Source organism: Saccostrea echinata, unplaced genomic scaffold (genome assembly GCF_033153115.1).
Source record: "Saccostrea echinata isolate AGI-Se365-2 ecotype Australia unplaced genomic scaffold, CSIRO_AGI_Sech_v1 ptg000009l, whole genome shotgun sequence".
Taxonomy (NCBI): domain Eukaryota; kingdom Metazoa; phylum Mollusca; class Bivalvia; order Ostreida; family Ostreidae; genus Saccostrea; species Saccostrea echinata.
The window spans coordinates 1,412,176-1,484,264 of record NW_026889758.1 but is presented as its reverse complement, the minus strand read 5'-3'; the positions used below and the strand labels follow the sequence as shown (position 1 = coordinate 1,484,264).

At 33.2% G+C, this 72,089-nt stretch overlaps 2 protein-coding genes across 5 annotated transcripts; both read right to left on the bottom strand.

Annotated features, from left to right (window-relative positions):
- Window positions 1-3,969: 3,969 nt before the first annotated feature.
- LOC133181571 (GPI ethanolamine phosphate transferase 3-like) lies at window positions 3,970-12,459 on the bottom strand. Its single transcript, XM_061316077.1, has 6 exons — window positions 11,646-12,459; window positions 11,338-11,494; window positions 10,905-11,060; window positions 9,093-10,641; window positions 5,292-5,680; window positions 3,970-4,176 (listed from the first exon to the last, which is right to left on the bottom strand). Exons 1-6 carry the CDS (start codon window positions 12,398-12,400, stop codon window positions 3,985-3,987), a joined length of 3,198 nt encoding a protein of 1,065 aa, XP_061172061.1. The 5' UTR covers window positions 12,401-12,459; the 3' UTR covers window positions 3,970-3,984.
- A 25,818-nt stretch (window positions 12,460-38,277) lies between these two features.
- On the bottom strand, window positions 38,278-69,536 carry LOC133181569 (insulin gene enhancer protein ISL-1-like). 4 transcript variants are annotated; one of them, XM_061316074.1, is made up of 6 exons: window positions 68,844-69,536; window positions 53,053-53,242; window positions 51,143-51,486; window positions 46,575-46,861; window positions 39,582-39,761; window positions 38,278-38,962 (listed from the first exon to the last, which is right to left on the bottom strand). In XM_061316074.1, exons 2-6 carry the CDS (start codon window positions 53,223-53,225, stop codon window positions 38,795-38,797), a joined length of 1,152 nt encoding a protein of 383 aa, XP_061172058.1. In that variant the 5' UTR covers window positions 53,226-53,242; window positions 68,844-69,536; the 3' UTR covers window positions 38,278-38,794. The 4 variants fall into 4 exon arrangements, with proteins under 4 accessions (XP_061172058.1, XP_061172059.1, XP_061172057.1 ...); XM_061316075.1 differs by having other exon boundaries at window positions 68,878-69,536; XM_061316073.1 differs by lacking the exon at window positions 68,844-69,536 and adding an exon at window positions 53,599-53,759.
- Between the last annotated feature and the right edge of the window lie 2,553 nt (window positions 69,537-72,089).

Sequence of the window (72,089 nt, the reverse complement as noted above, 5' to 3'; positions counted from 1 at the left end):
TAACCTTACAAAATAAAAAAAAATTAGAAAATAGATGTATTTGCTAATAAGGTCATTATAATGACCCAATAATTTTTGAAATGCTGACTTTGATTGAGAATGATAAAAGCCTGTAACATCGTCTTATTTGTTCATAAACTTTCTCTGTTTAAAAAGTTGATTGTACTCGGAACATGCTCTAGCGTACAAAATAAGTTAAGTGACTTGAACACAATATACAGGCGATATATTGAATATTACTACATAAATACATGTAAGAAATTGGCAATGGAAAATCCGATTCAGTTGTCATCCCTTTGTCGTATAGTTAAGCTGTTAGTTGCAGGACATTATCATTTTCAGTTGGGGGTTGGGGGGTCACTACCAAAATTCCTTGATAAGGAAAAAAAAGGTCATCGGAAGTTATTGAGGGGGCACAAGCATATATGGTAGCTATGTTTTCTATAGTATTCTAAATATCGGCAAGATTATTGGGGAGGGTTGGGGGGGGTTAGCATGCCCCCCCCCCCCCCCCCCGCCGGGTTCCTACGGCCATGAGTTGGCCATTAGTGTCTATATCAGTAAAAAATCTAAATATGAAACGGATACTAAAGTAAGATTAAGATAACAGTTTTAACAATGGCCGTTGTGACGTATATATTGACCGATTTTTATTTTGTGCTGAAAACACAGTAGATGAAATATGAAGATAATGAAGTTATCAAGCTCAAAAGTCCATTTGAACATTACATGGGAGTAGAGCAAACACGGACCTCTTAAAACATCAGAGGTGGGATCAGGTGCCATAGAGAAGTAAGCATCCCCTGTCGACCAGTCCCACCCGCTGTGTTCTCCTTGTAATGATCGAGAAAATGGAACAGTCCGTAGACATTCAGTGTGAAAATAATGGCCTAACAATTTGTTTGAAAAATGTCAGTCAACATTCGACTTAACGATAGATTGTATATATGCTAACATTTGCAAAGTCATTGTATCGACCATAGAATTTGCAAAATGTTGAGTTTAAACGAGACTGTTTATATCCTTGTATCATCAATCTATTTGTCAATAGCTTACCTCGTTTTATAAGTAAATTGTTCGTACGTATAGAACATGCTCTTGCGTATCGAATCAAATGGGAGACATAACCTCCATATGCAAGCGATACAGGTGATAATGGTATTTTGCCACATAAATTAGGGGAGTCCACGATAGAAAAATTTGTCATTACGTTTATAATGAAGATTATTTTTTGTTAGTTTGCCATTAGTGTCTTTCTCTACTAAAACATCCAAATACAATGTACTTGTAGGTATAATAGATCAAAAAAATGTAATGCTGTTTTGTTACATTTTAATTCCGTGTTCGTCAGAAAAACAAGGGAATTAAAAGTTGAGACCCAAATCTTGTAATCAATCACCTCTTTTAAACTTTGAATCATTGCTGGGAGGTCATTTTTCAACGGGGGTCAATTTCTTATAGATTGCACATGTAGAGAACTTACTCTTACGGTTCTTTTTCTACAAAAATTACATTTTTATACGACTGGGGGTCAATTCTCAATGTCAAAAAATGATCCACGGACTCACGGTCATTTTTCTACGGGAGTCATTATTCGTCTTAACAGCGGTCGGGCATTTTTGGTTGCGCAGAGCAATGGATCAGGCCCCGGGATAATGAAATATCTTAAGGTGAAGTATATTGTACTGAAATGTTGTAGATGACAAATAGACCAAAACAAAACTATTTTTTCAACATTGTATCGTTAGAGTGCTGTTCTCTGCAAAATTGAGGTTTAAAAATTAATTAACATCTTACAGGTGATTGAAAATTTAAGTCAGCTTTATGATCCCGTAGCCAGGTTCCGTTTCAAGCTGTGATCTAAATGATTCAGTTCGTTTCTCGTAAACGGAGCAACAATGTACCACGCAAAGTTTTTCCATTATCAATTTTATCATACTAAACAGAAAATACTATCACCCTTTCTTTCCATAAATCGACGATCGAATCTACATTGAAAACATAAATTGGTCACTGTAAAGATCTATATCGTATTGTTATATTAATCATTATATTTTGAGATGGTCCCTAAATGACATTTATTGACTAGGGTTAACTTTACCTGTTTTATAGTTGTAAATTGCGGGAAACTTACATTCTACGATACTACGTTATGCTCAGGTTCTTATTTTTAAAGTTTGATGTGTGTAATTTTATTTATTACTAGATTGTTGTAATGTCATATCATGGTATATTACAAAAGCGCCAAGCAATATTTGTGCAATCAAATCCATATACCTTTTACAGTTCTCAAGATACAGGGTGTGAAAATGGATAGACGGAACAGCTAGACGAACGGACAGGCAGAGACAGGATAAAGAGATCTTTAAGGAGGTTCGATCCTGAGCTTTTGTGCAGATTTTGGCCTGGATCTTTATTTCTAAAATTCTGCATCATTTTTAAATTCTAACATTAAATCTGGATTCTACTCTGCAAATTAAACTATATCCAATGAAAAAACCGCGATTAAATTCCATTCAAATAGGATTAAGCCAGGAACTATACTTTGTGGCGGAAGCTTTTTTAGAAGAAAATGATCATTTTTTCCCTTTTGAAATATATACAGTACTGTTAAGTTTAGATTCCTATTTTTCCATGCTGGTTGCAAACAGAGATGTTTTTTGCAGTGGAATGTTTTATGCTGGTTCTGAAATATCTATTAAATTATTTCTTATAAATTCTTTCATTATATTGTGACAAATATAGTAAATATATTCTGAAATTCTAGGAAAGAATTGAGCCAATTTTATCATAAAATTAACACTTTTTTTAGTAATATCTAAAAATTCAGATCATAGACCCCCACTTTTGTTTTTCTTTTCTGAATATATAAGATAACTTTGATCAATCTGCTTAAATTCAGCAAAAGTTTAAGACTTTAAAATAATTTTCTTGCTGGTTAAATTTTTAATGCCAGAAAAATCACATTTTATGAGTGCAGAAAGGTCAAATAATTGATTATGCGAAGCAATTTGTAACTTTTTCTTAGTCACAACTTTAATATGTCTCTTTTTAAATGAACTAATAGTTTATTTTGTCCCATGATTTATTTGGATAAAAACTTTGGAGGGAAAACGTCGAAGATGTGATTTTTGATTAAGACACAAATTTCAGTGCAAAAAGGTCAAATTAAATGTACTGTAGCGCCAAAAAAAGCATATTGACCCCTTTTTTTGTTTTGATTTTTAACTAAGCTATGTGTGTAGAAACATAAAATATACTTTACAAAAAAAGTTTAAGACTTTAAATATCAGGATCCAACCTCGTTAAGTGTCGCTCTGCTTTGCAGGCAACACAAAAATGCCTGTTCCACTTAGTAATCTACACACATCAGTAAACACGCAATCTACACCATTATTTCCTATGTAGCTTGTATCACGAGCTTTGATTGGTTACGAAGTCGGGTGTAAATTTCCGTACACCCGACTTTAGCAGGGTTCCCTGGCTCATCCTTGCCAAGGCAGGAGAGGCCCTAGTGACGCGGGAGTATACGAAGCATAACAGGGACAGGGAACCAGGCTAACCCGACTTGAGCCGGGGGTAAAAAAAAAAAAGTGACGTCACAATGCATAATTCCTCTATGATAAAAAGCAAATAACATGACGTCACGATACATTGTAGGACGAAGTAAAGCTTGAAACACAGTTGGACCTGCTTACAAGTAATTTATTTGGGTACATAGGAAATAAATTCGTCATCCAGGTCCAATCAAGGGTGAACGGGGATTTACCCCAGGTTGTATTCCATACACCCTTCAGCCTCAGGGTGTATGGAATATGAAACCCGGGGTAAATCCCCGTACACCCTTGAACCTGGATAACTAATATTATGTATTTTTAGTATGAAGTCTGAGTTTGAAGCAGTATGTACTTTTAATACTGGGAAAAATCGAGTCCAGTTCAGAGGGTGGGGTGGAGTTGAAAAGAACAAAAATGTAACAACCATTTATTTCTTTAAGAAATTTTTCATCCATTTTGTGAGTGCTGAGTCAACACGGAGTAGAAACATAAACATCACTATAGACAGAGCATAGACAGTGAAACTGGTCATTGCTTCAAACACAAAACGTGGAGCAAATATCTTCCACACCATTAAGTGTCTTCTATGTAGAAAGGCGGCAAGGACAGATCCCAAAACCTAAAAACAGAAATACAGTTACTGTTAAATTTTAAACATTATTTTTGTTATTCTTTTAGATCTATTTTATTGGAAATTAAACTTGGCATTGACATTTTTAACCTCAAAATAGGAATAACTTGCAATCTAAATTTTATCTAAATGTGACAAATTAAGATAAGGCTCTGGATTTTTTGCAGCAGGGGAGATAATTCACATTATATCATCCTTTCCTAAGAAATCTTTTCAGAAGTTATATCTCTTTGCCCATTCTCTTGCAGCCTTAACACCCCCCCCCCCCCCCGGATTGACTGGTTGGTTGTTTTACGTTCCTTGCAAGAATTTTTCACACCATATACCAGTGAAAGGCTTAAACTTAACCTTTACTTGGCATTCAGTGCCACTGAGCAGTGAGGGTTCTTTATTGTGCCAACGCCTACTGTGACACGGGGTCTTGGTTTTTAAGGTCTCATCCGAAAGACCTGTGACTTTCACTACACGCAAAGAAGCAGTCACTACCTATGTTTACTTCTTAAGTTTTTGATGTGGCGCTGGGAACAAGAATCAAACCCGGTTACTACCATGGATGACAAAATTTGATATAAGATAATTGTGAAAAAAAACAGAGGATGCACATACTAACTAGAACTGTCCCGCTGGGTTTTCAGAAAATATACCAAGTCCCTTAAAGTATTATACAGATCTAAAGTGTGTTTAAAATGTGTACACTGACAGTCAACATTTAATTGTTCATTGTATTTTTTATGAATGATGAATTATGCCACAACCTAATTAAACACGAAATACTAATCAAATTTATTTTTTTAATTACATTGTAAAACTTAGCTGCAACCATCTGCCATCTTTCATTTTGTAATTTGGTTGTTGAGAAACAAAAAAACCCAAATCCTACGTATCAACCCTTATATAAGTATGTAATAGTAAACTTTTTTTTTCCTAGTCGTAATTACTACAAACACCTAAATATTCATCTGAGGCCTTAATTTTGTTTGTGAAACAGAATAATTTTTTGGATGTAGTTTGCTCTATATTCCAATTTCGTTACATGGCCTGCGTTTAAATTAGATTTACTAGTAGTTCACTAACTTGTATGCATAACCTACTAAAAATATCACCTTAAATCCCTGATATAGAAAGGCATAGGAGTATATTCTGAATATCAGCATTCTGAAGTTTTCCTTGTTGTCATGGAAACAGAAATCTCCAATCCAGTCTGGGCTGTCCTTCTTGTTGACCCCTACGACCCATCGGGTCAACAGTCCACCTGTTTTAGGCCAGAATAGGATTAAAGGGCAAATAACTGCTGCTAACACATGAGAGGAAAAAGTGTTGAGATGAATGAGTATTGCTGGCAGAACGTTGTTAGTAAAATCTCCATGGAGACCAATAAACGCTGACTCCCAGCGAATGGTTGGTATGGTTGCCTGGTGACCAGTGGCATAGAAGAAAACTGAGGCTAGCACACAGAGATATACTAGGCTGGTCCACAGAGAAACAGGCAGATCTAAGTCAAATATTTATATACATGGTTATCAATGATGTGTTTTAAAAATTCTTTTTTTTTTGTCAGAATGGTTAGAGATAGTTGACATGATTAATCTATATGCAGGAGTAACTTTAACACATATCAGTAAATTTTTCAATTAAGTACCAAACTGTTCTCTGTGATTTGAAACATTCACCCAAATCATTTTGTTTGTTTAATTAAAATTCAAATGTATGTTGAAAATCTTTAAATAACAAATATTACACTTCCGAAGCACATGTAATGCCTGATATCTCAGTATTTGTGTCCCCAAACAATGTCATTTTCAAATATAATAATTCAATTCTTTACCTGTGTCACATTAAACCACTGATGTTATTTTACAGAGAAAGCCTAATACTTACTTATTGTTTTACAGAGAAGCCCAATACTTACTTATTGTTTTACAGAAGAGCCTAATACTTACTTATAGTTTTACAGAGAATGCCCAATACTTACTTATTGTTTTACAGAGAAAGCCTAAAACTTACTTATTGTTTTACAGAGAAAGCCTAATACTTACTTATAGTTTACAGAGAAAGCCTAATACTTACTTACAATTTTACAGAAAAAGCCTAATACTTACTTAGAGTTTTACAGAGAATGCCTCATACTTACTTAAAGTTTTACAGAGAATGCCTAATACTTACTTATAGTTTTACAGAGAATGCCTAATACTTACTTATTGTTTTACAAAGAATGCCTAAAACTTACTTATAGTTTTACAGAGAAAGTCTAATACTTACTCATTGATTTACAAAGAATGCTTAATACTTACTTAGAGTTTTACAGAGAATGCCTAATACTTACTTACAGTTTTACAGAGAATGCCTAATACTTACTTATAGTTTTACAAAGAAAGCCTAAAACTTACTTCTTGTTTTACAAAGAATGCCTAATACTTACTTATTGTTTTACAAAGAATGCCTAATACTTACTTATAGTTTTACAGAGAATGCCTAATACTTACTTATTGTTTTACAAAGAATGCCTAAAACTTACTTATAGTTTTACAGAGAAAGCCTAATACTTACTTAGAGTTTTACAGAGAATACCTAATACTTACTTATTGTTTTACAGAGAAAGCCTAATACTTACTTACAATTTTACAGAAAAAGCCTAATACTTACTTAGAGTTTTACAGAGAATGCCTCATACTTACTTAGAGTTTTACAGAGAATACCTAATACTTACTTATTGTTTTACAAAGAAGCCTAATACTTACTTATAGTTTTACAGAAGAGCCTAATACTTACTTATTGTTTTACAGAGAAGCCCAATACTTACTTATTGTTTTACAGAAGAGCCTAATACTTACTTATAGTTTTACAGAGAATGCCCAATACTTACTTATTGTTTTACAGAGAAAGCCTAAAACTTACTTATTGTTTTACAGAGAAAGCCTAATACTTACTTATAGTTTACAGAGAAAGCCTAATACTTACTTACAATTTTACAGAAAAAGCCTAATACTTACTTAGAGTTTTACAGAGAATGCCTCATACTTACTTAGAGTTTTACAGAGAATGCCTAATACTTATTATTGTTTTACAGAGAAGGCCTAATACTTACTTAGAGTTTTACAGAGGAAGCCTTATACTTCCTTACAATTTTAGAGAGAAAGCCTAATACTTACTTATTGTTTTACAAACAATGCCTTATACTTACTAATTGATTTACAAAGAATGCCTAATACTTACTTATAGTTTTACAGAGAAAGCCTAATACTTACTTATTGTTTTACAAAGAAAGCCTAATACTTACTTATAGTTTTACAGAGAATGCCTAATACTTACTTATTGTTTTACAAGGAATGCCTAATACTTACTCATTGATTTACAAAGAATGCCTAATACTTACTTAGAGTTTTACAGAGAATGCCTAATACTTACTTACAGTTTTACAGAGAATGCCTAATACTTACTTATAGTTTTACAAAGAAAGCCTAAAACTTACTTATTGTTTTACAAAGAATGCCCAATACTTCCTTATTGTTTTACAGAGAAAGCCTAATACTTACTTATTGTTTTACAAAGAAAGCCTAAAACTTACTTATTGTTTTACAGAGAATGCTTAATACTTACTTATAGTTTTACAGAGAAAGCCTTATACTTACTTATAGTTTACAGAGAAAGCCTTTTACTTACTTATAGTTTACAGAGAAAGCCTAATACTTCCTTACAATTTTAGAGAGAAAGCCTAATACTTACTTATTGTTTTACAGAGAAAGCCTAATACTTACTTATAGTTTTACAGAGAAAGATTTATACTTACTTATAGTTTACAGAGAAAGCCTAATACTTCCTTACAATTTTACAGAGAAAGCCTAATACTTACTTATTGTTTTACAAACAATGCCTTATACTTACTAATTGATTTACAAAGAATGCCTAATACTTAATTATAGTTTTACAGAGAAAGCTTAATACTTACTTATTGTTTTACAAAGAAAGCCTAATACTTACTTATAGTTTTACAGAGAATGCCTAATACTTACTTATTGTTTTACAGAGAAAGCCTAATACTTACTTATTGTTTTACAAAGAAAGCCTAATACTAACTTATCATTTTAAAAAGAATGCTTAATACTTACTTAGTGTTTTACAAAGAAAGCCTAATACTTACTTATTGTTTTACAGAGAAACCTAATACTTACTTATAGTTTTACAGAGAAAGCCTAATACTTACTTAGAGTTTTACAGAGAAAGCCTAATACTCACTTAGAGTTTTACAGAGAAAGCCTAATACTTACTTATTGTTTTACAGAGAAAGCCTAATAGGTACTTAGAGTTTTACAAAGAAAGCTTAATACTTACTTATTGTTTTACAGATAAAGCCTAATACTTACTTAGAGTTTTACAAAGAAAGCCTAATATTTACTTATTGTTTTACAGAGAAAGCCTAATACTTACTTATTGTTTTACAGAGAATGGCTAATACTTACTTATTGTTTTACAGAGAAAGCCTAATACTTACTCATAGTTTTACAGAGAAAGCCTAATACTTACTTATTGTTTTACAGAGAAAGCCTAATACTTACTTAGAGTTTTACAAAGAAAGCCTAATACTTACTTAGAGCTTTACAGAGAATGCTTAATACTTACTTAGAGTTTTACAGAGAATGCCTAATACTTACTTAGAGTTTTACAGAGAATGCCTAATACTTACTTAGAGTTTTACAGAGAATGCCTAATACTTACTTAGAGTTTTACAGAGAAAGCCTAATACTTACTTAGAGTTTTACAAAGAAAGCCTAATACTTACTTAGAGTTTTACAAAGAAAGCCTAATACTTACTTAGAGCTTTACAGAGAATGCCTAATACTTACTTAGAGTTTTACAGAGAATGCCTAATACTTACTTAGAGTTTTACAGAGAAGCCTAATACTTACTTATTGTTTCTCTGATTGTAATGATTTCCAAATGGCAATACACAGAAAAAATGACCAGTAACAAACTTGGCATCAGTCCATCACCTAGCAACATGCCAAGAAGCACCAGGGCAAGAGTAACCATAGCAACAGTGGCTGCTGTAAAAGAAGTGGCCAGTCCATAAACTAATGGAGGTTTATCTCCCTTCTCTTCCAAATTTTCTTTTAGCTGATGGTATATATTGGGTATGAGCTGTTTATCATCTTCCATAATTAGCCTTTTAGATCTCAACACAACAAAAATACAAAGAGGGTCATAGATAAGAAGGAAAAGGAACAAAGTAACCAAAAAATACACAACCCTGGGAAGGAGGACCTGCTGCCAGGGTGGAAGATTGTCCATAGATTTCTGTGGGAGTCCCTGTAATGCCCAGTGAAGGGAGCAAAACAAGGCAGAGAGGGGGAGAAGGTAAGTTATCCCCAACACAGGGGGAGGGAAACCATTCAGATTCCCAAAATGTTTCATCACCTGATGAATCACAAAGACCATGATAAATAAACATACCAGAGTGAAGAAGTACCTGAAATTCTTCACCCCCTCCTGACTATTTAGATTTCCAAGAGGCTGCAGGAAAATGGAGGCTTCACACTGATGCTGTTCTTCTCGACAAACTCTAAATGCAGCTGAAAGTCTCAAAAACAGGCTCCAAAAGATGGTAAGGAAAATCAGGACAAGGGCTGGGTGGGTCAAGACTCTCATGATATCAAAGTTCCTGGAGGGTTTCTGCTTTTTTGTTTTTGGATCTACAGGAATGCTAGACATTCGTACGACATGTTTTAATGTGAAGAATGAAAGAACCCATGATAGGGATTGAAGCAAGTACAGAGTTATGGAGTCCTCATTGACAACAAAGCTATTGGAAAAATAAGTCACAAATGTGAGAAAAGTAATAAAAACTGCTAGAACAAACTCCAGAGATTCAAATCCTAGTGGAGGATTTTCTTTGTTATTCAGGATAAGTGGATTACTGCCCTTGAAATTAAAAATCAACAAAGAAACTCCAAAAACGAGACAATTTCCCATCAAAAACACCATCATTGCACTGTTACTTTCACCAATAAAAAATGACTGAAATACAGCAAATGCCAGGTAAACCAGGGACACAAGGAACACAACGAGAACTGTGGCAGGGATATCCTTCTTCCACCAAAATGAGATCTTTATAAAGTAAACATTAACGCTCAGAGCTAGAAACAAAGTCAGCACCCCAATACACATAGACATAACATCAAACTGGGCCCAGACCCCCTCGGCTGTTCCTCCAACTTCATCAATGTAGAACATATATTTATCCCTGAGATTCTGCAGCTTCTCCTCCATGAGTGGACTCTCTCCGTCCCTGACTAACTCGGACAGCAGACTGTTTAACTCAGTCTCCGCTGTATCTAGGACACTCTTTAGCTGGTAATAAGTCTGGATGGGGAAGTCTGAGGAATGCTGGAAGTATTCTTGTAGATATGTGTTAATCTGGTGAGCATTCAGTCTCAGGGCCTTCACACTGTGAAATAACTGGAAAAAATCATAAGATAGATAACCAAACAGAAATCTCAATCACACAAGAGAATCAGAAAGGAAAGCAAACAAAAGCTAAAATTAATACTGCATAAAAACTGAATGAAATTTAAAAGGACTACTGTATGTCTTTGTGTTAGTAATTCATTCAGTAAGACTGAGTAACATGGTAAAATTCTTATAGTCAACAAGTAATTTTTATATAGACTATAGTTGTTAACTAGTGAACTTGGATGTCTGACAGTGAGGTAAATGCTAACCTGTTTTATGGAACTACTTCCAGTTTTCCACCCTGTGCAATGAGTAAAGAGGTCAGTAATGATCCGCCCCAGGCTGGAGAAGGGTATGGGGACCCCTAGCAGGAGGGAGATAGTCGGAACAAAATCCTTCTGGGATACAGTCATTGTTCTGTCAGGCTGAAATATAAGGAAATCACAAAGGCTAACTGGAAATTAACAACAAAGATTGTCTACAGATATTCTGAAATGTTTGTTAATGGACACTACCATTTTTTATCTTGTTGATACATGTGTAGACATTTAAGGAAGACGTGTAATGCACTTATGATTTTTCAAGGTTATCTGAGTTGGTTTATAAAGGATGAGTAGGTTAAACAGAAATGCCCACAAAACTGACAGAGAGCATAAGAGTTAACTTCACTAGGATTGTAAGTACATCTTAATCATATCATACAGAATAAGGTACAGATGTTAGCTGTGAGGGACTGTAGATAAATAGGCCAGCCTCCAGTTCATCTTGACTGTCCCCGCCATGGTCCCCTGTTCTTGTCATTCCATGATCCCCAAAAACAAACAGCACAGTATCAGAAGCTATCTGTTTTGTCACATTTCTACAAAAGAATCCATTTTATTAAAGATTATTTTACTCATTGACACAAATTAACAGCTGCTTTATATAAACATTCTAATCAGGATGTCTTTCCTGTAAATGCAAATTACTAATAATCAAAACACAAAACAAAACAATGAATCTTTTTTTACATTATCATGTGATTCATCTGTGAAAGTTTCTCTGCCATGGCAGGGTGATCAGGTCCGTATCTATGTCCACAGTGATCCACACCCAGAAAATGAGCAATTGTGAGATCCCAGTCTTGCTTCTGTAGTTGTGGTAGAAGATTGCTCAGAATTCCATTATCAACTGTATGTAGATCCTTAACATTGAACGATGGGAAAGGAAATGCTCTTCTGAATCGCCCAGGGTAAAGTCCCATCCATGTATCATCTCCCATAAATATAATTGTCTTTCCCTGTTTTATCAGCTGATCAATGAAGTTATCCTCTGTAATTTCAGAACTTGCAAAATTAGCCCCAGCATCAACAAATGTGGGAAGACTCCCGGTTGTTAGTCCCTTTAATCTCTGTAATGTTGTTGTGGGAGGGTCTGCCAAAAATTTGTACAACTTTGAATTTAAAGGTTTGGTTGTCAATAAATCGTTTATCACAGACATTTTATTTTTGTATGGAATATTGTGTAGAGATCCGTTATCATAGCGCATGAACTCAAACTTCATGGCATCAATGACAATAATGATCGCCCGTTTGTAGCTTCTGTGCATCCAGCACCCTTCATCCCCGTGTAGGTCACTTTGATGAGCGAAGTTTACGGCACACGTGCTGTTCTTTTCTATCACAACACGCTTCAGTAGAAATCCTTTTGCAAAAATAAACATTCCTATCACATAAATGGAAGACAAGAACACAAGTAAACAGATACATTTCAGTCCTAGAGTCATGGGGCCTCTTATTGTCTGTGGATCATTAAAGATCTCCGAGCCGGCATTGAAAAAAATTGGGTTTTCGTTACACCGGAAATAAGTATGAGCGTAACAAACTGTAAAAGGGTGAGGAAATGCAATTTCCGAAATACGTCTAAGAGTTATCCTTCTTTGACTGTTCGATTAAAAAAAATAGTTTTCATTATATAATGTATTTGTCAAGATTAAATGTATTTCTATTGACAAATCCCCCTCCCCCGCAAGCTATGTTAAAATTGTTTGCAGTTTACATATAAAACACATTTCTGTTGGAAAATCATAAGAGTTATTTAAAGTGACATTTCATATTAGTGAACAGAGGGATTATATACCTTAGATTCTAAGACACATCAAATGAAATAAGGAAATTTCAGAATATGTTGCATAACTAACTTAGATTATCACGTAACACAGGCACTTGATTCTGTAATAAATGTTAACCTCCATATAATAATTATTAAACTGTCGGTAAACTTTTATAACCAAAACATGTGCATGTGTAATCACCATAGGACCTGCAAGATAAATAAACTATGATTGTGTTCCAATTCCAAGAATCCCACAAACTGACACACCAACAGAACGAGCTAAAGCTTGATAATTTGATCACTATACCGAAATCATAAACAAGCAACAGACCAAATAATAGCTTGATAAGTTTACAATTATACAGTAATAAAAAAACAAGCAAGAAATATTGCTAAAGCTTGATAAGTACAATTACACAATAATCAAAGACAAACAACAGAGCAAGTTATAGCTTGATAAGTTAACAATTACACAATAATCAAAGACAAGCAACAAACCTAGCTAAAGCTTGATAAGTTTACAATTACACAATAATCAAAGACAAGCAACAAACCTAGCTAAAGCTTGATAAGTTTACAATTACACAATAATCAAAGACAAGCAACAAACCTAGCTAAAGCTTGATAAGTTTACAATTACACAATAATCAAAGACAAGCAACAAACCTAGCTAAAGCTTGATAAGTTTACAATTACATAATAATCAAAGACAAGCAACAGTGTAGTTGCAGCTAAGTCTCATGGTAATGTATTAATCTACCCACCCACCCCCGGATTTTTTAGTCTGGACTTGGACACCCTCCCTTTTTTTGGGGCTTGTCAAAGATTTAATTTTTTTGGCTGCCCCCTCCACATTCAAGAACGATACCATCAAGATTTTTAACGTGAAGTTAAAAGAATAATATTCCAAGGATCAAATTAAAATTATAGTTCTAGATAAACTGAATAAATACATGTATCTTCCTTAAAAGGAAAAGTTATTGCAAATATCTAATTATATTGAATTAAAAACAAAAGCCCTATATTGTGCTAATCGTGGTGATATTAGCGAGCCCATGATATAGAGGTGGATTTATAAGTGATCAGAACAAGTAACATAACAGACAAGGCCACCGCAAAGCGGAGGATCCCCTCGCAAAAGAGCATATCAATCCTGATATGAATTATTACGTGCTTAACTTTTGTTACCCCCCCCCCCCCCCAAAAAAAAACACACACACACACACACACACACGAACGTTACTATATCTTCTACAACTTTGTTGCGAGGGGATATTTTAGTTTATTTTATTTATTTATTTTTGCAAGGGAAACACAAATTTTACTTCTGATATTTTCCTTGGAGAATACTTTTATAATTTGTAAGTAAATAAAAAGTTGATACTAGGTTTTGAATATTGAGCATGTTGAGTTAATTTTGATATGTTCCCTGCTTAAGGTATGTGGACCGCTTCTAGAGTTTTATTTATTAATCAGTGTAAATTTGTTTGAGCAGTGTTCAATTTGAATGATTTCTGAGTTAAAACTGAATGCAAGTGCCATACTTTACAGCTATTATTTTTTAACTACAACTTTTGCCTTGCTGCAGTGAACAAAAACGTTGATGTTGATTTTCGAAATTCCGTTACTGATTATACAGACAGGTAAAAATCGATTCTTGACCAGTGTTTTTATTAATTTTTCTGTGCTTCAATTTAAACAATATGGCATAAATTACAAACGAATGAATCGGAACTGAGACAACCCGTTATTTGGCGAGTTCACTGTACGTAGGCAAGCTGCATGTATCTAGCTAAATATATAGTGATTGAACAAGTGCTGTTAAGAAGTAAATGTTTACATGCTTAAAATCGTGGATACGTAAACCTATAACAGGTAATTCAAGCTACGTAGCTAAATATGATGTAAAAAAAAAAATTCGAACCCGATTGCACACAACTCAATTATAATTTACACTTGGAAAAGCAAAATACTGTATGTTATATTCTATTATCCCCTTGTTCAGTTTTATTTAAGTGACTGGAATATGAGAAGATCAGATAATAGATGAATGAATTAAAAATATACATACATGTATATCAAGGCAACATTCGATCCCGGTGCAAATTCCGTCACTTCCGTTTCGCACAAGGACAAACTATCCCACCCACTACATGTAACACACACACACACACCATCACCCTCTCACACACACGCACACACACACACACATAGCGCGTGACTATATCCCTCCGCAACTCCGTTGCGAGGGGGTAACAATCTTGGTAAAGCCACTGTCAGACAGCAGTTGGGATAAGCTTAATAAGATTGATTGATTGTATGTTGTTTAATGTCCCATTCGAGAATTTTTCACTCATATAAAGACATCATCGTATGTCGGTGAAGGGCTTCAAATTTAGACCTTCACTATAGGCACTCAGGGCCATTGACCAGTGAGGGTTCTTATCGAGCCACGGGACATGGGACCTCGGTTTTTAAGGTTTCATCCAAAAAAACCTGTGACTTTCACTTCTGATGTCAGACGTTTGGCGAAGGAACAGTCACTACCTATTTTTACGTCTTATGTTTGACGCAGTGCGGCGATCGAGAATCGAATCCAGGCCCCCAATCACGAAGCAAACGTCCTACCACTAGGCTACTTACCCGGTAGCTTAATTTCAGACGACACGTTCCTCAAATATATATTTTGTATACCTTGGTATTATATCAAATATTATTCATAATTGTTATTCTCTTGTGATTTCTAAATTGTTTTAAATATGTTTAAAATGATAAGTACACCAACAATTGTGACATTGGCAATTCAACAGATTACTCATAAGGATTATATAAGAAATATCACCCTCTGGTATCTTGCCCAAATGCCTGGTAAGGTACCTCAATTTTTGGTGAGGAAACTTGTTTACGTAGTTAAACCTCAATGACAAATTCTTTGGAAAAAATTGTATATTTTCTAGGAACGTGTCGTCTGACCTTAATAAGATAAGAATACATCAACGCTTTGGAGAGCGGAAAGAAATATAGACCCTTGGGTCAGATAAGGTATATTTTGGTAAAGGTGTCACCAATCGAATGATATGTCTATAGAAGCTACGATTATCCGAGTACATAATGTACTTCATAAACATGCAATCTAAATACTCATATCTCGTTTTCCTGAAGACTGCAGACACAAATTCTACCTCTTTTTACCATTGTTTGCTTAATTACCCGGTATGTAGGGATCTCCCGCTCATCAAAAGAGTGTCAAAATGAAGGTATTTTCTCGCGGACTCTGTTGTCCTCGATTCAACCTTATCCCCAGCAGAAGTCAACAGGGGAACATTGGCGACATTTGATCCTCTAACCCCCAAATCAACAAACCTAGACATTGCTTAACGCGAGGCCCGATACCCAGGAATTCAGCAAATAATCGTCAAGTTTTGAAAAGTGATCAGTAGGTGATTTAAGGTACTTTGGGATGAATTAAAGTTCGATTAGAGTTGTCGATCTTTAGACAAGTTGTTATTAATCGCACCTTGCTGTAAGAGTAATCAGGGAAACACACACTCCGGGCACCTGGCTACACTGAAGTCTGGCCTGAATCAGCCGGATTATTTCATCAAATTTGTCAACGAGATTATCAATAGCCTGTCCAACTTTCTCCTGATTCCGTTTTTCAATTACCGAGCCGAGGGATTAATACTGAGGTCGATTTCACATTAATCACTTTCTAATAATTAGGCTGATTCATCGGTCTATCCTATAAATTGTACCGCATACCCGTTTCATTGTTATGTTTTTGTTGTATATTTAGATCCAGATTAAAAATAAGATAATTTGACCAAACAAAGCATGTTCTAGCTACGAACCTGTTCCTACCGTGCAACACAATGTCACTCTCTGGGATCGTTTTCAGATTTCACTCAGAAATCTTAATTTTTTTCCCCTTTTCGGTGAAGAACAGAGAGAGAGAGAGAGAGATTCTTTACGTCTATTTAGAGTCCAGAGAAAATAAAGATTGGCATAAACTAATAGATGATTGCCTGATAATTTCTGAAGATTATAATGGATGAATTTTTTTTTTACGAGTCATACTAAAGAAGATTTTATATTTGTTTGTTGTTTAACGTCCCTCTCGAGAATTTTTCACTCATATGGAGACGCAAAAATATATATATTATATTTGTAAATATAGATGAAACGTATAATGTCGACGGAAGCTACTACATGTATAGAGAAGCGTATATAGACTGACATGCAAGAAAAAACGGTACCCGGTGACAAAGTGAGTTTTGGTGCCAAATTAAATCATCTAATGTACTATCTACTCAGAGTTAAAATACACATACGCATATACATGTATGATACTTAGAGAACTTTGACGGCTGTACTTGCAGAACTTTGACGACAGCAGTACTTGGAGCTTTGTACTTTGACAGAATATACATGTATGATACTTTGACGGCTGTACTTGGAGAGCTTTAACGGTTGTACTTGGAGAGCTTTGATGGCAGCAGTACTTGAAGAGCTTTGACGGCAGCAGTACTTGGAGAGCTTTGATGGCAGCAGTACTTAGAGTGCTAAATGACGACAGCAGTACTTGGAGAGCTTTGATGGCTGTATTTGATGAGCTTTGATGGCAGTACTTGGAGAGCTTTGACGTCAGCAGTACTTGGAGAGCTTGACGACAGTACTTGGAGAGCTTGATTGCAGCAGTATGTGGAGAGCTTTGACGACAGTACTTGGAGAGATATGACGGCAGTACTTGAAGAGCTTTGATGGCAGCAGTACTTGGAGAGTTTGTATGACGGCAGTACTTGGAGAGCTTTGATGGCAGTACTTGGAGAGCATTGACGTCAGTAGTACTTTGAGAGCTTTGACGGCAGTACTTGAAGAGCATTGATGGCAGCAGTGCTTGGAGAGATTTGACGAAAGCAGTACTTGGAGAGCTTTGATGGCAGTACTTGGAGAGCTCTGACGACAGCAGTACTTGGAGATCTTTGATTGCAGTACTTGGAGAACTTGGAGAGCAGTACTTGAGTTTTGACGTCAGCAGTATTTGGAGAGCTCTGACGACAGCAATACTTGGAGAGCTAGCTTTGATGGCAGCAATACTTGGAGAGCTTTGATGGCAGTACTTGGAGAACTTGGAGAGCTTTGACGTCAGCAGTACTTGAGATTTGACGTCAGCAGTACTTGGAGAGCTTTGAAAGCAGTGCTTGTCGAGCTTTGACAGTAACAGTTCTCCAGAGGTCTCGGCACTGGACGGTAAACGCTACCTTAATAAACTTTCATTAAATGAATAGTTATCAATTTGATGCAATGTAAATATTCATTGTAAAATCTCTTACGGCGACTGGTTTGTTCTGCAGTATGGAGAGGCTCTTTGACCTTCTCCTTTGAATAACTCTTTATCCGAGTTCCCCGTACTTCTTTCATTCTGGCGGGACGTATGCTGTATGTGTGAATTGCTATAAATCCCTCCGCAGATTTTTTTTTTACGAACTTAATAGAAATACTCTCATTGATAGCTGAAAATGAGTGAATCTATCGGTTAAATCTGAATTGACAGTCCATTGCTTTTCGTCAGATTCATTGACCTTTTATTCTATGTTGCTCTATTCGTTATCAAACACTACACCGGAAGTTGTTTTCTGTTCTAGTGACCTAACACGCTCACTTTATTGAGTTTCTTTTGACTCTAATTGTTCGAGTTCTCGCCTGCCCGAGACTGGGAGTTTTTAATCTCAGAAGCTCAAGAACTTCGTAATATTGCGTGGACCGGAAGTGCGCGTGAACTCGTGGAGAAAAAAAAGTAATATCAATGAATATAAATGTGGTCAAAATTAATTTGCCGATGGCTGACATAACAGATTTAAGGTTATTATTGAACAGTAGAAAGTAAAAATTCTGATATGAATATTAACGACTGAGTCTGAATTCTATATATATATATATATATAATATAGTGTGTCTTTAGTCATCGAGACCTTTGGTACACGAAAGAGTAAATGAACATCCATCGCGTGGATTCTGGGGAAAAAACTTTTATCGCAAACTACGCATCTGATCATGTTTAAAACTAATTATTTCTGGTTTTAATTGAATTGCTTAACTTTGAAATTCTCCAGGATAACCCTCTTGAGAGTAATATTGTGTAATATACGGTATACACCGCTAATGAGTGTCTTGTTCGAATGTTCATATCTCATCATTATGTTCTTCATGCATAAAGCTCTTTCATTTTTCTTCTTGTTAGAATAATTCCAATATTATCCAGCGTGTTTATTGATTTAATCACTTCAAAAATTGTTATTTTCACCTGTAATTGTCTTAACATCAGTGATAAACACAATGGCTCGATTTTTCTTGGTTCATAAAGAGTAAAATCACTCTCCGTTGTTAATCATCTGAAAGCTTACATTTCTTGCAACTTCTTGCAAATACAGAACTGTTGTGTGCAAAAAGTAATTACAGTTGAACACAAAGACACCTCGCATTTGTTTATTTAATTGCAGCTTGTTTAATTTAAAATGAGCAGTAGTCACACTGTATGGCCATTTTTTCCTCTCTCGTAATTTTACAATGTAAAAAAAAAACAACCGAGACATCCTAAGAGAGCCAACTGAAATCTAACCGTTAATGCAGATATTGCAATAATGAAGAGAATTGCAGTAAATCTGCTGCCGATTCCAATTTACATGGACACATCACTACATTTATATTCATTATATATATATATATATATATATATATATATATATATATATATATATATATATATATATATATATATATATATATATATATATATATATATATATATATATATATATAAAACATTGTTTTCTGTGTCACAAAACCCTTAAAAACTGACTAAAGAATACATGCTGTAAAAACAAATAAGTGGATGCATGGATAGGTATATATATTTTTGGACTTATTTTGGTTGTAAATGATGCATATATCAAATCTCTAAACTATTAAGATATGATAGACTTTCTATGATGTTCACAATTCTTCCTTTTTGTCATCACTCTCATAAATCTATACAATCTGAGATAACTTTCTAAGACTTTTTGATCGGGTGATCATTCCGTAGTCAAATTCTGTACACAAACAAAGGCCTTGCAATTGGTATGAAACACGTCAGCCAAAATACGACCCAAATGATAGGGTTATATTTGCTAACAAGGTCATTATAACGACCATAGAATTTACAAAATCCAGACTTTAAACAAGGTTGTTGAAATCCATGTAACATCAACTTATCTGTTAGTAGCCTGCCTCGGTTTAAAAATTGATCGTACTCGGAGCATGCTCTTCACTTTAAGTCATCTCGTTTGTCATACAATTTAGTTGTTAGCTGGCCCTTATCTTTGAATGAAAAATGAAACGTGATGCTTTTTAATTTACTCATTTTACTTGATATATTAACATGTATATAGTTGTTAATTTATTTATTTTTGAATAAAAATTATTCATCTGTCCTTAACAAACGTTTCAAGGAGCTTGCAGTTAGAATAAGCCTCTTTTTTTTTTAAGAGTATTTCACCCCTTTATAACATGATATTATATTCAAGATAGCATGAGTTGTTCACTTAGAGTAAATTTCTGATTTCCGGCATATTCCTTAAACCCCAGGTCTTGTGCTCGTCGATGAGGAGCCGTGAGCTGCCACCTGTTTTGTCGTGCTGGACTTCAGTAAGGAAAAGGTCGCGATGGACAGCTTTTCAGCTTTGATTACTAATCACAGTGCTTCTGTACCCGAAGGACTTCTGGTTAAAACACAATACCTTGGATGAACTTAATGACGATCTATAGACAAAGTACATTTCCATACAACGCAAAATTCTTTAATTTATTAGATTTGCTCGTAACACTATCCGACTTATTGATATTCAATTAACTGAAATTGTTCATATTCAATTAAGCAGAATCAATCTGTCGATTAATCTACGAGGTGTATTCGATATGTTGATGTAAAACTCGCTTTGCATAGAAATCCTTATCTCTACATCTCATCCTTCTCACAAAACGACATCTTGGCTCATCTCTTTTATATTTACGATTTATAATCGGGAATTTCATAAAACGCAAAAAATCAGATGCTTCAAAGAGATAAAAATTGTGAAAAAAAACGTTATTCATCGCCATTAGATAGACAAGTTGGAGCAATAAAACAGAAGTCAATTAATCCGTGATTCCAAAGAGCGAAGAGACAGGAGCAGAGATGTCGTCTGTCGCGCTCATTGCCACTGTGATGGATGATCGTCCACATCCTTTTCATCTTCACGCACCGGAACGACGAAATCTCGCAAAAAGTCACGTGGTTTTATTGTTGTCACCATGGTGGAACGCTATGAATAAATTGCCACCATTACAATGTCAAAGAAACCGGAAATATTCTCTCTATCAAAGTTGGATTTTTTATCTGTATTTTACAAAATCTATCGCTGACTTTAGTATCCATGTTAAGCATCATGTTGTGATGAATCGATCTATCAGACATTTCTCTCCATTAACTTTTATTAACCTGTTTTTTTTTCTCTACGCGCAAAAAAATCCATATAAATTTTTGGCATGTTAAAAATCCTATCAAGTCTTTATTGCCCATTAATATTGTTGCAGTATCAAAAAACTTATATTCATATCTGTTTTGAATTGCAGATTCTGTAAATAGTCCCGAAAATATTGTTCACAACACTGCTCGTCTCAAAAGCATACTGCGAGGAGGCGTTCGAAAGTTTATTCTCGACATTCTAACCATAAACTCGCGAGACACTGAACAACTACACCCTCCAAAAATACAAGTTTAATGTGATGTCAGAGAAAGTAAGCTAGATTTTTCTGAATGGCACGAAAGTTCTTATTTAAACAGAAGGTTTTTATAAGTGTTTATCAAGTGCAAAAAGATTGGGTGAATATTGCATCAACAGCAAAGTTTGCCTTCACTGAACATGTAAATATATATCATTATATTATATGACTGATTAATTCCTAGATATCTGTCTGATATCCAACATTGTAGAAATCGTACTTAGTTATGTTCATCTGCAACTGACATTTCAGGTCAACATAACTTTTTTTTTCTACAATTGTTTAAAAATAGCTCGAGAACTTCCAAGATTGATACAATTACATGTAGTTATGAAAAGTATTTCATATGTAGCTGACCTTCCAGGAGAACATTTTATTAACATTTTTACTTTGGACCAAAAATAGATCGAGAACTTCCAAGATTGATACAATTAGTTATGAAAAGTATTCCATCTGTACCTGGCCTTCCAGGTCAACATTCTAGTAACATTTTTTTTCCTTTGGACCAAAAATAAATCGAGAACTTTTTAATTGATACAACTGATTATGAAAAATCATTTACTAGCATCCAATTTTTAGAAGAACTTGTCATTTCTTTTTCTAAATTCTACATTACACCAAAAATAGGTGAAGAATCTCCAAATTAATACAACTGATTTTCCATACTTAATCTCGCTACACTTATTGCGCTCAGCTAGGACTTCAACAAATGTAAGCAAGAGAGATGGCAAGGTTTGCTTATCGAGTTTGTATCACTTAGTCATTGAATGATATAAAAAAAAAAAAACCAATTACTGCTGTTTTTTAATCAATAGGATTATTTAGCAACCCTAGAAGCAAAATATCCACTTTGCCCTTCGGGATCGGTAAATATTTTACTCATCGGGAGGCTAATTCATCTTAATGAACTCAAAAACAGCAATGATTAAGAGTACATTGTATATAGTAACTAATGATATAAACTATAGTAACTAATGATATAAACTATAGTAGCTAATGATATAAACTATAGTAACTAATGATATAAACTATAGTAACTAATGATATAAACTATAGTAACTAATGATATAAACTATAGTAACTAATGATATAAACTATAGTTACTATTGATATAAACTATGGTAACTAATGATATAAACTATAGTAGCTAATGATATAAAATATAGTAACTAATGATATAGATATAGTGACTAATGATATAAAATATAGTAACTAATGATATAAACTATAGTAACTGATGATATAAACTATAGTAACTAATGATATAAAATATAGTAACTAATGATATAAACTATAGTAACTAATGATATAAACTATAGTAGCTAATGATATAAAATATAGTAACTAATGATATAAACTATAGTAACTAATGATATAAACTATAGTAACTAATGATATAAACTATAGTAGCTAATGATATAAAATATAGTAACTAATGATATAAACTATAGTAACTAATGATATAAACTATAGTAACTAATGATATAAACTATAGTAGCTAATGATATAAAATATAGTAACTAATGATATAAACTATAGTAACTAATGATATAAACTATAGTAACTAATGATATAAACTATAGTAGCTAATGATATAAGATATAGTAACTAATGATATAAACTATAGTAACTGATGATATAAACTATAGTAACTAATGATATAAACTATAGTAGCTAATGATATAAAATATAGTAACAAATGATGTAAACTATAGTAACTAATGATATAAACTATAGTAACTAATAATTTAAACTATAGTACATAATAATATAAACTATAGTACAACATCATATAGACTATAGTACATAATGGTATAAACTATAGTCAACATCATATAAATTATAGAACATAATAATATAAACTATAGTACCTAATAATATAAACTATAGTACCTAATAATATAAACTATAGTACCTAATGATATAAACTTTAGTACCTTTAAGAAATAATGTATAATTTTTTAACATCTATCGGGATATAAATACGGGTTGGTCACGAGATCAAATTCCATAAAGCCCGAAGGGAAAACATTTCCAAATGTACATAATCATATTAACTATAGAACATAATCATATTAACTATAGAACATAATCATATTAACTATAGTACATAATCATATAAACTATAGTACATAATCATATTAACTATAATACATAATCATATTAACTATAGTACATAATCATATTAACTATAGTACATAATATTAACTATAGTACATAATCATATTAACTATAGTACATAATCATATTAACTATAGAACATAATCATATTAACTATAGAACATAATCATATTAACTATAGTACATAATCATATTAACTATAGAACATAATCATATTAACTATAGAACATAATCATATTAACTATAGTACATAATCATATTAACTATAGAACATAATCATATTAACTATAGTACATAATCATATTAACTATAGAACATAATCATATTAACTATAGAACATAATCATATTAACTATAGTACATAATCATATTAACTATAGAACATAATCATATTAACTATAGAACATAATCATATTAACTATAGAACATAATCATATTAACTATAGTACATAATCAGGGACATAGTATCGTTTTTGAAAGGGGGCAGCCAGAGAAAAAAATTTCAACTTACCTGAAAAAAAAACTTGACAAGCAAAAACAAAAAAAAAGGAAAAATGTCCGAACTCGGGGGGGGGGGGGTGTTCCAACTTCTTTCAGTACCAAATTTTATTCATACACTACTACAAAACCCTTATTTTACTATTCTGCAACAAAAAGTTGGGGGGGGGGGGCAACCGTCATTTCAATTACCATTTCAAAAATAGTAAAAAAAAAAAGTCTTTGGAAAAAAGGGGGCACCCCCCCCCCCTCCGTTGCTACGTGTCTGATAATCATATTCCGAAATGCTTTAACATATATTCTATAATGCTGGTAAATGTGAGGAATCAGGCCCACTTGAATATTCTAATTTATAAATCAATTTTCTCCTTTGGGATCACTTCCTAACATAAAGTTACCACATCCTCGTGTATGACAGAATAGTTTATCTCATACATCATGATTGCATTAATACCACTTAGTCTTTATAATTACTATTACAATCTGGGAATATAATAGCCAGAAAATAAAATGACAAAATAATCTACCTCAAAAGTTGAAATATTTAGGTCCTACTGTCCAGTATTTTGACAGTATGGTCTGTTTGATATTATTGGTTTGACATCATCGTCCGTTGACATTATAATCTCTTTAACAGCCTACCACCAGATTCTGGAATATACACGTCAGCCGTTTTATGATGTTGCACATACTAACACCTTTACTCTATAAAAAGACACAAACTTGTACGGAACATAAAAGTGCATATTATTTTATCTTTATTTGTCACTACCTTGATATTTTGTACTGTTTTACCAGATTATCAAGCAAAGCATAAAATAATTAAACCAGACAACGACATTATTCAAAGCATATTTCATTTTTTCTCCCCGCGGCTAGAAATTAAATGCTGTTAACAAATCTATAACAGAAATAGCGAGGAAAATCGAACACCACCGCAAATTTGAAGAATGTTTTCAGCTCAAGATAAGGGAATTTGGAGTTTCTCATTTAAATGTGTTCTATCATGAACGGAAGTAGCGACAATATACTTGTGTATCTTAATCCATGTTTAAATTTTTGGCAATGTATCACATACCCGATATCGTTCATCTTCCGAATTTTCTCGGATCGCAATTCGAAATTTATGGTAAATAATATAATTACTGTCACTAACCATTGTTCGTTTGCGATCAAATGGTGGGTATCGCCTATCGAGCCTAGGGCGAAACAAGGTTCACGCGCCCGCATCTTGGCATTTATCAGCATTGCACGCAGACTGTTCCGCCTAATTAAGTCATTATCATACTTTATGAGCATCGGATTAGGTTTGTGGTGATATCTGGATGCTGAACTGTACTGGTTCCGGTTGTGACTGATGACGTCATAGTTGGCTTCCATGTTTGTTTACTTCTACCTCAGATGAACAATCACAACAACTGATTGTTAATCCGCCACTTTTTATGTAATAATTATCAATAAAAGCTCCAAAGAGTACGACATCTAATTAATATACATTTCTTGCGATCATCCACCAAATGATGTTCTAATTTAATATTGACATTTCTTAAACATAGGATCATCAAAAGTAAGAAGACAAAGAGATTTCTAGAAAGACTACTTCTACTCGAAATCCAACTCAATATTCAAGGGATATTTTGCTGTATATTTCATCCTTTGTGGGGGAAAATGGGGTTATAAAATAAAATATAGCCATTTTTTTATTAAACCCTAAACTGAATTAAAAGTTTTAGGAGCTTTCGTCGGTCGGAGATAGGTCCAGTGGGACATTATTGCCGCCGTGAAAATCTCAAGACTTTAGGCACAATAAATTCCATATAATTCAATTATAGGATTCCTATATTCAGTGTATTATATCTGTCACACCAGATTACTACACCTGAAAGGTGAAATATATACATGTTTGAAAATTTCAGTTAAACTCTTTGATTTATTCAGGTAGAAGAAATGAATACTGAAGTACAAAGAGTTTGGGATCTTAAATGCCTCTCTTTCTTTACATACGAAACCGTAGCTGCTTAACTCTCACTAAAACAGTAATTGTAATATTCTATGAAATATAACAAGTAAAGTTCAAATCATGCATGTTTCAATGGCACAAATAATGTGGGGCATTTGGGATAATTCCAATTAACTTTTTTAATGAAAAAGTGCAAACCAAAATCAACTTATTTACTGTCCTAATCAAAACCACCCCGAAATCGAACAGCAATGGTCAATCTCCATAGAATCTTTTTTAATGATGTGCTGTTAAGTGCAATATAATCATTAAGCACTTCTCTTAAAGTGTAATCAATATGCACTTCTTTCGTAAGTACACTTGGCTCATGTAATAAAATTGATAATACCCAACTAACAATAATATGCAACAAACGCAAACTGATTTAAATATTCTGACCTTGACACTAACTGTAATCTTCAAGGATAGGACGTAAATGATACAAGAAATTCAGCATCTCGTATTCCAAAGTTATTACTTTTTTAGGAAAAAAAAGACAAGTAACTCCCGTAAATACAAGAGCTTGAAATCACACTAAACAGACAGAGTTCACCACTCTTGGAGGGATTTTACAACAAAGATCAAGTAAGATTGATGATGTTCTAATTCCCGTCAGATTCTGTGGGAGTAACCAGTTGGACTTTGGACTTCCGATAAGTCTATATTCTGTAGAATTTCACTCTCTCATCTCAGTAGGGTTGTGTACTCGAGGAATGACATAACATTTCTAACTGTATTAGTGTACATTAGGCTGATCATTACCACTAATCAAACACTAATCTAACACAGAAGACAGTCAGGGCTGACTGCAAACACCCTCCCACACCCGGCGCGTGCGCACTGGACCTCCAGTGACCAACACGTACTCTCTCTGTGACGTCGACGGCACAGAAATTGTTGTTGCCGCTTCAGACACTCTGGCCACGTTTGTGTAAAAGAAGGAGGGACTACGCGGTAAAACAAATACATCATTCAAACTGCTCTCCATAACACGTCAAGATGTTTGTAAACTCTGTCCTCCAATACCTGTCTGACTGACGGTTTCTAAGTGCTCCCTGTTGTGAGGACATTCCATACCTGTATTTAGATCGTTCTGGCGAAAATGCTCTTTAGTCAAAGAAGGTACCAATAGTCCTCGACTGACTAAAATTATTGAAAATCATCGCCTTCATTTATGTACTTGTTGGTGATTTTCTGAAGAGGTTCATGATAATTTAATTTAAAATTCCCTGTGCTGAAAACGGGAGGAATGATTTTTAAAATACTTCCTCAGTGAAAATGTTACGTCGCTAGGAAAATCGAGAAATATTCACATTAAGAAACACGAATGAGTGACAAAAATGTTGTCAGGTCAAAAAATCTCAATTACGAAATAAAAGTAAATATAACTCATCTATATATCACGACCCAATTGGTAATTACTTGGCAATTAACAATAAAACAAAAACTCGACCTTCAATACTGAAAGGTATTAAAAGGAAGTGTTGTCAAAATACAGGAAGACTGCATGAAGCTCTCTAACAAGGGCGTCCTTCTTTATCAAAGCATGTAAGCTGCCCTTCAAAACAGAGGTCAGTAAAAAGAAAACCAGAAAACTGTTATCTTAAGCCTAAGTGACATGAATGAAAGAAATGTGCTCACTAATAATCTTAATGATGAACAGGCAGGCGTAGACATAACACCTCGTTAGCAGGTTTGGTTTATGCTGTCCCAGCTCGGGCTCGCGATTATCGCGGCTTGTACCACGTGACGTGTATTTGCTCGTGTTCTGTGTGGTTTACTCTGGCATCATTAATAAGATATCCACAGATTTAGGATAAATCTGCGATACATCAATTTACGCTACCAATGCTTATTTTACACCTTACCTGTCGGTCTTAGCTCTTATGTTCAATTAGTTACAAATACCGATAGTAATACCATTTCAAATGAAAATTTTGAATTTAAGACAGTATTTGAATAATTTTTAACTGACTGAAAATAGTAAATATAGATATCTTTTTAGATTTTCTGCGAGACAGAAAAACATGTATGTATTACGAATAATAAGCGTGGAAAGTCCACATTTGACTTTTATTGTGTATATAAATTAGTTAATTGTGTCTATAAATTTGTTTATTGTGTATATAAATTTGTTTATTTGGATACAAAAAGAGGAGTATGGCTTGTTTTATCACAGTTAATAATCGTCTCTCATACGTTTATATTGCAGGTTTCAGTACTCGCTGAATAATTCATTAAGATGATTTGCAATTAAAAGGTTATCGGTTATGATCACTCGCTATAAAAACACAATCAGAAAGATAAGAACAATTGGAGAATATTGAGACGTCCAATTTCTCCTGGGGGTCTGATTTTTCGGTGTGCGACATCGAGTTTTATTCTCGCTTGTAGTCAAACTATAAAGATTTAATCAAGACGGTGCCCCGTTAAATTACTCCCTGATGAATTGGTAAATACCTGTCAAAACGCTCCAATCGACAGGAACATTACCTTACAAAGGAAGCTTCAAAAGATCGTAATATACGTACTACATAAATATTCATTGTCTCTCTCTGGCCTCCTTTGAAATACTGGAGATAGTATCATGAATTTACAAAGTCAACGAGGGGGAAATATTACGCCGAATCAAAGACTTCGTTCACCTAGTGGCGAGAGATCAATATCGCTCAGAGAATTATGTATACAGTTGTTAATTATTTTTCATTTAATTCTTTAGCTTTATAGTTTTATTCATCAACTTTACCTTCTAATTTAAAAATCAGGTGAATTTGCTGGTTATCTGTGAAATTATTTACTGTATTTCTAACTAGAAAACATTTTATTTTGTTTGTTTTCTTGGTAGTACTATAATGGTATTTAAATGAATATATTAATTACAAATCAACCTTCCTGTATTTTTTTTTTTACTCTAAACATTTATATTGCCACAAAAAAAATCAAGGAATGCATTTCTTTACAGGAAATTTGTATCAGCTTTCATTGAACTATAAGAATTTAATAATTAAAAAAAAAAGATTGCGGTTTTAGATAGACATCTCGTAGACAAACTCATCCGAAGCGTAAATATTGACCGTTCGGATCACCTCGAGAGAATTTGTTCTTTACAGCATTATGTAAACGTAATCGTCCAAAAAACTCGCACCTATTTGATTATACAGGTCCAATGTCATCATCGTCTTTTTTACAAGCTGGTGTAATAATCAAAAATGCTGATTAAATCACTTTCTTTTAACCTTTTATTACACAATTAAAATATAATTAGTTTAGCATGCATTTAATGATCTAAATAATGAACTCAGCGAAATACTACAAGATAAAAAAAAAATGTTTGTGAGGTAGATTTTTTCTACTTTATTTCAGATTTGGATTTTAAAGAATTATTTCAGCTATATAAGCTTGTTTGGGATATTCTGAATTTGTAACACACGCGAATAATTGTTTTCTTTATTCTAAATAACCATTAAATAATGGTTTAGATATGCATTATACATGTATGATTCCGAAGTGATTATAATTACATTAAAAACCTGACCTATGTAAGTACCACATGTCCTGACCCATGTAAGTACCACGAACCCTGACCTATGCAAGTACCACGGAACCTGACCTATACGTACATGTAAGTACAACGAGTTCTGACCCATGTAAGTATCACGAGTACTGACCTATGTAAGTACCACAACTCCTGATCTATGTAAGTACCATGAGTCCTGACTTATGTAAGTACCACGAGTCATGACCTATGTAAGTACCACGAGTACTGACCTATGTAAGTACCATGAGAACCCTTTAATATTTAGGCGGATACCACATTCTAATTATTTCACTATATATGAAAAAAAGGATATTTTTATATATAAAAAACATTGACATTTTTTTTTAAATAAGACTCTATTTTTCGAATTGAAGGAGAAAATATTTTGGATCTTAAAACATTTTTTTAAAAAACAACGAAAAATTGAAACAAACACGAACAATTGTACTAAGCGGCATTATCAAATCAATAAAATCTATCACGCTCTTCAGAATTCCATCGAAAGGTAATTATTGGGAATATTCTAAATCCAAAATTCTAGATTTCGCACGAGTGTTTGAAGAAATAAATGTTGAAATTTTTATATTAAAAGATTAAATGTGACAATAATAATGGATGTCACTGCCTAGGAAAGGAAAATATTGATTCGATTTCATTTCAGAGGTTTAGAGAGATATCAAACATATTCATATAGATCTACAAAAACACACCACTTCAAGAGAAATTTGGAATGCCTTCCTCAAAGCGGTCATCAAACGTGCAGTAAAAATAATTTCCGTCATTATTTACACTTGAAAGTTTAATAACTACTGATTATTCTCCCACTGTAAAAGCAAATCTCTTTTATTATTTTATAGACTCTAGATTCAAGTTTGCGGTCCTCCAATCTGTTATCAAATCAAATCGTAGAATGAACACCCGAACAATGCTGACCGATTCGTTTAAGCACCTGTATTTTCATTCCAACTTAGAGCGGTGTTGACACAATTTGAATGTCAGCACGAAAAAACAAGACCAGCAGTTGTGTCTGTTGGTCCGAAGCTTTGTTTTCTAAATCTCCTTGCATAACATATCCAGGCTATAAAACTGTGACCACGAGTACATGTTAAAACAGTCAATAAACACAAATTGTCCTTGTGGCTGGGATCAAAAGCAACACCATACAATGTCTACCTTTATTTGCTGGACTGTTATAATGTTCTCACTCATTACAATCAAAAAATACCAGCATTCTGATTTTAAATAACTATATACTATTCTTTACAACTAAGATTGGGCAAATTGAATACATGTATTTGTCTTGTTCGTAATTGTCATATTATGTTGGAAGATTTTTTGCACTTTCCATGATTATCTACAAATTTTTATTTTGTGTGACAAAACAATAATCATTTTTGTTTTGTGAATTTCAAAATAAGTGATAATAAATTAAGTGATAATAAAACTAATCTCTTTTAATTTCTTAATTAAAAAATAAAAATAAACATGTAAGGAATAAGAATCATTCTTATATAATGGATATACTGCACATATGTTCTCTTAAGGAATCAACTAACAAAACAATTAATACAATTTCGATTTTGTGAAAGGGACGTTTAACACAGAATGTTTGCTTTCTGCAGGTACCTAAACACGACAGATGAAGTTTAATCTTTTCAAACTTAGCAAGTTCACCCAACCTGTGGTCAAAAAATCAACATGACATCCAAGATAAATTCTGCTATGTACTTTAGTCAGTCATCTTCCGTGTCAAGATGTACATTTTCTTCACGTAAGAAATGAAGAAGGGTGAGAGGTCACGAGTTTGATATATTAATAGAAATATTTAATGTTTTAGTAATAGGTAATGTGCAGCCAATAGCCAATGAAATCCTCGACTGTGGCCAAGAAAATAATGTGTTTGTATTACATTTTCAAGAAACAAATCTAAAAGCCCATATTGCAAAGACATGTTTTTATTTTTGGAATGAATTTGGAAAGATTGTAAAAAATTAATTTCCCGCCGTAAATTATGCAGTTTTGAAACAGGGAATATGATGATTTCTGTCACCAAGAAGACAATATGCAGCTGTACGCAAATTATCTTATCATAAAAACATATTTGTTTATTAATGGCTATGATTCTGCTCTAAAGAATACTATGTTGAATTTTGAGAGGTGTGATCTATCAGAGAATGTTAACTTTAAATACATACCTGTAATATGTGCTATACTTTTGAATTGAAAAGAAAGAGTAATTTGATTAAATGAAAGATTCACGGACAGAATTCAATCGTTTATGGATTTTTTTTTTTAATGCTGGAAAGTTTTTTTTTTTTTTTTTTTTTTTTTTTTTTTCTTTGGTGACCTAACATACAGAAAAGGAGTCTAGTAATATTGGAAATGGAAAGAGAAATACTAACCCTGATATTTCTTGGCAAACCACATGACCAAAACGTCATTGTAACTCGGATTAATTGCTAAAAAATTGCTAAAACTTGATCTTGATATTTCATGATCTTGTGTAAAGAATTAAAACAAAGGCGGACCAGAATCGGCCGAGATATATGATCTTCTGCTGACAAAGTCTGGGACCAGCGTACAAACACTGCTATTCTCTCCAGTAATTCCTGAAACCCGAGAAACAGATAACCAATCGATACGTGCTGATTTACAATGTCAACGTTTTTATTATGTCAATTCGCCGAATAGTCTAAAAGTCGAACCCAACACGTCAAATTCGCATCATGGCTATACAATCGAACTGAAAGACAACAAAGTCCCGTTTAATGGATATCAAATGAAGTCGGAATAATAACTGTTTGTATTTGTTCAATCAACCAAACTCCCCAACAAGGCCGGGGATATTGTCTCCTCTCCGCATCCAGTTCCAAATATTGATGCAGTCTCTCCAGCGCGCACCTGCCCAGTGAAAATACATTTTTACGCTTCTGTCCGTGAAATCAATTTTACTCTCTTTGAAAAATCTGGGATGACTTTTTTTTTTACGGATTTCAGGATGGGTTGATATTTCTGTGATAAGTGAGACAATGAAACAAGAGATGTTTTGAGTCGTGTAGAGATTTTTTTAGATAATACCCAGTAATCAATAGAAGAGCTCTCAAAATTCTCTTCTTTCGCCCTCTTCCGTTAGTCATTTTGATGACGCAAGACAAGATCATCTAGGAATAAAGTCATAGCACACTCACTATCAACCACAGAGGTTCTGACTATTCTACAGTGCTTTATGTATTTACATTTTATATTTTCTGTGAATCTTTCCGGAACTTCTGAAGAGAGGAAATTTGTATTAGTTTCTTTACTATACCCTTCGTGTTTCCGGTATAAAAGATGTCGAGCACTGCTTTATAACAAATAGAGCTTTTTCAAAAAGCTTGACCCTCTTTAGCGACAACCTTAAACAAAAAATTGCCATACACCTATCACTGGCTATCAGGCCGTATTTTTACTAAAATTAGCCCTGTCATGTGAAACTCGGCTTTCTGCACCTGGTCGGAGTTTACGGAGAAAGCCGAGTGTCTTGTGGAACAAAATTGGAAAGACTGCAAATTCAAGAAAAAGAATAAATACAAGCTGAAAAGCTGGCAAGCGATAAAGAACATTTCTTTTTTTGAATGAAAATATAGAAACGCGTTTTAGTTATTGCTATAAAAAATTAAAGTGTTATTTAGATTATTTATTGCCATTTTCCACTGACCGTTTTGTCAATTTTTTTTTAAAAATTGACAATCTTGAAAAATTGTTAAGTCGTATGAAAATTAGATCACCAGAAAATTATCTCCCTTGCCTTGAACAGCATTTCAACCAATGAAATAATTGAAAATTTTCACATCATGTAATTTCTACCAATCATAAAAGAGAGGAAGTGCATAGTCCGAAGACTTTAAAATACTTTAACTCTGTATACCGTCTTCCAAGGAAGACGGTAATAATTAATTATTCTACGATAAGTACAAAGCTTATTGCAAATTTAGTAAAACACTAGCTTATTACTATAAATCTACCAGTAGTGTTTGTTAGTGATGTACGCATCAATTGCCTTGAAAATATCATTTAATTTATTATTTTATATATATACATGTATATATACAAGATATTTCTAAATTACATGTATTTATTTAGTCTCTCATTCAATATTCCAATATATATTTTGTTTGATAATTTCATTGGAAGAGATCACAGTATATGGTAAGATACATCATGGAATATTTTCTCAAATTTAACTTAATTATTCATGTAATTAAAACGACAAAATTTTTAAAAATGAAAAGTTCAGCCGTTTATTCCGTTGTTTGACCCCATTTGTCAAATTTTATTTTTCAGACAGAATCTGACATTTTTGCACGAATTTACAGAAATAAGTGAACAGGGGCTCTTATGCAGGTCCATCCCCGGTTGTAAACGTCGACTTCTCACGTTTCTCTATCTAATGTGCCCTAATTGTCCAGTTCCGAATACCTAAAACTGGCAGACCACGCTCAATTAAAAAAAAAAAAAAAAAAAAAAAAACCCGATCATTTTGAATACACGATTAAATATATGTATTAAGGTGCATGCTGTTTAATATTTGCATAAACTCCTAAAAGAAAGCAGACTCATATAAATGCGGAGAATATGTATTTAGTATACTAAGCTATCATTTATCAAGCTATCATTATAAAAATAAGATACTTTTACAGAAATAAAAAACAATAAATCAAATTCTTTTTAATCATTATAGTTGTAAAAGTAAAAATGTTTATTCAGTATAAAAGTAGAGTACGCATACATAACGTAGGTTTTAGGAGACGCCACAACTGGCATCAAATAGAAGTACTCCTAGTATCGTCACATATTCCTGGTTGAAAAAAGTCAGAGAAAATTCAGGCGGTAGAAATATTGCTTAATATCTATATCTGTGTTTCAATGTTGTACTCATTATTACATGATTTGGTTATCGCTGGCTGCAATAATATACGAGTATTTCACTGAAATTAACATCATATTGATAGCATATGTTTAGCTTGAATTTTCTCTGCTGCTGTAAATTTTCAATAGCAAAGGGAAAAAAATTAACAATAGAACACATACCTCATTTCATTGATAAAACAACCTCAATACCAAGTGCAAGCTACAGAAAATGGTAATATGATGAGCCTGTCTCTTTTTCCAAAATCTTGCGATTTTATTTTAAGTTTTATACCATTCGTAAACTGTTTTATAAATTAATAACCATTTTCAAAAATAAATAAATAAAATTCCTACACATTTCGTAATGTTGAGACGGTGATACTAGTATTCTAAAGAGTGTGTTTGAGGGCTGTTAGGCCACCGGTACCAATGAATTTTGTTGACCTTTAATGCAAATCGCTCTAGTTAATCTTTACAAGAGAACTTCTACTTGTTTAAAATGCAACCAAATAAATAAAAAATTAATTAATTAATTAAAAAACTCAAGGTTTCTGGGATTTATAAGGCTTTGCATTCATTGAAGACCACGATAATTTTTTGCATTTAAACGACTCACATATCCCCCTAAGACTAGCCATTATTTCTTCTTTTTGATGATAACATTTTGGAAGTGAATGTATTCCTCTTATGTGTAGATATTTTATATTGGTATCTGAGGAAAACCTCTGCAGTGAGTTTAATTTTGATACAAAATATACTTTAATTTATGTTTCTATTCAATTCTCATTATCAACAAACTTTATGAAGAGGTGTACCAGGCGTATTGACTGGCACACCACAACGCGACCAATTCTTCGTCACGTGCTCTCAGATGATAACGAGCAGACGATCGATGCACGCGATGTCCAGCACAAACGTTCGCTTAGCTTCAGAAGCAGACAATCAATATACAAAGATTCAATGACCTTTAAAATAGTTTTATTTGCTCACAGATTTAAATAAAAGTCTTTTTTTTTAACTTTCGGCATTTTTTATCGCTCAGACAATCAATAAGCAAACAACTCTGAGACTGTTTTCTTTTCGCGCCTCTCTATCTTTGAATTTAAAAGATTAATAAATACCACGTCAAATATTTTATCTAATTCAGAATATGTACAGAATCATCCATTTATCAAGCGTGTATGATAAGAGTTAGAACAGGTTGTTTGTCGATAAAGAATTCTTCAAGATTACTTCTCAGTCTAAATTCAATAAAATTCAATTTAGAAAATTATTATTCAAGATTTTCATCAGTTTGATTTGATATTTATAAACAGAATTATCACCTGAAATTTATATGATAAATGTAAAATAACTGTAAACTATTCCTTGAAAGAATTTTCTATACTGTCACATCTTGTTAAAACTGTATAAATTTTTGTCCATCAGCAAACTTGACATTCAAGAGCAAATCATGAATTAAAAAAAAAAAGAAAGTCTTCGTTTGTGAAATTATGACATTTAGTCGTTCCAAGATACCACGCGAACTTCCATGGCATTTATGAGACTATAAAAATCATAGGACGAATGATCAGCAGTATGAGAACGGAAATGCACGAACCAAATACGACAGGGCACGCGAGGGTGTGCTAATCTACGAAAATTCTCTTCTTTCAATTGCTCATGTATACATAACTATATCTTGTGGGTTTGCTCAATCTGGCAGGCAAAGTGAATTTTGTAAAACGTAAATACAGAATAAAATAATGATACCAAAAAGTGTACTAGTATTATTTCTTGTATTTCATAAAGATAATGGTAAAGTTATCAGGTCTTATTCATTATGTTTCTTATCTGTTTGTTTTTGTTTTTTTTTTCTGTAATTCAATAAGTATCGTGTATATGGGCATGCGCAAGTGTATGATTTTTCTTGGTCATGGAAATAGACAAAGACTATTAAAATGGAAAGAACACGATTGATTTTTTTTTTTTTAAGTTAAACTGAAATTGATTAATTATTCTTATTTTGACGTTATAATTTAATCACTTTTTCCAAAGAAATTGGAAAATTGAAATAATTGACAAAGAAATACAATGCTTTACAGAACGTGGTCTTGTGTTCATTCTTACTTTTGTGTATGATTTCAGTCTTGTGTTAATTCTTACTTTTGTGTATGATTTCGGTCTTGTGTTCATTCTTACTTTTGTGTATGATTTCGGTCTTGTGTTCATTCTTACTTTTGTGCATGATTTCGATCTTGTGTTCATTCTTACTTTTGTGTATGATTTCGGTCTTGTGTTCATTCTTACTTTTGTGTATGATTTCGGTCTTGTGTTCATTCTTACTTTTGTGTATGATTTCGATCTTGTGTTCATTCTTACTTTTGTGTATGATTTCGGTCTTGTGTTCATTCTTACTTTTGTGTATGATTTCGGTCTTGTGTTCATTCTTACTTTTGTGTATGATCTCGATCTTGTGTTAATTCTTACTTTTGTGTATGATTTCGGTCTTGTGTTAATTCTTACTTTTGTGTATGATTTCGATCTTTTGATTAAGGTTACTCACGTCGCATACTGGTTCTATTTTTGTGCATAATTTCGATCTTTTGAACGGTATCCAAAAAAAAAAAAAAAAAAAAAAAAAAAAAAAAGAAGAAGAAGAAGAAGAAAAAATAACCTTATTACTTACTACTAAAGTATTTTTATAAAGTGACTTTTTATTGAATCAAATTTTAAGAAATCATCAGAGCATGAAAAAGTTTTCATGTTTTCACATACAGAAACGTCTTCAACGGAATTTATGCATAGAGAACTCGTTGTATAGGATTTCTGCAAAACAGTCATTCCTTGCATGTATACGACTTATTACTAAATAAAGTAAATTACAGAAAGAAAAGGTTTGTAAATTTTATTTCATCTGAAGGTTATTTAGAAGTATAAAATGGTTAGACAGCATCTTTGGAACCACTGGCCAGAATATCGATCCCTAGCAAGGAGTTGGTTTTTTATTGCTTTTTCTGTTGCTCTAAATGGAGGAGATGTTTAATCAAACATAACATTTAGAGCCAAACAGGAAGTGAAATCTTTTAAATTATCCCTGTATTCAGGCTCACTGTTCGGGGCTGATAGACACTGCTCCATATTCTACATAAAATGTGCTGCTTTAAGAAGGTACAAAAATTGCCATGTTTTTTTGTTGAATTTTTTTCTCACCAAATTTCGCATATTGAAAAAGTTCCTTAATTTAATAGATAATTGTATGCCAGTTAATCAAACTGATTAATTAATCTGCAAATGGTATAGGGATTATTTGTAGGAGAATGTCAAAGATGGTACCTACATGAAGCACTCATTGTTGTGTGCGATGACATTACGGCATCAATGTGTTTGGTCTTCCATTTTTCAAAAAGTTCTTGCTACAATCATTCGTTCTAGGGTCTGGCATTCGGAAATTATAAGATATGTCATCATTAATCTAAGCCGTGTGTCCCGCTGCGCATCACCTACATATGTTCCATATCAATCCATACAACAAACCTTGTTAGTAAAGCATTGGTTTTTAAGGATGATGCAAAAACCCCATTGTCATTTTTGAGAAATTGGCGATTTTTTACTTATTAACCTGCTATACTTCAAGCTTGGTGGAGGGTCATTAGGCTAAAATACAATTTTCTATACGTGAGCAAGTCCTCTATAAACGTTTTTACAAATAAACAAAACAGTTATGTTACATGCATTGTTTAATAAATAAATAATAATAAATAGAAATCTGAAATACAGAGACTTGTACAGCTAACGGCTTAGTGTAACTAAAGCTGCCCCTATAGCGGGAGTATGTGAATTGATAAAGTCCGGAAGTGACGTAGAAAACGTCACATTAGTGTTAAATAATATGGTATAAGCTTGTAAACTATTGTTGTAGAATATGCCTTGTTTCACTGTTACAGTAAAATAAAGGGCATTAGGTTTGTTTGTCTGTGGTTCTGTTTTATTTACACAAAGTTCAATAAGAAAGCGGCACACAAGTAATCACAACATCTAGAATTACAAAAAGTCGCTGAGCATAGATAAATGGCGGGAATCACGTGATTACCCACATGTCCCGACAAACATAATGTGCAGTCATTCCCTGAATGAGACTCAAGCCTCCTTGTTCGCTCCTGGGTAAAGTAACATGGTTTGGAATTCTTAGGAACTGTCACAACTTTTCCATGATTATTTTAATTTAATTCCGTAATGTTATTGGCTGAGTGGACTGGACATTTCTGAAGGAGTTCCGGGAAAGTCTGAATCGGAACAATTTCCGTCAAGATCGCCGTGCATCCAACCGTGACCGTACCCATCCGTATAACCGTCATTATGATAAGACGAGGTGTCGTCTGAATCTATCGTGTCAAAGGAATTCATCTGCAACAACCAATTCTCAAAGTCAATACTTGCATGCCATTCAGATTGTGAAAGAAGTTATAAAGTTTCATTTTTGGCAACGTTTACCATAAAAATGCATATCAAGTTTTTGATTTGGGTAAACTCAATTATTTTTTCCCAAAATATTTCAAAAAGAAAATAATCAACTCAAAGGTAAAATCGCACAAAGAATTGAAACACTGAAAGCTAACAGGAACCTTCGGTGCCTGCTTTCACTTCTTCAGTTGCAGATCTGACATGCAAAAATAGACACCAACAGAAGCAAACTAAAAATTTTAAAAAAGAGAAAGATATTTTTTTTAATATTACATCATTGCGAATAGAAAAAAAAATTGAAATTTGAAATTTTCATGCAATTTCTTTCACAAAAATTGTAGTGCCAGTCTAAATAATATAGGCAAAATAAAAATTTCGAGCAAAATATGCATAAAATTAAAACACTGCAACTTCACGTGAAGTGAAACTTCAAGTGCGATTTACCGTGAGTTGGTGGGTCAAATCATGTGATTATCTTTCGGACCAATCAGCACTGATCATAGCAGACGACATGATCATCGTCATCATCGTCATGATTGACGTCACAGACAAAACTGCTCACCAGTTGTTGAAATGGTGGGTGTTCTAGTTCGCTCTGCATGGCGAATTCGCTCAGTGCTTTCCATGGTGGTTGATAGCTTTGAACCTCAACTGGATTTGCCTGCATTGGGCTCTCGTGACGAACTGGACTAGAGGCTACCATTGGAACTCCTTGTAAAGGACCGTGCAATCTGCCTCCATTCTGCAATAGATAAGATGTAGTGTTTCAGCGTGATAAATATACAGTAAAGAAAATTCCTAGAATACAAGATATGCTTCGCCTTGTATTTTACCCCGTAAGAGCAAATATTTAATATGGAGAGAAAATATAATGTGACAAGTATATTATAATAACAATTCGAAAAAAAAATAGTTTTAAAGATGTGTCAAACACAAGATTTATTGTATGCTCAGTATTGGAGAGTTGGAGAAAGAGCGGGCTGAGCCACGGAACGCTCTGCAATGAGAGATAGCTAATAGACGACAAGAAATAATAATTTCAGGATTGATGCTAAACAAAAGCGAATTATAATCCAATCCTGATGAACGATTAGTCGCCTGACATTACGTTGAATCGAGTTTCAATGATAAAATTAAGAGTTTTTTTTCACACAGAAAGGAAATCAACTGCGTTATCTAATTCTCTGTTCTTCATAAACTTTGAAATAGTCTTGATAAATTAAGCACATTAATACATGTAAAATGTTATTATCGATATTCAATTTTTGTTCACTCTTGGAATTTTAAACAGATTATAATAAGATTTTTTTCTTTTATTTTGAAATTAAAGTAAAACAAAATAATTAAAAAAAATGTAGATCTGCGTTTTTTTTTTTTTGTTTGGTTTTTTTTTTTATAAAATGGGATTTTTTGTGTTCTGAATACAAACAAACACATTTAGAATTATTTTTTATTATTATTAGAAATTGCAGGACGACAATGGTGTGAATTCAGAAGCAATAAATCGCAGAGAAGCACTGTGATTTGTGAGATAAGACGCGAGGAAGAACACCACAGAACTAAACTCGCCCCACATTGCCCTCGCCCTATCTCACTATATCACAACCTCAGCTTCCTTCATTTAAAATCAGGAGCCAGATGCCGTCCATCGATATATACACTTTTACGCAATATAATGCAATTGTTGATATATACCGAACGCTTTGTGTGGAAACACTCGTCTCTGAGTACACGTGGTGCTGATGTTTACATACATCATAAACTAAAGATCGGGCTCGGCAGACAGACAACAGAACCCTAATGTCGCCAAAAAACGCCGAATGTAGTGATGAACAGTTCAAATATTCATAAATTTTGCGATCGTTTTGTTTTTTTCTTTTTATTTCTTTTTTTCTTCTTTTCCATTTGGTTGAGCATGCATTATGACAATTTTAATGAGGGTATATTGTCAGGTATCTTCATTACAAACTTACAGTATATTGTAAGCTATTGCAAAACACGCGTGAATGGTTAGAAAAAATCTCTAGTGTAAACAGAGATTTTGCTTCTTTGTTCCTAAACAAAACTAAGAAGAAAACAAATATTCCTTGTTGACATTGGTTTTTGTGCCCGGGGTCTGTTTAGTTCCTGCTATAGAAGCTAATACAGAGACTGTGACCAGTGGAAATCGCTGTTAATCTTCAGAATTCATCGTACTTTAACAGTCTGTTTAAGTCCCATTCGGATATTGTATCAAAGAAATCAACCAGTATAACTCGAGACATGCAAAACTGAACATAATATCAATATTGTTGTACAACTAAAAACAAACAAGGCCAGCTTAACTGTATACTAGAGGAAGACGGTTGCTTTTTGTGTATCAAAGAGAATGAGGAATTGATCGAAATGAAAATCATGACTAAAACTGATCAAATCGTTTAAAAAAATTTTAGGTATCTATTTTCACTCCACACAAAGGTGCCAAATATTATGAAGCGAAATCTCATGATACAATTTTCAAATAATTATGCAGAATAAAAGACACAATCTAATTGAGGAATTCCTTAATTTCCGCACGGAGCGGAATAAGGGGGTCAAAGAAGACAGAAAAGCCGTTTGAATGAAAGGAAATTAAACGGGAACATGCTTATGTAGCTGGCGAAATTGGCGCGGAATTAGCCGCCACAAATTTGTGATCGCTTCAATTCAACTGGCCACCAGAGCCGTTATTAATCCTCTATAACACGCGTTATGATAATGATAATAAAGCGAGTAGGGGAGTTTGGGGGTTCATTTTGCGAGAGCTTCCATTGTCACACAGAAATTGACCGTCCAGTTTAATTATAAATTGCTAATCAAGTGACTGGCAAGCCAGAACTGCCCCGTTTCGTCCATTCCACAATTCTTCTTGTGAAATTCATGATCGCTCTTCAAACAAGGAAATTAATTAAAATTAATCCCTATGCACCAGAATCAAACATTGTATTCATATGTTGTAATGATATGACATGATAATTACACGGTCTCGTGTCAATTAATACAACAAACACCAGAGAAAATAAAACTCGGGATCGTTAATCCTACAAATGTGACCCTAAAAGGTGTCGTGTGCAGAAATTCAAGATGAATGATACAAAGCAATTCATTTTTACCCTTCTTTTCGAATTTGCTGAGAACTTTTCATTTTTTCCAACATGAAATTTCAATTTAACGATTGATTGCAAGGAGCAGTTGAAATGTTCCACTTGAAACACTCGGTTTGGTTTTGCCATCTTTGACAAGAAGAAAACAATGAAGAAAACATTTGGATTATATAAAATAAAACACAACATTCCTGTGCATGCTTAAACGTCATCAATACACACCGAATGTCTGTGTGGAAAATTTTAAAAGTTATCAATATTCACGCCATCACATTACACACAACCGTATAATCGAGAACCAATAGATAAACTTGGACTATAAATATGTAGATATTTCAAAATTCCTATGCTATCGTAATATGGTGTTATTAAGTGCATCTCTTTGATATTTATGTTATTTATTCTAAAGCTCAGCATTACATAAATTTTGATCAAAAACAGGTATGCACATACGATATATTGGTTTCAACACTTTTCAACAAAGTTCAGATGATATCAAGCATGGACAAGAATTTCAAAAGTCTTTAAACATTGTTATAATAAGAAAGACACCAGTTATGCCCGGAAATAATTATTCACAGTCTTTATCTCTCACTGCATTCATAAATGAAGCTGCAAACAGTATAAATAACGCAAGCTTTTGTCAAAATTTTGAGAAATGTCCTATTAATTCTCGTTAATTTATTCTCTATAATTACGGAAGCATCCGTAGCAGAGGGCAACACGATTCAAACTGTGCGATAAGCAACAATTACAACAAATTATAAGATAATTTGATGTCGGGCTCAAGATTCTAAGCTAGAATTATATCGGAGGAAAGAGAAACGGAGATGTTCCCGTGGAGACGAGAGGAAACAATTCGAGAGAAACAAGCTAAAAATTGGCGACAACCTCATCAAAAGTTGTTGGTCAGGAAATTAAAGTTGAAATAATTTGACTAAATAGACATGTTTGACACCGCTGTGTTGCTGCTTGTAATTGCATGTGAGAAAAACTGTAAATGTGTCCGATTTACCGAACATATTTCTGAAATAGGAGGAATAAGGAACAATTAGAGGCTTGATTCATGAAAGTAGTTTACCATGTACATCTACAATTCTGTATTTCTACTTTAATTAAGGGGTAAATTTTCTTCCCTGATTCTGGTTCCAATTTTCATCATGCTGTATTTTAGAAAATGGTACATAAATAAATTTATAAAAAGTTCGCCGAAAATTCTCGCACGGCACGCACAGAGCAAATCCTCTCAATGGTTAACACGTACCTTATTTACATTTTAAACTTCTAAAAATACATGTACAACACATATTTTTTTTTATTATTCTTTGTTTCTCCTTAAATCACTGACTATCAATGAACCAGCATAGATATTTGTGTTAACTGATTCCTCCATTAGAGAAAGTAACTCACAACCGATCTGACAAGTAACGGAGGATTAACACCCCACTGTGAGCCGAAGCCTTAAATCACAGACTTATCATAACACGAAAACACTTCAGTACCGTAATTATTTATCTTGTGATTGTCACAAGTGATAAGATTATTTCATAATTTCTTGAACAAATATATCGTGGTCATTTAACATAATACACAGAAATTTAGCCCTGTTTTCATATATTCCGCAGAGAAACCCTATCATTTACAGTGGACCATAGGTCACTAATTTTTTAATTAGTGGAGTAATAAATTTGGATATGGGGTTCTGCAGTACTTTGCTCGATTCCTGGCGTTTGGGGTTTTTATACTCCCGCTGTAAGCACTACAGTGGTTTTCTAGGCATGTCAACGTCAAATAGTCGTCGCTCTGTCAACCCTTCTGGCGGCCCTCGGAATGATCGTACATCATAAAACAGAATTTTACGATCTCATTCCTTCATTATAAATTTATCATTTTAGCAACTATTTCATTTATATTACAATTTTCATGACATAGTGAAAGCGCATCCCTTGTGTGTCTTCACATTTCACGGGAATAACTTTCTAATAAACGGAACATTTACAAGATTGAACACTCTCTTCATGGTTATCAATGGTTAATTAATACGAAACTTTTGATGATCTCGCACCTGTTAAAAACTTCTATGACAGAATGTAATAAATTATTTAAGAGATGCGACAGAGCTTTGGAAAAACCTAATTATTGGCATGGCGGTTCTGCAATCGTTCTTTTTTCTCCTTTTTCATATTTCATTTTAAGAATGACAACGAAATGGCATGTCAGGTCAAAGGTTAGGAAACATATGTCTGAATAACTAGTGTCAATTCTTCATTATCTGTTACTTATAATGTAATGATAATATTTCAGCTCTTTTTACATTTATTGTGAGTTAGGGAGATCATTAATTGCTATGAGATGAGTTCCTTGGGGTCTTATTAAATCATTTTAATTTGAAAGTGTTGTACATTATCTATTTATCCATCAGTAACACGCTACCTCTCGGAACACAAGAAGTTCTGCATTTATTATACCATGTATACAGAGTTATTAAAAATTTCTGTAAGACATTGTCTATTAAACAAATAATATGCAAACCTTGTGAAATTTTATAGAAATTTTTCCACAATCGTGCCTTTATAATAATAATAAAAAAAATATTTCCCTGCAATTCACTGATAATTTCATGTTAGATATTAAGTATAAGTTATCTAACTCTAAAGTGAAGACCCGAGGCAACGCACAGACGTGAAAAGCTATAAGGCTATTTTCATTGTTATAATAATTTTTTTTTTTTAAATCTCTGTGGAAAAAGATTATAAAGTTGATAATAATAGTTACCAAAAAAACTCCACGATACATTTATTTTTTCAGAAAAATAATATGTCGGATTCGAAACTCTTAAAATATTTATTGATTTGTTTAAATTACGAAAAATGGATACAGAATCGATGTCTCAAAACAAATCATCAACCTTTACATTTCTGCACAGTACAGTCCAGTAAATGGGGAAACAAAACCAGGAATTATTCCAAATAAAGGTTTTGATAAATATGGGTCGTGATTTATTGATGTGATATCACTTTAAGATTTCATGAAAATTAACATTTATGAAAGTTTAATAAGCTTAAAATAGAATTACACATATCAAAGAAATTCGGACGATTTCGTCCAAGATCATAATACTTCGCAGTTATCATTTATAACTATTTAATTGTTCAATTTGATTTTAAAGATGATATAAAATATATGCAGGATTTTACAATATTTTTAAACTTAAAGAACAAAAAATTTAAAATCTTAATGCTTTCTGGCAATTTATTTTATTTTATCTTATTATGCCACTAAATGACTTCAAAAGTCGTCCTAACTTTGCGCAATTATTTTAACCATTGTCTCTGATTTTAGTCGCTAAATTGCAAAGAAAAAATAAACAAATAAATAAAAGTAAAAATAAGTGTTAATTTCAAATTTTCAGCAATTTCTGCTAATCTGTTAAACCTGTATACGTGATTTTTTGAAATGAGGAGGAAGGGGCCTGTATAGTATGTATTAATAATGTAAATACAGTCTCAGGGAACATTTTAATCATCTAACGTTTATGTGTTTATGTGCATATGGAATGACATAATAATTTCTCCACTGATTAATGAATCATGGCTTTTGTTTGTATATGATTATGTATTTCATTTTTAAATAAACAACTATACATATAAATATGTCTAAACTTGAATGTTGATTTCTACTATAACTCAGCAAAATGTTCAAAAGGATGCGAAACAATTGTTTTTTCTGCTGTGATTTTGGTGAGGGTTATTTACTGGTGAAGGTTATTTGTGGATGAGGGTTATTTGTGGTTAAGGCTTTCTATTGGTGAAGGTTTTATTGGGTGAGGGTCGTTTATTGATGAAAGTTAATTGTGGATGAGGGTTATTTGTTTTTGAAGGTTATAAGCTGATGATGTTATTTGTGGACGAGGAATATTTGTTGGTGAAAGTTATTTGTCTATGAGGTTATTTGTGGGTGGGGGTTATTTGCTAGTGATGGTTATTTGTGGGTGAGGGTTATTTGCTAGTGAGGGTTATTTGTTGATGAGGGTCATTTGTTGGTGTTGGTTATTTGGTGGTAAGGTTTATTTGATGAGGGTCATTTGTTGGTGTTGGTTATTTGGTGGTAAGGTTTATTTGTTTGTGAGGTTATTTGTCGATGAGGGTTACTTGTCGGTGAGGGTTATTTACTGGTGAGGGTTATCTGTGTATGAGGGTAATTTGCTCCTGAGGGTTATTTGTTGGTGAGGGTTATTTGTCGGTGAGGGTTATTTACTAGTGAGGGTTATCTGTGTAGGAGGGTTATTTGTTGGTGAGGGTTATTTACTGGTGACGGTTATTTGTTGGTGAGGGTTATTTGTCGGTGAGGGTTATTTGTCGGTGAGGGTTATTTACTGGTAAGGGTTATCTGTGTATGAGGGTTATTTGTTGGTGAGGGTTATTTCTACTGACCTTCTCTTGTTGTTGCTGCTGTATCTGTTTCATCATGATGCTACGCTTTTTATCCTTACATCGTTTGTTCTGAAACCACACTCGGATAACCCTCGGGCTAAGCCCGGTCATTTCCACTAACTGTTCTTTCATGAGGGCGTCGGGCCGAGGGTTTGCATTGTAACACGTGCGGAGGGTGTGAAGCTGTTTCTCATTAAGGACAGTCCGTACTCGAGTTGGTTTCTGTTCAGATTTGTGAAGATGACCCCGCATGCCGTTGGATTTTGAAGATACTTGTTCCACTCGACCTGTAAACGAACAAAAATCATATGTATTTAGTCTTAAAATTTAATCTATCACAAATATTTATTCATTTAATTATTTCGTATTTCACTCAAATGAATAATTCATTTTATTTATTGCAACAAAACCTTAAAATCATAATACATGCATGTTTATTGTTGATAACATCCTTTACTGAGGTAAAATGTTTTAAAGATGTATACACACCGACAAATGTGGTTAAAAATGCATTTTAAAATTTTCATTTCTAAAAATCGATAGCTCTGACTCGTGACTTTTTTTTCAGGATTAACGTTTATTTTCCGTTTAGTGTTCCGTGTATGAAGAGAGAGCAGCGATATTGAATTAACTTGCTGCTCGCGAGATCTCATCTACAACATATTTGCTTCTCTAGGTACGGCCCATTCGGTTCTGATTTGTGCTTTAGACTGGGAGAAACCTTAGCACCGAGAAACCCCCTATTTTATCTATATCTGCATGTATACCCCATTCCTCGGGAAAAGTTTCTCCTATCATGGTTTTAGAATTATCGTCACATTTCCCGGTCCCCCTGGTCTCGTCCCCCTGTAGGCTTTTAGTGTAGATTTCTCCATGGACCAATATCTGGAACCAGAGCCTTACTATCAAAAGAGCTGCATGAATTATTGATGATCGATTTCAAGTGTAAGTTTCATGTGTATTAAAAATTGAAGGAAATTGACTGCGAAGCGATGGCTTGCGTTCACAGGTGATCAGTATACTCGTAAAAAGACACGGCCATTTTCTTGTCCTCTTTGTGTCACCGCCTTATAGCTTCGCCATCATAATTTTGACTTTTGTAATAATATCCCGTTTGGAGTCAAATGTGATTTTAACAAGATGGGTTATCTTGCATGGCCAGAATTTAGTGAGTGGCTAATTAATTAGTGTATGGGATGATTTATGTGAGAATTTATGAAAAATTAACCAGATATCTTTCGCAGAAAAAAAAGAAAAGAAAATAAACTCGGAGAGTCAATTAATCATATCTTTAAAAGGTTTTATTGAGTAACCTTGACTGATTGTGTCAATATGAAATGTGCATGTTCATTCGATCATTAAATAATTATTGAAATGAACATAATTATATAACGATGCTTGAAAAATTAATAAAAAAAAAAAAGGGTCGAGTAAATGTACCTGGAAAATCAAAAATAAAAACATTTAAATAGATTTTTATTTATTATGATGTGGCATTTAAAATATATAACTCTTTCTATAACAAATACAAAAACCGTGATGATTACGCATTGCTTCCTTTTATTTTATTTGTTATTTATAAGAAAAGGCACTGAGCCGAGCATATTGGTTGGAAAATTACACTGCAGTGCAACTCTGTGCAATGTATATTTATGGAATGCATCAGCAATCATATAAGTGTACATACATATATACCAATGTTTGAGACTAATTCTTAGGGTATTTTAAAATCAAAAATTTTTATTTTGAATTTTTATTTATTTATTTATTTTTTAAATGATGGATATTTTTCAGAATTTTTAATAGTTTTTTTTATTTTGGTAAAGAAAAAATATAATCAAAATACGTGTACGAATTTTGAAAAAATATTTATCAATAAGCTCTTCTTTTTATTCCAAATAAGTTCAAGCATTCCCCCAATGCTATTGTTTAAGATGAAGAAGCAAGATTCCATAAATAATAAGAGAGAGAGAGAAAGAAAAATGTCGGTCACCGAATCTATTCCAGGCATTACCACCCAAATCAAAGTTTAGGAAGTTATCAAAATATTACTGTCAACATGGGACTACAAAGTGTGAAAAGAAAAGGTATGATATAAATTAACAAAAGAGGGAGGCGGGATTTTGAGTTGAGTAGATGCACCCCTTCTTTCTCATATACTTTGAGGTGAATAGCACCACCGGGGAAGGGGGCGTATCACTTTGAGCTACAAAAGGGGGCGAATGTTCCCCAAAAGAAGAAAGATCGTAGGTTTATATTATTTATGAAATAATTGTAAATAATTTATTTTTGAATCAGACCGTTACTCAACTTCAAAATATGCAGTTATCGATCCTTCCGATTTCCCTTCAACAGATTTCGTTGGATAACAAAAGATTTCTAAAAGTGTACTCATTCGAATTCATATAGACCCAAATTTTTTCTACACTTTTAAAATATATGACTAGCAACAAGACCTATGATGAAAACCAGTTCGTCTCGACTTTCAAGTGCCAGGAATTCAGCAATACCACACACACGTCTCTTATTAATGAAATCCTCGCTTCCGACGCAAAACCTCAAACTGACATTTTTATGCAATTTCAACAGTGAAATAAATTCTTAGTTTTTACAAAAGTGACAAATATCATCCCTGAAGTGAATATTATTTTAATTGAAAACATCTAAAGAAAACTTCCATTCAGAAACAGATCTATGATATAAAGTCAATGCTAGGAAAAAACTAAAAATCGGTATGCATAAAAAAAACTTAACATGACAAGGAATGGTTGGATTCAATGAAAATACACGTCCATACCAACATTATATGCATAATTTAATACAGCATTACATAAAAAAACATTTCTAATAGTTCTGTGACCATTTGCTTTGATCCTAATTAGTTTAAGACCCATGTTTGGGGATACTGTCCGCTTTTTGGTTTTTGCCGGTGTGTGGACATTTATTTGTCCAGTGTACATATTTCTATTGTCAAAACTGAATGTTTACAAGTAAAAATTTGTGAGCGAACATGTCGGGTCGCTTGTCTTATGTTCTTACGTGAGCCGCGTGTTGGAAGCATTCACAGTCATTTTTCATTACTCAGCCAGGAGGGTTTTTGAAGCATAAAGAGAGAGAGAGAGAGAGAATCGTAAAAATACACAAATCTGATACTGATGACAATATCCTTGTAAACCCAGGTGAACCGAGAATAAACGGTGATTAGTACAATACAGATTTTGAGAATGATGCAGTTTTGACTAATTAACATTGGTTATATTTGTGCTATACAGAGGCACGAACACTTGTCGTGCTAAAACTGCGGAAGAACGAAATAACGGAGATTACAATTAAACATTGTGTGATTGAGTTGAAATTAATTACTCTTAATTCCCCTCAGCTCCCTATAACTCCCGACTGGTGGCGACCTAAGTGTTTATTCTTCACTGTTATACTCTAATGAGTTGTGTAAAAGACAATTACACATCATTATTATTCAATCGATGAATCATTTAAATAAATACGGACTTTTTCCCCGTTCTTCAGTCAAATGCCTATTAGCAAAACAAGAGAGAAAGTGTATATACTTTTTACCCATATTATTTATAAACTACATGTAAGATAATTTAACAATACGCATTTTTAGAATTAAATATTTCTCTATGATATTTCTTTAATTGTTTGTTATTTTCCTATCCTTTTTTTTCTGTTGAAACTATTTCCACAATTTATTTTCTTGTTTTTCATCCATGGTCACAAACTCGAATTGAAATTATAATCTTCCGTCTATAACGGATTCAATTATCACTTTGTCAATGTTGATTTTTAATTTAAATCAAATATAAATGATTAATAGAATATAATTATTTTAATAAACGGACTAACTTAGCCCCTGAACATGAGATCGTGGTTTTGGAATGTGACATGAACTTATTTTAATCAGAAATTCCTGCTGCCGCTGAACAGAGCCAGGGACCTTAGATCTCACGGATAATATCAAGTAGATATCCAAGCAATATAATCCTGATTTTTATAAACAACTGACCAAAACAAACTGCCCTGTCACTTTCTTATGAGGAAATAATAGAGATAAGGACCGAATAATAACAATTAGCCGGCGATAAGGGTCGGTCTGGAGTCGAGGGAGGATTCCGTACTCACGGTGGTCAACACTGGACATACGGCGACAGATCTCTGACCACAGAAGAGTTTTTAATGCGGTTTTTATGTGGCGGTTAGAATATTAGTCTCCAAGTACAGGACATCATTTTATCTGTATGATGTTTTAATAATATAACAACTGATGACATGTATCAAAATTACTGTCTTCCCCTCATTTAAATCTCCAGTTGAGTTTAACCAACACAAAATCAATGCAATCAAAGAAGAAAACGCTTCTACAAAGGGCACTTGTATAATTACCTGTATTGAAGGACCTGATTTCTTTTAAAATGACAATTTCAAGACATTAAATAATACATCTTGACCATGGAACTATTTTAAATTAAAATGGATCGTAACTATTTTGAGTACATGGAAGTGTGCTCTAAAAACTGATGATAATGTCAGAAGTTTAAGAAGGAACGTACCCGCTAAATGTAATCCGCCTTTTTGAATGTCACTATTGTTGTTGTTGTTGTCGTCATTATTACTGTTGCTAAGTTTCCGGATTTTTGACGATTTGGGACTGTCTTCTTCGGCACTACTTGCATTTCCGTTTTCTTTACAGGATGAGGACCTTTCTACAACATCATGGTCCGCTTTACAAAATAGTTCATCGTCTTTTAAGGCGAATTCATCGCCTGGAATTAACTGTCTACTGCATGCAACACAACGGAAACAGTCTATGTGGTACACATTTTCCCGCGCTCTCATCACAAAATCGCTTTTTCCGAATGATAAGTTACATTTCGTACATTTAGCTCCGAAGTTCCTGTAAATTGAAAGAATTTTTTTTGAGAACAATTAATCAAATATTTATAAAAGTGGTAAAAATAAATAGCACATTTACTGACAAAATATTCTTTAGACAAAGGAGATAAAATTATATATAATCTATTTTATTCATTTCTTGTCGCCGGGAGAATGCACGTGCGTTTTCCGTCCCCAGTGGGAACCGATGAGAAAATGGTTAGACCTGCATTTCATACAATTGTTTTATCTGTGTCTGTTGTTACTACACAGCAATCCGGACGATTTAATTTCCTTTCCAAAAATTTCAAACTGCCACCTTCCAGTGGGCGCGTGATAAAGAATATATCTGTCACGATAACAAATCATAACGCGAAATAAAGGAAACAAAAAGTTACCAAAGTTTATTTTTTGTGCGAGATGTCCGATAACAAAAATATGTCAAAATATAATTGAAGTAGATTATTTTTGGTAGAATATTAATACAAACTCAGCTATATCGCACACAATGGCCGCGGGAGGGACCGATATCTCCATGATTATCTCCCCTCCCCGAGGGTTTTCACTGAGCATTCTTCTAACACATGGCTTAAACTATAATTAACCAAAAACGAAATATAAATATAGGTATATATTCATCATCCCACAAGGTGGGCATGATATCCTGTAATTTTCACATCTCTTTATTGAAGTTTTAAAGAATAGTTGTAAATGAGAAAATTAAAACACCCCCTTTAATTTTCTAGATTAATAATATGTATAAATTTTGACTGAGTAAATAAAAAGACAAGTATGTTGAAATTACAAGAGTTTAAAAAAAAATTCCGTTCAATTACTAATTACTATTGATGGAGGACACAAGTTGTAGTGCATGAAAGTAAATTCCGTTAATGAGCGAGAGAATCTTCAGAATATCTTAAATGACAGGACAACTGTTTAGCAGCCTTAGTTCTTGTTAAAATGAAATCTTATTAATACAACATGGATTTTCTTGACGGCTACACGGGTTAGAAATCTCGTACATTTGTACAAGACTCCACTGGATCGTGTTCCAATGTTCCCATTATTAAGACCTCCCCGCTTAATTACCAGAACCCGGCCAACTCTCAACGGAATTAAAATTCAATTTTTAAGAGTCTCGGGTGTAGTTTTGTTTTTGTTTGTTTTGAATATTTGGCTTTTATTTAAAGTTACTGGTGACATTTAATACTTTATTAAAATTTTAAACTTTTCCCATGTCTGTTGATAAATGGAATATTTATTCAAAATCACCCCCTAATCAATAACCACGCCTGAACGGGCAACATTACGACACATTGTACAATTAATTTGATATTCTTTGGAACGCATGAATATTTAACCGTGTCATTGAAATCAAAAACACGAGGTAAAAAACCACACGGGACTCAATGTTTACTCCTGGGCGACTCTTCCGATTACATTTTTATTTTTAAAATGATTTTCAAGAGGAATGGATTAATATTAATGGCGCTCTTTTCAGTGTGTGGAACTCCTCCAAAAAAGGTGTAGCGTGTCCTTCACACAGACGGGGAGGGGGAGGGGGTGGGTAGTTTTGAATTTCTCTCACCTCACATAATCTTTTCGACAGTATGTTTTTCCTTCTCTCACAAAACAAGTACTATTCTCGTCCAGATATTGGTTGCATTCGGCACATTTTAAACACGAAGCATGCCACTCTAAGTCTGGAGCAACTCGGAGAATAAACTGGTCATGGATCTGGGATCCACATCCTACACACATAGACAAGCGCCGCTTCTCTGAAAAATCAAACTTGCATAAAGATTCCAACGAATTATTTCATTTATTCATTAAATTACAACTCAATTAACAACGAGAAAGCAAAATCAATAAGTGCATGCAAAATACATGAATATAAAGATTTTTTTTAAAATGTTCTATATATTTTCCATGCATATTATTATAATTTTCTTTTATTTTTCTGCTACATTAAAGATGTATTATTTATGTAAAGCGTGGGATACAATACAATCTAATAAATTCTTAATTAAAAATACATTGTTTACATCACAAACACAAATGTAAATAGATAACAAATATAGTAAATCATGCTGTATAGGTTGACAGATTCGAGTTTTTGGTGACACAAACTTACTTTTAGTCTGCGGCTGAACGGGTTGTGTATCCGCCGTCATTATATCAACTTTAGAAGGTGCAATTTTGAATGTTTAAATAATTTCACACAATTAAAAAAGAACTGAATATCTCCTAAAGGATTATCCCGAACTCATCGGTCAACAAGCACATGTATAAGTGAATATAGAAAACACGTCTATAAATTCCTACCACTACTAGCTCCAATTTGATTGGTCAATACAGTGACATATAATCCGGAAGATACACGTGATCTCTCTATTTATTCAAAAAAGGGGGCGTGGCTTGTTTATCTCGCATAGCGCCATCTGCTTTGAGCAATGCCGAGTAGACATGAGTGAAAGGTTGAAACACAACAAACAGATATTAAAATTATCCTACACAAACTGACAGCAAATTCTCGTCGCTGTGGGTTTTTTTTGTGCTATACACAATATTGTAACATGGTTTAAGCCCCAAGTGCAGCTTGTCAAATACATGTCAAAGTGTCTATTAATTACTCAAATATTTCCAGTTTTTACTAATATTAGTAATTAAAAATCAGCAGATAACGAAGTTCTGGTACATTTTTCTGTTTTATTTTTTGCAAAAAATATTATCAACAAAAGTATTGCAGTACACAATTTGTACTTCGTAACATCATTTTCTTGAAGAAAGAATTACTGTTCAATTATACTTTTTATGCCAAAAACTGTTAAGCATCACCACTGCTCTATATTATGTGCTGATCTTAAAACGCTGAGAAACTTGTACTCAAAACATACATTCTCTAAGCCTTGAATTTTTTTTCCATTGCAAATTCAATATAATAAACCAATACCAAGACAACATTTAAAAATAATTTAAATTACTTATATATACATTTTTTTTTTCAACGCAAGTCGACCTGTTTGCATAACAAAATGTGTGATATATTCTAGCATTAAATATTTGTTAAAAAATAAATAAATATTTTGTATTCTCCAAGTATTCATGCTATACAATAAAGATTTGATAATACTGCACATTTGTAAATTATATCAACGAATTAATAACTGAAAAATATTCATATCTACAGAGTACTTTATTGAACATTGATGCAGATTTTAATCTTTTCCTGGGTCTAGAGAGAGTCGAGAATACACACTAATGCTTAGAGGTTTTGTACAAAACACGTTATATGAATTTCATGTACAAGAAAAATTAGATTAATTGTATAATCTGGCTTGGTTTATGAAGCGTTTGTTATCTACATATATATATCAAGATGAAATCTGCTATGATTTACAAATTCAGAGATTATCCACGGCTGTAATAATATCACTCCGCGCCACAGAAGTTACATGAAGTAAATATTTTCCCAAGATCAAAACCGCTTCTCAGGGAAAATGTCGGGGAAACATGAATACTGTGTGCTTAACGCGGTGTTGTATATACATAAGAAATTTGTAAGTGTTTGATTGGGACCGTTAATATAACAGTTTTACTCCTTTAAAAAAAGCAACAGGATTAACGTAAGATTATCTTGCTGTTAATCCATTCTCTTAATATTTGTTATTGCATACAATCAAGCATGAAAATCATTTGATCCCACCGATAATTAATTTTTTTTAATATTTTATCCAAAAGATTTTTTAAAATTAATTTCTTCAAAGTTCAATCTATGTTATTAGAAACTTAAATAAAATGTCTGAATAAAATTAAAGCTATAAATTAACAAACATGCGGATTATTAAGTAGACGATTCATTACTTGCGTTTTTCCTTAGTTTTAAAACCTGATATTAATATTGTCTTTTTATATATTATTTCATTTTAACATACTTTATTGTAATTACAAATACAAAGCCTTGGGCACAAGCTCTTAAAACTTATAACTCTCCCTACCATTTTATGACCAGACTAAATTAAGTCAGTTAAATATAAATATGAAATAAATAAATATGGAATATACTTATGTTTACAGATTAACGCATTTTATACATGTATGTATAACCAAAAATGTGTCATAAACAGAGAAATCTACCAGAATATTTTATACAGTTTTAAACAATAGAGAAAAGTCTCTTATTATCTGCAGCAATCAATGACTATATACAATATATTAGGAAAATATTAGATAAAAACATTGAGATAAAATATCAAAATAGAAGGAAAATTCTAAAATTAATAACCGGTCCCCATGCCATGCATAAACTACATGTATCATCTGTTCTTATCGTCTCTGTCGTCTCTCGGTCCCCGTTTGGACAATTGGGAGGATTTCATGAGGGACTGAGAAAAGACAGACAATTTTATATATTTATTTTAAAAAGTTTTTTTTTCTATCTCTTTTCATTTCAATGATAATGTACTAAACTTTGCTTTTATGAATCTTTTAAAATATAGTTTACAAAAGATATTTTTAAGATATATTTATGTTACCTAATAGAAAAAAAAATATTTCAAAAAAAGGAAGAAGACCATTCAGGTACATGTACGTCAAGTAAAATTGTCAAATGTTTCCAGTGAATGTTAAAGTAAAAAAAGATTTGAGGAGCACCCTTCATAGCTTTATTTTTCGTTCATAAATATTCATATTTTGTAATTGTATAATTAGTCACCTTTTAATCTTCTTTAAATGTTAAAGTTATTTAAAATATTTTCTCTGCAATATTTTAAGAAAATTATGGATAAGATAATTTTAAAAAAAGGTAATATTGCTTAAAACTTGTGTAGGAGATTGAAAATTTATGACTCTTTGTTATAAACTTACCAATAATTAACAAAGGTGTAAAATCAATGTGAAGGCTATATGAATGGATTTTAGAAGACACAGTATTCAGTACTTTTTTTTTTTTTTTTTTTTTTTTGCTTTGACTATCAGATAAAACCAAATGGGTGTTTATAAATTTAAAGCATTACACGAGATATCAGAAATTGATTTAATGTCATCATTGATTTTTAATTCATGTCAACAACTTTCTGAAATGCTCATTCATGATATTATTTAGTCTCAACACGCAATTCCATGGCCATTATTTGTACAATAAGCCTTCGTGAAAGTAGTTTGAAAACATACAACAATGTCTGCAAGCTCACGGTAAAAAATGTCCCACAATAGCCAACAATGCAGCAACGAAATTCATTATCGAATCTTGGTCATTAGTAAATATATTGACAGATCAGTCCAATACAGTAGCCCTTGGAAGCGGAAGCGTGTAGTGGCGATTTTAATATACTGACAGACAGGGGAACACGTGGCTTATTTACTGAGTACACGTCAGTGACGTTACCAAACAATCGAACGCACGCTACAGAGAATCGTGTCATTTTATTAATCGTTTATGTTACTTTCTAATCAGAACATAGCCTCTTACTCTACAATCTGTTTAATTCTACCAACATTTTAATTTACTTCTATCAATATCTTCCTTAACCCGTTAAAACATTTAAAAATAAATAAAAAAAAAGGTAATGATATTTTATATCTAAATGTTTATGTCTATTACTAGAAATTCAGAAGAAACTTTTTTATTTAAAAAAAAAAATCAAACATGATATTATTTGGTTGCTTTCTTTTAGAATTAAGACTTTCATGTTTTGAATTTTTTCTTTTTCTATTCTTTTCTTTTCTTTTTTTTTTCTTTTTTTTTGTTAATTTAAGGGCACGCAAAATATTCAATTGAAATAATGCCTGGAAGAAAGATTGAACGGCAATGGTAGTTGGATTAAAGACATACAAGATAAACTCAATAAGTTGAGACGTGGCTATTTTTTCGATGCAGATTTTAATAATAATTCTTACATGTAAGTAAAATCGGTAACAATCTTGTACAAACATCTGGCTGGAATTTTTGATGTACAACATTACGTAATCCTATCTAAGATATGTACAAAATACAATTGAAAGAATAAGGTTTTCTGCTCATAATCTGAATGTTGAAACTGGTAGATATGTTATTGAGGGTTTGAAGAAGTATTACTCTAAGAAATCTGGTGTTTCAGAAATTAATTGATTTGAACATATTTTATTGTATCATACATACAAAAGGATTGAATACAAGTTCTTTCAACTTAATAAATCCTCTCCTTGTTATACAAACAATGAATACAATATGATTGTCATAACAAATAAACTGAGATAATTTACAAAAATTTATTCAACTTCAACTTCTAAGTGCAGAAAATGTAACGGAACTTTGTATTCTGGGATATTATTTATTTTAAATCTCCATCGGAAGAATTATTTATTTGTAATTCTCAAGAGTTTCATAACAATTACCTGCTATAACATTTCTATGTATTTGCTATTTATTTATTATGCTCATTCTCGCATTGTTTATATACTGTAATATTGTATATATTTAGTAATGTAGCATAAACTACGTACTCCAATGTGTCGTATGGCACAAAGAAATAAAGAAGTTGAAACTTAAATTTACCGGGTAGTATGAATACAAAATTGAGCATAACCATCTCTAAAAGACAGGCACCTGAGGTTGCTGTTTACAGATACTTTTAATTATCAATTCATTTTTGTTGAATACGTATTTAAAAACAGAAAGCTGTTTTAAATGCTTTCATTTGGGGATAATTAGAACATTTTAAACTCTTTATAATCCTTTTGAAGCAAAATGAGGCAAACAAAGAAATATCGATATGCCGGTCTCATCATTGTCAGAAGATTAGTATGAAATGAGGAATGGCTTTTTGTCATTTTTTCGAGCGCTCTTTATGATGCATCCATGTTGCTTTACCAAAGAAAAAGAACAGACGAGTAAATTAATATTAACCCTGGAAATTATGCGTAACGTCGGAAAACTTCATAGTCTGTGATCAAAGATTGTAGCTAACACACGTTATCTCGCTATCATACCTAAACAGTTATAATACAATTACTGCTAAAGCAAAGTACAGATTGGTCAACGTGTTAAAGACTTTTTGTACTTATGTACAGCCGCGAGCAATTTTGGCGACTGGTTCCTTTCGACGAGGTGAAGAAAGTAGTGACGCAATCAATTTATGTTGTCTGCGTACTTCCTAATGACTACTGTCGAGCAATGGCGATTTCATTTTTTTTTTTTTTGGTTGTGTTTAGATTTTCCCATAAGGTTATCGGATTTTTAAAACCGTTTGTCACCCAAGTGCTAAACGGTCTAACAAGACAAGGTAGTTCTCCATCAGGCCGCTGTTTATGTTTTCACATAGAGTCGCCCCTTCTTTCCGGAAGGTTTTATGTCCAAACCGAGCTATGGGAAGACGGCATTTCCTCGGGTAAGACAGGTTTCTATACAAAGAGATTTTGACTCGTGGTCTGAATCTTCAGTGATAAGAACAGGCAGGCGTCTTCTCGGCGACTGCTGTCAGAGAAAGACCAGAACAAGTCCCCCCTTAACGCGATTGATTTTGTGTTCAGAGGGAGTCTAATTCCAAGTTACCTCGCTACCAACGGTTGACAGAGGCACGTAAGCCAAGGATCCCCCTCCAGACCCGGCCTATTAAAAGTAAATTATGAAATCTCAACGACGATTTGACGAGATAACCTAGTGATAAACAACCCTTTCCCTTTTATCTCTCCACACGCATGCTACGAGGCGCTCGTCCAGCGCAGTAGAGGACTCTTACGGAGGATTTTCCTTAACGATCGCTCTGTAAATAAGAGATATGCTTTTTAAATTCTATAATCAACTCCTATCAGTTATTGAATAGATTAATCTCTCCCTAAGCTGAGAAATTTTCACCTATTTTGTCCGTATCTGGAGAGTGCCTTGTCTGATTCCGGTGCTTCACGGAGACTGGGAAAACTTAATCTGTCTGCTTTGTGGAAATTTTAATTTCCAATTTAGGTTTCGGTTACCCCACAATGCGTGGATATATCAAAGACTAGAGGGGCTTTCAATTTTGGGCTTTTATCTAGAAATGTAGGTAAAGAAAAAATAACATTAAAATTATGAATAAAAAATTAATCCTGTTAATCTGCATTAATAATATTATCGAAATCTTCAGAGCAGCGGTTTGATTGATAATTTTCTTGTGAAGTGATTGAGAATTCGGAATTTCTCTGATCAACATTTAATACCAGTCTCTCTGTATATCACAGGGCCTATATTTACTTACATCTCAAATATTTAAAATATCTAATATAATGCAAGTTTATCCAATTCTCCCATAAAATCGACACGGTGTGAAATTAGGCCCTGAACAGAATGGTTATAATGCGATTACAGAGAATTATCATAACATGCTATACAGAAACGTCTATGGTGCTGGTCACATTCTGAGGAATAACAGCATTTAATGCATCATAAAAAGTGGAGAAAAGGAAATTTATAAATAATTTGTACTTGATGAATTTCGTGATTTTGGATGAAGTCGGGACGGTGGTACCGTTAACACTTCGTTCCGCTGACTAAAGTCATTTCAGTAATATAGCGAAATCGTCAACGTAATTTATTCAAAAAGGATATAAAGATGATTTACCACAAATTAATTCGTGTATTAAAAAACCAATAACTTACAGTCTAATATATATATCTCTACTTAGGGTGGATAATGCATAAATGATCGGAAAGAAACTTTTCTGAAACAATGTTTCACCCCATACATCAAATGGTAACTAAAACGTTCTATTTATTCATGGTGTGTTTACTTTTTTATTTCCTGTAACTATTTATGTATTATTATGATCAAATCTAATGGATGAGAGCAGAGAATCTTTTCAAACTTCATTTTGCTATTTTAACCATCATTCGTATGATCACCCAGAATTAAATATTTTGACAGTACATTTGATTCCCTTGTCAGTGTACGCTGTTAATACACATCTAAACCTGAAAAACTTTTCCGACTGAACGAGGAAAAATGTTGCATTGTTTAATAACATACAAGATCTTGTCAGCACCATGTTTGTTTACACAAACAATTCACCCATTAGGGTTCTCTCTGCTAGTTTATTTGTGAACAGCCGCGAGAAATCGCGAAATATTCTATGTCAAAACACTGGTTTTCACGAGATCTTGATCAAATCTCGCGATATCTTAACAAATTGACTGATCACCGGCGGAGCGATGCATGTCTGTTTGACTTCTTTTGACACGTTATGATAATTCGGGCGGAGACGAGAAAAACTTTTGAAGTAACAGTTTGTCCGCTGATAAAGATCACTTAAAATTTTCAAAACGGACCTAGTCCCATCTTCCATGATCGTGAATCATATCTAATTAAGACGTCCCCTGTCTCGGCTGAGCAAATTTCTTTAACTTTGGAAACAATAAGAAAAAGATATACATCTCTACGCCTTGGGAAAGGAATAAATCAAATATTTTATAGAGAAAATTCAAATAAAATTCACATTTAAATCTAGGACTTGTTTGAGAAGCGACAACAAGCTAGACTGCGACTGTATATAGACGTCAGACACCGTCGTGTTGACTAAGAGACAACTTATTTAATTAAGTCCCTGTCCGTTTATTGAGTGCCCAATAGGATTAGACTAACTGGTTACACTAACTATAGCTACTGTAGGGTAGCGTGTTGACATTTAGCGGTGAGCTGATATTTTGTCAACCTCCTAAGCAAACACCAGCTCGCTTGTTTACAACATAAACACTGAGAGAGGCAAATATGGACAAACACCAAAGACTTTCTGTAAAGCGTTAAATATTATAAGTATACAACATTATGTAAAGTTCAGGTATCAAAATATTGTCAAACAGGGTATATACAAAACTCTCGAATCCACCCAGCTATACCCGTCACAAGGAGAGCTTTAATTATCGTAGATACAAATGTAGGGAGAGAGAAAGGATACACACACCTATATATTATATGTTATATATATTATATTTTATAGATATCAACTATTATATATATATTATATAGATACATTGTATCAACTAATAGCACAGTCCTGAGCTAGAGATGGTCATTTGTCAAACAATAAAGGCATTTTAGGTTTATGCTGAAAAGATAGACGAAATGACCTTTGGTTTTATAAGAATTGCCAAAATATTCACATACAAATAAAATACAGAGCTGGCAAACTCTTCTGCTGATCTCTAGAAAAAAATATAATGTAGACAAAACAAGGACAATATAATGTAGCTGTATTGTCAGTAGTTTTTGGAATATCTAGTTTGGGGTTTCTTCATGTTGACTGAGTTTTGCCTCCAAAGATTAGAGCGCTAGTGTTTTTATATTTTGAATTGTGCAGTCACTGTGTGATATTGTTTGTAAGTCATCTAACGACTGACATTTGAGTTGACGACAATATAGAACACGAGGATCAGTCGCTACAGAGTTGGATAATCAAGGCAGGCACCCCAGGGAAATCTAACTCTCGTCCACACCGTAACAGATCTACACGATCGAAACGAACATTACACCACATCATTGACAGCGCATCATTCTAATTAACGCGATATAAATCTGCTAGGCAATCAAGAAAATTAAAAAAAAAGTATAGCAATAAGTCGGACTAAACATTTTGAAAAAAAAAATATTGCAGGAAAATTGTGTCGTATGTTACCTGAAAGAAAATGTGTCACTCATGAATAGTTAAGACATCTTCTTGACAAAATCATAATCCACACGTAATGTTAGAACTTAACAAAGCAGCTCTGTTTCTATTTGGAGAGTCTAAACTTACCTTTTTTGTTGTTGAATGTGTTTGTGTGTGAGTGTTTATTTATTTATATTTAATTTTACATATTTATTTATTTATTTATTTTTTAATAAATTCATTTATTTATTATTTATTCATTTTTTATTTATCTATTTATTCATTTATTGTTATTTTCTTGTGTGTATGTGTGTGTGTTTTTGGATTTGTCGTTGTTGTTCGAAAAAAAAAAAGACTGAGTAAAAGTAACATGCTGCTTCTTCATTATGACGTTTTAAAATTTCTCAGAAAATCTAGATTGTAATTTTATTGATTGAAGAGCTCTGAACAATATTCAAGACGTTCTCAGGGCAATGCTTGACAGAGTCTATTCCGGTAACATCCGTAATGGTGGCATCGCGTGACCTTTCTATATACCAGTTGCGCGTGCGTCGTCTGGCTCCGGAAGTTGGTTGTAATACATTAGGAAAGCCTTTGTAATTACCCAGTCAACCCGTTGATTAGAACCATTTAATTGCTTGATGTGTAAAAGAAAGAAATTAAAAAGGAAAAGGGAGATTTCTAGCAAAAACTTGGGTCAAAAACAGGAAGATGAAGCGTGTGGACATTTTCTGATAAAGAAATCATCATAAGATACAAAATGAGCGTGTGGGAATCCGGAATAACAAGGATTCCCAGACACTGATAAATAGAAGTTTTTTTTATATGATTTGATACAATAAATATGGTCAATAAAAATCGAATTTTTTTATTCCTTCTCAGAATTAACGACTTATTTAATAATTTCAGGATCTTCTCTAAATATATACCGGTATGTTGGTCAATATTTAAAGTAAATTCTTATGAATATATTTATAATTGTATATATTGTTTTGCTGCTGTAGACAAAATGAAGGACCCTACTAATAAAAGACCAGATTTATACTAAACATCTAAAAACTGAATGGTTATGACAATTTATAGATTTCATTATCTAAATTATTTGCAGTCAGTTTTGTGTTTGTCCAATTTTCAAAACAAATCTTCGATAATTCGGCTATTTTCCCAACTGTCTTCTTTTAATTACATACCATCAACATTTCTTAGAAAACGTCATCAAATAGACAGATCATGTTTACACTCCGATCTAGATTTTAAGAAATTCCGTTTTTATGCGGAAATTGATTTCAGTATAGGCTGTCTGGGAGCTTGCAGGTCCACGACTGCATGTTTGATTTGGCCGTGAGACTGAGGCAAAGGTCAGGGGTCAATTGACAGAAGCTGTCCTATGTTTGTGGAGATGAGATCGCTCATGAACCCATATTTGTCTAAATGTCGAAAGCTTTAATAACTATTTGTCTGTTTGACCGACATGAAATTATTCTACTCTCTCTCTCTCTCTCTCTCTCTCTGGAAAGCTAGACCGCATCATATTTCATAAATATGATTTTTTTTCCCGACAAGCAGATGGTTTGACATCTTGCAAACTCTTGTCTGCGAGATTTGCGCGAGATTAGATGACCACAGTATGCTGGGACTATCTGCCATTCCCTCGTAACTAGGACCGCTTACATCAGACAAGCATCAGTCCATCAATGGCTGCAAACACTGATTCACAAGAACCACTGTTATCTCTCGGTGATAAGACCCACACCTTTCCTCCCCACAGACTGTTGTCTCTTCGATGAAGTGTTAGGTTTTTTTTATTTGTGCAAATTGCATTTATTCTTGTAGTCTGTGAGAATGGAAAACATTAAGCGTTACTTTCTCTTTATGTATGTTGGCAACTACCCGCGCTTTTGCATCCAGTAAGTTTGTGACCGATACGATCGTAAGGCCATCTTTAAAAAATGTTTGGTTGCCCTCTCCCGACCGACTAGCTAAAAATTGCCCGACTCAAAACTTTCTTTAACCTCCAGGAAGCAATTATTTTATTATGCAATCCGGGAAATAGATTTTGAAAATTTAGCATTGATTTTGAAATTTCCTTTGAAAAAAATTTCTCACCTACCTACCGACTCAATTTTTTTCATCCTGAGTCAGGAGAGGGCAAACAAACATTGTTTTAAAGTTGGTCTAAAAGCCTTTTTGATGCTGAAACTATAAGAGCCCTCGGAAAGGCTATTTCAATTCAGATTATCTTAATGAATATGTATTCAATTGTACAAATTAATATTATTTTGATCAAAATAAAATCATCATGATGGTCCACATTACTGAACAAATATGAACTTTTAAGCATACAAGTAAATTTAGTTTTCGAGATACATGTATTACAATATTGTATAAAATAATTATTAATTTTGCTCTTAATTAATTCTTAATTGAAAAGAATCCTTTGGCATGTACATATTATTACCTTTGGTCTAAACAGTGACATATAGGGCCAGTGGGCCGGGTGTTTCAGATAAGCTACTGTTTATTCTTGCATTCATAAATGTAACACATGTCACTATAAATGATAATTAAATTGCTTACTTACTTACATCATAATAATTTTTTACAAGAAAAAAAGATTTTCACCCAATTTTTACAGATGTAAAATAGATGTACAGATATGCTTAGAAATATCGATCGGAAATAATGTATAGTAAACTTTATAAGTAAAGTATCACTCTATTTAGTGTGGCCTTACACGATCTTGCCGTTCTGAAAATGTTACAAGGGATTTTACAGTTGACTGACATCGGAACATCGAACACGCACGAGTGACTCTTAATCCTCCGCGTTTAAACATTAATCCCTTAATGACTTTTTTTTTTCTTTCTAGTCATGGTTTCTTCCTCTCTGTCCACGGAATGAAATAATACTGTATGTATCTGTATTACTTTTTTATTTATAAAAAAAATTCTGTATGCTATATACCACATGCATAAAACATTATTTGGAACCATTTCCTTGAATTTAAAGCCAATGGATTAGTCTTGCTTCTTGTGTATTGTTACACCAACTTTTGAAATTTTAACGCAAGCCTTTTAAAAAAAAGATTCTTTTAAGCTGGAACACTCCATGACATCAGCCAATCGAATCAAATCGTCATCTAAATGCTTCAACACCTTTTCCCTCAATAAAATGACTAATCAAAATAGTCCTCCGCCACTGAAAGAAGAGCGACAGTTAAGGAGCGTTCGACAGATGGTCAAATTCATCTTAACATTTTCAAATCATATCCGACCTTTTTATATCACCATACCTAAGCGGCCCCACGAGACCATGGCGAATCGCATAAAACAATAAAGATTCTGCATCATTAGTTTGTCTCGCTTCTATGAAGGAGGCAATGCTGATGGCAGTGACGATAAGAATATGTCATTGATGTGTTTTGCCCGTTCGCCTTGCTGGTCAGATTGGATTTCAATTAACATTTTAATATCATGAAAATATCAAAATTCATTTCTCAGAGTGTCGTTTGACAGATTTTTGTCTCCAGGCTCACTGGCGCATGCGCCCCCTCTCCGGGGATTTTAGATATTAGACTTGTTTTTTTTTTTATGGCGACAAATGAACTTTCATTTAAAAATTTGGGAGAAAAAATATTTACATTTTCTGAGATACTAATAAAAATATATATACATATATGTCGATTGTTCTGAATAAAAGTTAGGTTTTCAAAAACATTAACAGTTATCAAAATGTTTTTAATCATCATTATTTTTAAAATATTGTAATCCTGTTTTTATTTTTGTTCGATAGATGGTTTAAGAGAAAAGAATTAGTATACTGTGAATGCAATTTTCTACCCAGAAAAAAAGATATGTGAGACCATTAAAAAAGGGTTGCCGAATGAAAATAAAAGGAGAAAATCTAAACTAAAGCAAATAAATATTGATAATAAATAAAACAAAGGTAACTCGATAGCGGTAGCATTAATTTTATGTCCTGTTATAAAATTCGTCCCTCATCTATAACCATGGAGGCATTCAACCCACGGGAAGTACTTAGAATTTTTCAGGGATATTTCACGATGCTCCTGATCTAGAGCCCCAGTTTAACATGCAAACTTGTCGTAAATTATCCCCATCTAACAAGCATCGCTCTAGCAGAAGGAAATTGAACTCAGTCTGGGATGTTGCAGGTCCGCACAAAATCCGGGACCTACTTCCGGTTAATATTTACTCGTGCGTCTCGCTTTAGCTGTGATAATTTTTGTTTGAAATATTCATGCAAAACTGTCATGATAATTACAGCAACTTCATTAAGGTATTTATCATAGGCTAGTTCTTGTGCGCAGCTTTCCCCTTTCTCTTTGGGGATAAAAAATAAAAGTTGAAAAGACACACCAGGAAAACTATCAAACTAAACAATAAACGTATCTTAACGAAACAGGGTCAGTTTGTTCATAAAAATTATCAAAATATTATCCCTTAGATATTGTACATTATTAGGAAGAAATGTCCAACTAAAATAATAATAATCTACATTCAGATTTAACGCTTATTTTGTTTAATGTATATTTTGACTTTTAAGCAAGATGGATTAAAACATCTTAGACTGCAAGAAAGAACAATTCAGCGCATATACACTTTTTCATTTTGGGAATATGAAAACAAAATCTTGGAAAATAAAAGTGTTTAATACCATATAAAAATAAAGAAAGGAATTTATTTTCTGAATAAATCACATAATTTCTCAAATTAATTATTTGTATTCACTTCTAGGCTGATATAATTTTCCCCCGTATATTTATTTATTATAAGTTATATTTCTCCTTGTTATTTGTAGTCACTTCTAGGCTGATATAATTTTCCCCCGTATATTTATTTATTATAAGTTATATTTCTCCTTGTTATTTGTAGTCACTTCTAGGCTGATATAATTTTTTCCCCGTATATATATTTATTATAAGTTATATTTCTCCTTGTTATTTGTAGTCACTTCTAGGCTGATATAATTTTTTCCCCGTATATCTATTTATTATAAGTTATATTTCTCCTTGTTATTTGTAGTCACTTCTAGGCTGATATAATTTTTTCCCCGTATATTTATTTATTATAAGTTATATTTCTCCTTGTTTTATCAAAGTAAAGGAAGCAAACTACTTATAACTAACAGTATTCATTTAACATTTAAAAACACACACACACATTTTCCACGTTTCATTATCAATTTTTATATCAATATTCTACAAAGGTATTTATTATTTTCTTTGTTTCCAACACTCTTCAATAAGCCAGGTGAGAATCTTCCACTTATCAGAAACACGATGCTTTGTTACGGCAGGAACTCTCCTGTATTGGAAATCATAAAAGGTATTCAATATGGACTCCCTGCCAGGCAAAAGCCGGACTGAAGGCCCACGTAATGGCTTTTTCTCGATTTCGATGTTTCTATAATCTCAAAAGACACTTCAGACAAATAGTATGATCATGACGAACCTGTTCAGGCGATAATAAACAGATGCCCATTGTTGCTCTTGTTTGGCGACATTGCTAATAGCCCTATCGTTTACAGATTTTGAGAATGATAATAATTTTCTAATTACTTTATCATTAGTTCGGTTGCATCGTGTAATTATTGCTGGATGTCCAAAGCGATTTGAACAATGACTAATTTTCCGTCGTGACAAAATAAATTTTGGATCAGCATTTATTTTTCATTTTTTACACACGACAATCTACAGTACTTTACCAACATAATAGCTAGTCAAAGAAATTGAAACTAATCTGATACTCACTGAGGTTAAGCGGTTTTTTTTCCACAATTTGCTAAAATTAGGTATAGAAATCAAAGCAAAATGTGATCATTGTTTATTTATTCATTTAATTTGATCTATCTATCTATTTTTCTCACCATTCCATCAGATGAATTAATACTTAAAGACACCATTCTAAATTGAAATAATTCAAATCAAAAGAAATTCAATGATTTGATCAATTTTAAAACTAATATTCTTTTTTAATACTTATCAAAATCAAAGTGAATTTTCGCAACCAATATATATATATATATATATATATATATATATATATATATATATATATATATATATATATATATATATATATATATATATATATATATATATATATATATATATATATACGTCACATTATTTGAAGGATATTTTTTTTCAAGGTCTTATGATATAATAACAAACTTTCTGGGGGTGTTATTAGATTCAAACGATTTTCGAATTATGTTAACAATTTTAAATGAGGACATAAATATTTCGCCTTACATTTCTTCTTTTGAAAGTAGGATTTGGGAAGATTAGTAGAAACCGCAAAGAAATGTGCAAATCATATTATTTTCAATTGGTAAAATTCTATTCAATTTAGGTCATACTGTACATATTCTCATCAAACTTTTATATTCTATTCTCATAAAGTGTACTCAAAATAAAGTTACTGAATGCAATCCTTCCAAACACTATTACAAGGAGAAAGATAATTCTCTGACATCAAAGAAAGTAGTTCCTGAAATATTCATGCGCAATAAACTAATAGTATTGGGATCATAGATTTGATCGCATAATAACCATCGCTAATTATCCTGTATCACTTCATCAGTATTTCAGATTAAAGGTGAAATTACAAAATTATTAGCTCAAAGAATTGTCAATTCGATCCGTGAGAGGTTGAATTATTTCCGTAACTCTCTTAGAACAGTTAAAAGTGTGATCCTGTTTAATTCTGAGCTGCTATCCCCCCGGTTTGTCCCCCCTCTTTGGCACTGTTTCTGTCTTACCTGTCTCTCAGGTGTGTTGTTTTTTTCTGATTACCTGATATTCAGGTAACTTGCCGGGTGTTGCTCCTCCAGAAGTTTTGTTTATTTCTGGTGGCGTCTAGGGTCTGCATACGGTCGCTTCTTCGGCAAAACTTTTGACTTTTTACAAACTGAAGACTAGAATAATCACACACACTCGGCATTCTTAAAATACCCAAACACACTTGGTTTGTTTAAGTCTTCGTTAGACTTCTCCAGACTTAAGAATTTCGCTGCGACGGAAAATTAAGAAAGGTTTAATCAAATTTCCAGATTTTTTTGATAAAACTTTCATTAACATAAACATGTGACATTTGTAATTAAAGATAAATTCCATGTAAATCGTGAGCACAATGAATGCAGTAGCCAGCAAAGTAAAAATACAAACAAATGGTTGTCGAATTCCACTTGCGAAACCTTTGCCTGCGACTGATGAATTTATCTTCACAAATGAAAGTGAAATATTTAAGATAGATTTGATGGTCTGCCTTTAACATTGAGGCATAAATAATTTTGCCAATATCTAGATGAGCTTTCCATTAAGTTAGAGTCCTAGGGGGCCCTGCAAATCCAAAACAGCGCTCAAACTTTTAGTATTTTACACGATTTTGCACTAAACATATACAAACAAGATGCATTTACTGGTTAACACGATTTCGCTGTTCTCAAAAGATGGAGCGTCACCATCGCTTACTGAAAGTCAAAAGAATAAAAAAAATCGATTCATTTTTGATCTCCTTAATAGCGCCTATAATTGTGATGGGTTCAAAGTAATTTTGGTGAAATGCATTATCATCTAATGTACACATGAGAAATGGAAGCAAATGCACATATCAAAATTTATTATTTACTTTCCGTAAAACTACCACCGTCATTAGAAATATTGGAAGCTTCTCTCTCCTCGAAAAGCTATGCCAAAACTTTCCGCGAAATGTTGATGCATGCTTCCAGTTAACGAAAGTTCCATTTGCGAAATTTGCTAATGGCATAACTTAATGGACGGCAAGGAAGCCGAGCGAGCGATCTCATCTCCATTAATTCATTAATATCCCGTCTGATGCAGAGGCCAGAGAGCTATGATACGACCATCATACAAACTCAACTCTGTGTAGATATGTAATGCCGAGGAAATTCGAAATTTTTTTTTTGCTCGAAATAGTAGGAGACTTTGATTTTTTTTTTCTGAGAGGGCTATGTAGAGCTATAAATAGATTCAATCTGGATACCACGCCGATGGTTAACATGAATTGGTACACTTTCAATTGAGAATTGAAATTGAGAAAATTCGGAATGTGTATATCATCCTTGTGATAATTTTTTTAAATACAAATGTCTCGAAGGTGGCCAGGTTGTGATGTGAATAATAGTTCCTCGAAATTCGAGATTTGGACAGAATGATTTTGTTGTTTAGTGAAGTTTGCCAATTAGTATTTGTCAAACTCATCACATTGTGACCTATTTACCCTTTTTGTGTCACCTGCAGATCAGAGCGACACTTAGGGATCATTTTACCCGGCGTCTGATTGTCCGTCTGTCTACCCGTTCATTTGTCACACCTATTGTTCTCAAGAACTGTAAGAGGTTTTTAAAATTTTGCACATGTATAGCTTGGCACTATACGGCTTTTGTAATATACCAGGGATACCCACCTCGTGACCTTTGAATTTGACCTTTGACCTATTTTTCAAAAATACTTCACAGAGCTTATATACAGCTTGTTTTTGACAGGTAAGTTTGTGCTATTTAGCATGTGCACTGTTTGTCATAAGATACTAAAAAGATAAGATATTTTTTTAAAAACCGGTACAGGTCTCTTGGCCTTGACCTTTGACCTCCTTTGCAAAGTACTTAGAAAGGTTAATTTAAAACATTCTTTTGAATTTTGAGAGGCAAAGTTTCGATAATTAGCATATAAACTGATATCTTTGTGAGCTCATGACACTGTACTTTGAAACTGTATAATATACACTGTGAAAATACATCGGGATCAGTATACCAAAATAGATACCAAAATGAAATCTCCCTCTAGTCACAAATCTGGGCGATTGTTGGATTAAACACGTATGAATAAAATATTTGATAATTATTTCTAATAAATTCAATTTCATTATTCATTTTAGCTTTGAGATTTGGGGAATCAAAGTTTTATTTAATTGTCACATTTTGTATGAAAATTATTATTCTATCAAAGTCTTTCCATACATGAAGCCCGTCACGGTAGCTCAATCGGTGGAATGCTCGCTCCGTGATCGAAGGTCGTGTGTTCGAATCACGGCCGCGACTGACCTAAGTCGATAAAAAAAATGGTAGAAACTGTTCCTTCGCCAAGCGCTCGGCACTTTGAAGTGAAAATTGCGGGTCTTTCGGATGAGACCTTAAAAACCGAGGCCCCGTGTCACGGTAGGCGTTAGAACGATAAAGAACCCTCACTGCTCAATGGCCCTGAGTGCCGAGTAAAGGTCTAAATTTGAAGTCCTTCACCGGTATATGAGTGAGAAATTCTGGAACCGGACGTAAAAACAATATACAATCACAATCCATACATGGATGTTAGTTTTTTTTTCTTTGCAGGCAAATGCATGAACTATAATACTAATAGCTAATAAATAGCTATCCACTCTTAGATTTATTTACATCTATAAAACAGGCGACACATGCGTTCCTGGGAATCCTCGAGTTATTCACTTGTTCCAACTGTTATTGACAAGATGGTTTTATTCACATGTTTTGATAAATATAAATTTAAAAATTCATTTGCAATATCAGCATGAGAATCGGTAAAAGCTAGGAAACATACAGCAACCACGTGTGCCAAAATTCACCATCAATGATATGTGTAAAGCGATTTTGCTCTGACAATCTAATTCAAGCAGAGACTCAAAATTTATGACTATTTTGTTTAACTTGTATGTCATGGAGACGGATCCATTGAATTTGGCCATTTTTGTCCCTTTTTGACCAAGTAAAAACATGAAAATTGAGGAAATGTAAACGAATATTTATCGGTATCTAATACACTCTAACAAAAATCATTGGATCATATGATAACATGAACTTTTAAGGTACACAGCGCATATAATCATTTATTCTAAAAATATTCCCACTCTAAGAAAAAGGTCATGCAAACTGACATGGTTTCTGAAAATTTGAAAAATGGGAAAATTAGTATTTTTAAGGATCTTTAAGGCTATATAAGAAAAATTGTCCGTGGAAAATTTCCAAAACATA

Bases quoted from the DNA above. Each gene is read 5' to 3' on its own strand.
- LOC133181569 (XM_061316073.1), bottom strand. From the start codon at position 53,638: ATGACGGCGGATACACAACCCGTTCAGCCGCAGACTAAAA. The intron at 53,243-53,598 runs GTAAGTTTGTGT...TTGATTTTTCAG, and splicing joins CGTTCAGCCGCAGACTAAAA to AGAAGCGGCGCTTGTCTATG. The intron at 46,862-51,142 runs GTACGTTCCTTC...GTTCGTTTACAG, and splicing joins AGGCGGATTACATTTAGCGG to GTCGAGTGGAACAAGTATCT.
- LOC133181571 (XM_061316077.1), bottom strand. From the start codon at position 12,400: ATGACTCTAGGACTGAAATGTATCTGTTTACTTGTGTTCTTGTCTTCC. The intron at 11,061-11,337 runs GTATGATATGAT...CTTATATTTCAG, and splicing joins TAACATCTGTACCTTATTCT to CCTGACAGAACAATGACTGT. The intron at 4,177-5,291 runs GTGATATTTTTA...TTCTGTTTTTAG, and splicing joins TTCTATATCAGGGATTTAAG to GTTTTGGGATCTGTCCTTGC.